The sequence below is a fragment of the Oryctolagus cuniculus genome, chromosome 11 (genome assembly GCF_051225735.1).
Source record: "Oryctolagus cuniculus isolate XC-2025 breed Fujian yellow rabbit chromosome 11, ASM5122573v1, whole genome shotgun sequence".
Taxonomy (NCBI): domain Eukaryota; kingdom Metazoa; phylum Chordata; class Mammalia; order Lagomorpha; family Leporidae; genus Oryctolagus; species Oryctolagus cuniculus.
Genome location: NC_142877.1, coordinates 42,866,725 through 42,937,353, shown reverse-complemented (window position 1 = coordinate 42,937,353; position 70,629 = coordinate 42,866,725). Strand labels below are relative to the sequence as shown.

The 70,629-nt window shown below is 50.6% G+C and overlaps 1 protein-coding gene across 1 annotated transcript; it reads left to right on the top strand.

The window, feature by feature from the left end:
* The first annotated feature begins 23,508 nt into the window (after positions 1 to 23,508).
* Positions 23,509 to 54,822, top strand: OVOL2 (ovo like zinc finger 2). Its single transcript, XM_008256350.5, has 4 exons — positions 23,509 to 23,963; positions 24,621 to 24,835; positions 39,787 to 39,976; positions 53,992 to 54,822. The coding sequence occupies exons 1-4, from the start codon at positions 23,864 to 23,866 to the stop codon at positions 54,306 to 54,308; spliced, it is 822 nt and encodes a 273-aa protein (XP_008254572.2). The 5' UTR covers positions 23,509 to 23,863; the 3' UTR covers positions 54,309 to 54,822.
* Positions 54,823 to 70,629: the final 15,807 nt, after the last annotated feature.

The window sequence follows — 70,629 nt, the reverse complement described above, 5'->3', positions numbered from 1 at the left end:
GCTGGCTGTTCACAGTGGAATGGATAAAGAAAGCATCAGTTAATGGAATATTACATGGCAATGTGAAACTTGACAAAATAAGAACTTAGATAAAACTCATGAATGGGTCAGCATTGTGGTGCAGCGAGTTAAGCCACCATTTCTGACACCAGCATCCTGTATCAGAGTGTCAGTGCAAGCTCTAAGTGTTCCACTTCTGATCCAGCTCCCTGATAATGTGCTTGAGAAAGCAACAGATAATGGCCTAAGTCCTTGGGCCCTGCCGCCCACATGGGAGACCCAGATGGGGTTCCAGGCTCCTAGCTTCAGTCTGGTTCAGCCCCAGTCATTGTGGCTATTTGGAAGTAAACCAGTGGAAGGATGATCTCTGTCTCTCTCTCCCTTTCAGATAAATAAATCATTTAAAGATCCTTTATTTTTTCTTTATTTGAGAAGCAGAGTTACACGGGGTGGGTGGGGAGAGAAAGATTTCCATCCACTGGTTCACCTCCCAAGTGGCCGCAATGGCCAGGGCTGGGCCAGGCTGAAGCCAGGAGCCAGGAACTTCATCTGGGTCTCCCACATGGGTGCAGGGACCCAATGACTAGGACCATCTTCCACTGCTTTCCCAGACGCATTAACAGGGATCAGAAGTAGAGCAGCAGGGACTCGAAGCAGTGCCCATATGGGATGCCGACATCCCAGACAGCAGCATAACCCACTATGCCACAATACTAGCCCCTAAATACATCTTTTTTTAAAAAGTACAAACTGCTGAGTGAAAATCAGACATAGAATAATTCATATAGTATATATAAAAAGTTCATGGAAAATGGAATTAAAAGATGATTATTTTGGTGCAAAGATTTTTGAAATTCATGCATCCAAAGATTCTTCAAAATCTCATGAAAATGTATATCATGCAAGAACTATGTCTGGATCTCGTTTTTTTTTTTTGCAGCAAACTAAGCTTAACTTTAATTCCATTTTCCATGAACTTTTTCAAGTCCCCTCACACCATGTGTGAGAAGTCTGGTTGTCCCACATCATCACTAGCATTTGCAAAATAAAATTCAAAATACACAAAACCAACCTGTGGTTTAAGCATGAGGGTGATTACCCTTGACAAGGGAGGGGGACTGGGGAGGGGACAACTGGCCTTCTGGTGCAATAAGCCCGTTCTGGGACTTGTTTATGCATTGCTTACATGGCTGTGTTCACTTTGTGAAAAGCCACTGAACGGTACACACATTTGATCTGTGCACTTTTCTCCCTTTTGTTGTATTTCAATAGAAAATTTTCAAGAGGCAGTGGGCATTTGGCACAGCAGTTAAGACACTGATTGAGACACCCACATCCATATCAGAGTGCCTGGGGTCAAGTCCTCGAACCTCTCCTGATTCACCTCCTGCTAATGTGCACCCTGGGAGATAGCAGGTGATGACCCAGGTAGTTGGGCCCCTGCCACCCATGTGGGAGACAAAACTGAGTGCCCAGCTCCTAGATTACAGGTATTTGGGGAGTGAACCAGAAAATGGGAGCTCTTTCTGCCGCTCAAGTGAATTAGTAAAATAAAAGTAAATAAATAAATAAAATCAATGGGGTGACTTCTTGTTTAAACAAAGCAAAGTTGGAAAAATGTAGCACTCGCTCATCCAGCCTGGGGTCTGCAGTGCTGACAACAGCAACCTGGAGCAAGCCTCTAGCTTGCCTGGGATGAATAGGAAACACCAGCACGGGGAGAACTCAGTGTTGTTTTCTGAAGTCACCAGAAAACAATGGCTGAGACTGCAGGTTGTCGCCTCCTCCCCTCCCCCTCAGTCTGCTCTCCAACCCCCTGCAGCCTAACAAGAAGTTGCATTTCCCAGACTTAACACTTGGCCAATGAGTAGTAGCCAGAAAGGCATGGTACCAGGGTGTACCTGGGGCATCTCCACCTTACCAGAACCCACCCGTAGACTTTTGCTTTTACCCCTTCTCAGGTTCCTGAGTGTGGAGATGACAAGGACCCGTCTTTGAACACGCAGACAAGAACAGCATCCCAGGGGGGTGGCAGAGGCACAAAATGCAAAGAATCCAGGTCTCTGAATGACCCTTTACTGTGACTCAGAATTAGCCTTACATCCTGGCTACACTGACACAAGGAGGGACTATCTTCTTTCTTATTTAAGCTGCTAGATCTGGAGGCTGTTTGGTCCAACAGACAAGGTCCGGTCTTTCCCAAGCGTTTCATGATGCAGCTTCTGCCCTATACCCTCAAGAAGCAGGGTCTGGGGGATTGCCCAGTGGGCCAAGGTTGGGCTGGCTCACCTCGTAGTCTGGAGCCTTGGCAGCCATAACTGTGAAGTTCCATTCCAGATTGATCTTGTCAGGTTACCCAGTGCTTCTCCTGGAGCAGCAGCAGTAAAGGAGATATTTGGAGATGAACTGGAGACCCCAGGCATGAGGTGCAGCCATTTGCATGAACAAGCTCTCCAGGGACTTCTGATGCACTCTCAAGCTTGAGAACCACTGGCGTAGAGGAATCTGCAAACCTTCCCTGTAAAGGGCCACGTAGCAAACATTTCAGACTTTGCAGGTCGCACAGTCTCCTTGGCAACTACTCAGTTGTATCATTGTGGTGCAAAAGAAGCCAGAGATCATAGGTAAATAGAAGGGCACAGCCAGATCGAGCCTATGGTGGGCCTTAGACTGAGGCAAGGGCTTAGAGTGTAAGGTAAATGCCAGGCAAAACAAATTTCTTATTTTTCAGAAATAGAACATCCCTTGAGTCTCCCTCTCTCCTTCTATCACTCCTTTGAAAAAAAGATTTATTTTATTTATTTGAAAGATACACCCACAGAGAGAGACAGAGATGGAGAGAGAGAGAGAGAGAGAAAGAGGAAGGGAGGGAGGGAGGGAGGGAGAAGAGAGAGAGAAAAATGGAGAGCTCTTCCATCCATTGGTTTACTCCCCAAATGCCTGAGATAACCAGGGCTGGGCCAGGCCAAGCCAACAGGCTGGAACTCCACTTGTATCTCCTAGTGAGTAGTAGAGAACCACGCACTTGCGCTATGGTCTTGCTGCCTCCCAGGATGCCCTAGCAGGAAGCAGAGGAGCCAGGACTCAACTCAGGCCCTCTAATGTAAAATGAGGGCATTCCCAAGTGTAGCTTTGCCCACTGTGCCACAACACTTGTCCCATCCCTTGTTTTAAAGTCTCCTCTAGACACCTGGGGGCCCCCAGTTCTTAATCTGTCTTCTGTGGCTGAGTCTCTCCCTCCAAGGTCCTTACCTCACACACACCCCTTATAAAATCTGCTCTCTATGAAATTCTATAATAAATATACTCTCTTGGGGCTGGTGCTGTGGCACAGTAGCTTAACGCCCTCGCCTGTGGTGCCAGCATCCCATATGGGTGCCGGTTCAAGACCCAGCTGCTCTACTTCAATCCAGCTCTCTGCTATGGCCTGGGAAAACAGTAGAAGATGGCCCCAAGTCCTTGGGCCTCTGCACCCACGTAGGGATGCAGAGGAAGCTCCTGGCTCCTGGCTTCGGATTGGTGCAGCTCCAGCCGTTGCGGCCAATTGGGGAATAAACCATCAGATGGAAGACCTCCTCTCTCTCTCTCTCTCTCTCTCTCTCTCTCTCTCTCTGCCTCTCCTCTCTCTGTGTAACTCTGACTTTCAAATACATAAATAAATATTAAAAAAAAATATACTCTCTTCAGGCATTAAAGCCAGACAGCAGCTAGCAGTGCCACTTGGAGCAGCACCAGGTTGGGGCCGCACATTGTGTCCCAACACTGGTGTGGGTCAGTTGGTAAATAGGCCCCTGTGGAACAGGGGAAGGTGTCTAGTTTCCAGGAAGTCACCTTCCATGTAAATCCTGACCTGTGTATTTGGGGATCAGATTTTTCTAAAAGAAAAGCAGGGATCTGCTGCCTTTCCATCTTGCCTGAGTTCCCGCTGCAGTTTGTTCTGCTCCCTGCAGGGAGTGCCAGCTCCTTCTTTCCCTAAGCCTGACCCCATGAGTGGGGAGGTGCCTGGGCCTCAGGGCTCAGAGCAGCCCCTGTGGGTTTTCCCTCCTCTGTAAGCAGAGATCAATTCCCACCATGCCCCTCCACATGCACCTGCTTTGTCACAGAGCCAAGGCAGGAAAATGTCTCTCTCTTACACACACACACACACACACACACACACGAGGGAGACCCAGGGGAGCACCCCTTTCTCTGTCCCATCTTGTAGCCATTAGGAATCTTAGTCACAACTCAAATTGGGTTTCAACTAAATAGGGAATTTCCTGGCTTCATTAACTGAAAACTCCAGGGATGATTCTGGCTTGAAGCTCAGTTTGATGCGGAGGCTCAAACACTGGCACAGGGCTGAGTTTCTCACTTGGCATCAAGCCCCCCTCTCTGTTGGTTCCATTATTCAGGCAGGCTGGCAGGATGGAGGCTCACAGCCAGCGAGAAGGGTCACTGGCTTCTCTCCCAACAAGAGCCTTGAGCTATCTCATTGGCTCCCCATGGACCACATGCTACCCCTGAGCCACTCCCTACGACCTGTGAAAGATCGGTGCTGATTGACTAGGTCTGCTGCACGTGTTCTATCCTGGAGCTGGGAGGAAGTTACTATGGAAACATATAGCAGGAGAGTGTTTCAAGGAAATAAAAACCCAGATGCTGTTACTCCTGAGAGGCTGGGACTGGCTGTGTCTCAATATGAGATTCCCCCAGAATCTGACCCTGAGTTAAGTATAGCCCTACATCACCTAACAATGGGAATATACTCTGAGCAAAGTTTCATGAGGCAGACCTCGGCGACTCAGCTCACTGCACAGCTAGACTGTGATATATATATATATATATATATATATATACATACACACACACACACACACACATATATCACTGGATACATTGCATATATGAAATATAGCACTCCCAGGGCCATGATGAGCAAAACATGAGATTAAATGGAGCACAAAGAGAAAATGATGCAGTCAAGAGAGAAAGAGAGATGGCAAGCATAAGATGTAGGAGGTTATTACTGTGTAACATGCCACACTTTTTTTTAAAGGATTTATTTGTTTGAAAGTCAGAGTTACACAGAGAGAGAAGGAGAGAAGAGAGAGAGAGAGGTCATCTTCCATCCGCTGGTTCACTCCCCAGTTAGCCGCAACAGCCGGAGCTGTACCGATCTGAAGCCAGGAGCCAGGAGCTTCTTCTGGGTCTCCCACGAGGATGCATGGGCCCAAGCACTTGGACCATTTTCCACTGCTTTCCCAGGCCATAGCAGAGAGCTGGATCGGAAGTGGAGCAGCAGGGACTCGAATCAGCACCCATTTGGGACACCAGTGCTGCAGACTGGGGCTTTAACCCGCTGTGGCACAGCGCTGGACCCTACATGCCATACTTGTAAGGTTAACTTACTTTTTATAGGTAGAAGGTATGCACTCTAAAATAATGATAAGATACAGTCAATACAAAAACCAGTAGCCATTACCGTTTTCAAGTATCATGGACTGCTTAAGTCTCACATAACTGGCAGTGCAGTAGGTTTGTTTACACCAGGATCATCTAAATTCGTGACTAATGTATGGGCTATGATGTTACAAAGCTGTGACACCACTGGGTGACAGGAATGTCTCAGCTCCTTTATAATCCTCTGGGGCCAGCACTGCATACTCTGGGTGTTGCTGTCTGGGACATTGTAATGCGGTGCATAACTGCATTCAAATAGAAGGAGCTCATTTCAAAGATGATCTCAAGGGAGAAAGGAAGCAAAATAAGAAAGAGAGGTGAGGCAATAAAGAAAGGCTAAGCAAGCTTCCTCTGGGGGGCCCTGGAGCCCAATCGCGCTGGGCAAGCCTGGGAGACAGGAAGAGGCTTCCGAGTTATCCCTTCAGAGGCTTGGGGAAGCCAGGGTTTTCTGTCAGCTCCTCCTCTATCATTCTTGGGGAGCTGCTTCCAGGCACATTCGTTAATTATCCAGAACTTTCAGCTTGTCCCATTTTCCAGCCAAATTTGCTCTCATGCCCTGCCCCAAACCAAAAACCAAACACACACAAAAAGACTCCCCAGGCAGAGGACCTAGAGGCATTGGAGGTGAAAGCTGAGTGGATGTGTGCGTCTGCCACAGGGTACCCTCCCCATGCTGTCCATCAGGAGAATATGAAGCCCATAAACACAGAAATAAAATAGTAGCACAAGGTCCCCTGAGCATTAAACAAACCCTAATTCACAGGCACTGCCCCTGGGAAAGTAAGACAGGTTTTGCAGGTGCTGAATCCTGGACCCCAGGCTCTAAAGCTCTGGGAACGACGTGGTTGACTTACTTGGCAGGAACATGTAAGCTGGGTTAGAGGCAACACCATTGGAACAGCGTTGGGAAGGGGCAGTTGTCCAAACAAAACTTGGAACAGTTACTGGAAGTGGAGTGGATGGGAGCTGCATCACCAAAAATCCCCACAGTTGTTGGCTGCAATGGTAACTCTTTTACTTATTTAAATGTTATGTATTTGAAAGAAGGGAGACAGGAAGAGAGAGAACTCCCACTGCTGATTCACTACCCAGATACCCACAGTAGCTGGAGCTGGGCCAAGGTTGAAGCCAGGAGCCAGGAACTCAATCCAGATCTCCCACGTGGATAACAGGAGTCCGATCACTTGGGCCATCATAGTTGGCTCCCACGGTCTGCATTACTAGAAAGCTCAAATCAGGAACCAGAGTCGGGTGTAGAACTCCAATGTGGAACACGGGCATCTTTGCCACTGGGCTAAACACCCACACCCCTTGTTTACGTGTTGATGTACTAAACTTGGGCAATGGTTACCAGTTTCCCAACATGAATCCGTCACTCAAGCAATTTCCCTTACTTCTTCCCTCTATTTCTCCTGGTATTTTGTTCTTAAATTCTTATTTATTCGTTACCTTTGTAGCTTTAAAAAGAAGACATTCTTCATTTTCTTGATTCATTAGCTGTAACTTTTTAAAGCATTTAAAAACTATTTATTTAATTTTTTTGAAAGGCAAAGTTACAGAGAGGGAGAGATAGAGAGAGAGGTCTTTCATCTGCTGATTTACTCCGAAAATGGCTGCAATGGCCGGAGCTGCACCAATCCGAAGCCAGGAGCCAGGAGCTTCTTCTGGGTCTCCCACGTAGGTGCAGGGGCCCAAGCACTTCAGCCCCTCTACCGCTTTCCCAGGCCATAGCAGAGTGCTGGTTCAGAAGTGGAGCAGCTGGGACTCGAGCCAGTGCCCGTATGGGATGCTGGTACCGCTGGAGGATGCTTAACCAACTATGCCACAGCACCGGCCCCAGCATTTCATTTTTTAAAAATATTTTATGGGGGGGCCAGTGCTGTGGTGTAGCGGGTAAAGCTACTGCCTACAGTGCTGGCATCCCATATGGGCACTGGTTCGAGTCCCTGCTGCTCCTCTTCCGATCTACCTTTCTGCTATGGCCTGGGAAAGCAGTAGAGGATGGCCCAAGTCCTTGGGCCCCTGCACCCACGTGGGAGACCTGGGGAAGGCTCCTGGCTCCTGGCTTCAGATCGGCCTAGTCCTGGCCATTGCGGCCATCTGAGGAGTGAACCAGCAGATGGAATACCTCTCTCTCTCTCTCTGCCTCTCCTCTCTGTGTAACTCTGACTTTCAAATAAATAAATAACTCTTTTTAAAAAATTAATATTTTATGATCTGCTTTGCCTTAGTGTCCGGCTCTTCTGATTTTTTCCCTCAGAAAATGTTTTTTAAAAGCTTTTCATTCTTATGCGGTGGGGAAAGATATATATTACACAGGAATTAGTTGATCTTTAAGTTAGACACTTGAAGGATTTCATTGGTAAACTGATCTGAAGTCTTCTGCTTTTTTTTTTTTTTTTAATATATATTTGTTTGAAAGGCAAAGTGACCAGGTGTGTGTGGGGGGGGATCTATCTGTCTGCTAGTTCACTCCCCAAATGGCTACAACAGTCAGGGCTGGGCCAGGCTGAAGCCATGAGCCTGGAACTCCATCCAGATCTCCCACATGGATGACAGGGTTTGAAAATACTTGGAGGGCCAGTGCTGTGGTGCAGTGGGCATATGGGCGCCGGTTCAAGACACAGCTGCTCCACTCCCAATCCAATCTCTGCTGTGGCCTGAGAAAGCAGTAGAGGATGGCCCAAGACCTTGGGCCCCTGCACCCACGTGGGAGATCTGGAGGAAGCTCCTGGCTCCTGGCTTCAGATCAGCACAGCTCCAGCCATTGTGGCCAATTGGGGATTGAACCATCGGATGGAAGACCTCTCTCTCTCTCTCTGCCTCTCCTCTCTCTGTGTAACTCTGACTTTCAAATAAGTAAATAAATCTTTAAAAAAAAAAAATACTTGGGCCATCTTCTCCTGCTTTCCCAGGTGCACCAGCAGGGTGCTGGATCAGAAGCAGAGTAGCCAGTACTGGAGCAGGTGTTCTTTCCAATATGGGATGCCAACATTGTGGGTGTTGACTTAACCCACTGTGCCATATTGCTGATCTCCCTAAACCCGTCATTTTTTAAAACTTTCTCTTTGGCATCTATGTCTTATTTATTTACTTATTTTTAAAGATTTATTTATTTCTTTGAAAGGCAAAGTGCCAGAGAGACAAAGAGATCGTCTGTCTGCTGGCTCACTCCTAGGATATCCGGGTGGGCAGGATATATTCACAAGGGAACCTAAAAGTGGAAGAGGGAGGCAGAAGAGGAGGTCAGAGTGAGTTGCAGCTTTCTGCTGCCGGCTTTGATGATGGTGCAAGAGCCTGAGCCAAGGAGAGTGGGCAGCCCCCAGACGCTGGGCAAGGCAAGGGATCTGTCTTCCCTGGCAAAGGGACTCGGGCTGCCAACACCTGGCTTTAGCCTGATGCGACCTGTGACAGCCTACTGACCTCCAGACCTGCAAAACAGCACGTTTAAGTTGATTTATGCCACTATGTTTGTGGAAATTTTGGTACAGCAGGGTGGAAAACTAATACAGCTCGTATTTGGGATACCTTCTGCATAAGGAAGCTGTCTTTTCTCATTTATTTCTTCTGGTATTTAGGAAAGCTTGGCTTTATTCTGGTTGAAATATATAACCCGGGGCTGGCGCTGTGGCTTGGCAGATAAAGCCACTGCCTGCAATGCTGGCATCCCATATGGGCACTAGTTTGAGTTCCTGCTGTCTCACTTCTGATCCAACTCCCTGCTAATGTGCCTGAGAAAGTAGTAGAAGATGATTCAAGTATTTAGGCTCCTGCCATCCATGTGGGAGACTAGGATGAAGCTCCTGGCTCTTGGCTTCAGCCTGACCCATCCCTGGCTGTTGCTGCCATTTGGAAAGTGAACCAGCATATGGAAGATTCTCTCTCTCTCTTTCTTTCTCTCTCTCTTTCTGCCTTCGGCTCTCCCTCTTAGTACCCCTGCCTTTCAAATAAATAAAAAAGTCTTTTTTAAAAAAATTATGGGAGCTGGCGTTGTGGCATAGTGGGTAAAGCTGCTGCCTGCAGTGTCAGCATCTCTTATGGGCACCTGTTTGACTCCCAGCTGCTCCACTTCTGATCCAGCTCTCTGCTATGGCCTGGGAAAGCACTGGAAGATGACCCAAGTCCTTGGGCCCTGCACCTACATGGGAGACCTGGAAGAAGCTCCTGGCTCCTGGCTTCGGATTGGTGCAGCCCTGGGCATTGCAGCCATCTAGAGAGTGAACCAGCAGATGGAAGACCTCTCTCTCTCTGCCTCTGCCTCTCTGTAACTCTGCCCTTCAAATAAAATAAATAAATCTTAAACAAAAAGATGAAAACATTACATGTAAAAATTATGTAAATTTACACAACATACTTAGGCTCAATTCTTTATTCCTTTGGACGTTAGATGTTACTTTCTTCCTAGGAACAAAGATGAAGTTGCTATGCTTTTCTTCCTGTCCTTTAATGTGTAATGTGAGTCAATAGAATTATCTTTCCTAATTATGATTTCACCCTTTCTCTCTGTCTCTCTCTCACTGTCCACTCTGCCTGTCAAAAATAAAAAAAAAAAAAAAAAGAAAAGAAAAGAAAAAAAAAAGGCCGGCGCCGTGGCTCAATAGGCTAATCCTCCACCTTGCGGCGCTGGCACACCGGGTTCTAGTCCCGGTCAGGGCGCCGGATTCTGTCCCGGTTGCCCCTCTTCCAGGCCAGCTCTCTGCTATGGCCAGGGAGTGCAGTGGAGGATGGCCCAGGTGCTTGGGCCTTGCACCCCATGGGAGACCAGGAGAAGCACCTGGCTCCTGGCTCCTGCCATCGGATCAGCGTGGTGCGCCGGCTGCAGCGGCGGCCATTGGAGGGTGAACCAACGGCAAAGGAAGACCTTTCTCTCTGTCTCTCTCTCACTGTCCACTCTGCCTGTCAAAAAAAAAAAAAAAAAAAAAAAAAGGAAAAAAAAAAAAGAAAAAGAAAAGAAAAGATTTCACACCATAAAATGTGCCATGATGGCTTCAACTTATGCACCTTCCCTAATCAACTCGGCTGTGCATTCCCAGGTCCACTCTTAAGAGCCACAGCCAGTGGTTCTAGAATGTCCTAGCCTTCACCTATGTAGTAGATTATTGGGACAGCAGCTGTCCTGAGTCAATAGAAGCCCCAGGCCTCACCATCAGGCCAGGCTTCCATCAGAGTGAGCGAAAGCCTTGCTGCTCTGGCCCCTCCCCTTGTAATGGACTCAGTTGAAGCAGAGCCTTGCTGGGAAGCTCCAGAGGGAAGTTTTGCAGTCTAAGCCAACTAAATGATAATTTCAAGGACTTATTATTATTATTTGAAAGTCAGAGTGGCAGAGAGAGCAAGAACAAGAGCGAGAGAGGGAGAGATCTTCTATCTGCTGGTTTACTCCCCAAATGCCCACAACAGCCCTGGGCTGGTACGGGCTTGAAGCTAGGAGTGAAAAACTCTATCTTGGTTTCCCACATGAGACCAGGGTGTGTATTAGCAGGAAACTGTATCAGAAGCAGAGCTGGGATTGGCATTGGCACTCTGAATAGGATGGGGTTGTCCCATGTGGTTTCTCAACCAGCTGTATCACACCCAATGCAATAGCTTTTGACAATGAACTGTTTTGAAAACATGAAACACCAGAGGCTGAACTACATATGGACTCCAAAATGAGTTCTCTACGCTGAAGGAAAAAAATAGTATGGGTAAAGAGCTGTTAGACCAGAAAGTAAGATGAGGTTATATTAAGCCATCATGGATCACATGAGGGATGAGAAAGACATCCAAGTATTTACAGGCGATTTTAGTTGTTTTTATTTTTAAGGCTTTATTTATTTGTTTCTTTGAAAAAGAGAAAGAGAGAGAGAGAGAGAGAGAGAGAGAGAAACTGCAACAGTCAGGGCGGCACCAGGCCCAAGCCAGGAGCCAGAAACTGCTTCCAGGTCTCCCTTGTGGGTAGCAGGGACGCAAGCCCTTGAGTCATCCTCTCATTGTTGCCAGGAGCATTAGCAGGCAGCTGGCATGGAAGAGGAGGAGCCAGGACTTGAACCAGCACTCTGATATGGAATGCAGGTCGGCTTAACCTGCTGCGCCAGTTGCCCACCTGGTTTGGGTTCCTTATAATTTTCTCCATTATATAATTATCAATGCTTAGATCTCATGAGCAATAGTAAGAATTGTTTTGTTTCTAAACCCTTTTGTATGGAATCACTGGATACCACTCAATAGGGATTTTTTCCTGTGCTTTGTTCTACTTTGTTTTTTGTTTGCTTCTTTTTAGAGAGAATAAGGAAATAAGGCACTGGGTTTTGACTGACCTGTGTCACCACTGACAGCCGGTAAAAAAAAAAAAAAAAAAAAAAAAAACTATGCTCAAAGCCTTAGGAAAGCGGCAGAAGTACTTAGCACTAGAGGGAGCAGGGAAACACAGAAAGTGGGTTGACATCCTGAAGAAATCATTTCCCTGAAGCCATTGTTTTATTGGGAACCCAGGATAATTGGCTGCGACTTGGAGCCTGCATGGACACAGGCCCTCTGCTAGGGATCAGAGCAGAACTTCAATCCTCGGGATACCAAGATTCTAATAAAAGCAAAGGTGTAGAGGATTGAGCCTGACACGTGGCCAGTTTTTCCCTCAAAACATTCTCCAAATTACAATATTGTTTGGGGATGAAAGAACGAGTAGATTTTGGCCAAGCTTCCAGCAAAGAGGAGACAAAGTGCAAGGCTTGCCAGAGAGTAGGGCTTAATAAATACACTAGGCTTATAGTTGAGAGCAATGGAGGGTATGGTTTTGAAACAGAGATTAAACCAAGGGTGATGCGTGGGAGACCAGGAAGAAGCACCTGGCTCCTGGCTTAGGATTGGCGTAGCTCTGGCCGTAGCGGCCATTTGCGGGGGTGAACCAATGGAAGGAAGACCTTTCTCTCTGTCTCTCTCCCTCACTGTCTAACTCTTATCTGTCAAATAAATAAATAAATAAATAAAAACAAGAGTGAATTTGGGTGGGCTAAGCTATCTCTGTGATGTGGGCATCCCCTATTAGAGTGCCCAACTGAGTCCCAGCTACTTCAGTTCCGATCCAGCGTCCTGCTAATGCAACATGGGAGGTAGCAGATAATGGCTCAAATGCTTGGGTCTCTGACTACCATGTGGAAGACCCGGATGGAATTCCAGACTCCTTCTTTAAGCCTGGCTCAGCCTAGCTGTTGGGAAAACTTGGAGAGTGAACCACAATGGGAATTAAGTTTCAACATGAATTTTGGAGAGGCCATTGCAGTCTTGTTCTGCCCTTCATCCTATTACAGAATTATCTTTTTTGTTGTTGTTGTTAAGATTTATTTATTTTACTTGAAAGTCATAGTTACACAGAGAGAGAAGGAGAGGCAGAGAGAGAGAGAGGTCTTCCACCCACTGGTTCACTCCACAATTGGCCGCAACAGCCGGAGCTGTGCTGATCCGAAGCCAGGAGCCAGGAGCTTCTTCTGGGTCTCCCAAGTGGGTGCAGGGGCCCAAGGACTTGGGCCATCTTCTACTGCTTTCCCAGGCCATAGCAGAGAGCTGGATTGGAAGTGGGGCAGCCGTGTCTTGAACGGGCGCCCATATGGGATGCTGGCCCTGCAGGTGGCAGCTTTACCCATTACACCACAGCACTGCCCCGAGAATTATCTTTATGTTACAGACTTGACCAGCTACCCTCTAGCTCAGTTTTTTCTGCCATCCATAGAATCAAGTCTGAATTCTTCAAACTCTTACCTCACCTACCTTTCCAGCTGTTACTTCCTGTCCCCTCATTGTCTCTGCAGCTGTCAGAGATGACTACTCATCCTCCAAATATTTGTGCTGCCCATTCTTTAGTATGGAATTGTCTCCTGAGGTGGCTTTCCATCCAGGCATTCCATTTCCTAGCCCTCCTTGTATCTACGTGTGGCAAGATGACTAATTCTACACAATGGACTGAAATGAAGAATAAGAAGTTGCCTGGGTTCCTGAGTCACTAACATGAAAGAAAATTTCTTTGCTGGCTTCTGAGTTGGTTTCTTGTTCAGCAATGTGTTTGTTTGTATGTTTGTTGTCCATGCAAATAAAATATATATTGAGGGGCCAGCACTGTGGCGCAGCGGGTTAATGCCTTGACCTGAAGTGTCAGCATCCCATATGGGCGCAGGTTCAAGACCCAGCTGCTCCACTTCCAATCCAGCTCTCTGCTATGGCCTGGGAAAGCAATAGAAGATGGCCCAAGTCCTTGGGTCCCTGCACCCACGTGGGAGACCTGGAGGAAACTCCTGGCTCCTGGCCAGGAGTATATATATATATATATATATATATATATATATATATAAATGTATATATATACATTTAGAGAGAGAGATAGAAGCAGACCCAGCCTTACCTGTACCAGTTTATTAACCCCAGCAGAAAGAGAACTCCCATTCACAATTACTTCTAACAAAAATCATGGGTTCGACTTTCCCTGAGATACCTTGGGCCACATGATAATCCCTGAGCCCATCATCATGTCTGAGGTTCTTTGGCCCAGCTCTACACTTTATGCTGTCACTTGCCTTGTGTAGTTACAGTCAGATGGTGCCAGAGGTGTGGGTCACCTTTCCTAACAGGCCTGGCCCTAGACTAGGGTACTGGAGCAGCTAGAGCTGATCAGGAATATATGTTATGTATGTATGTTTGTAGGTAGGTAGGTAGGTAGGTATCTATCTATCTATCCATCCATTTCTCATCTGCCTACCTATCATCTACCTATCTATCATCCCTCATTTATCTATCTCATCTATTATCTCTCATATATCTCCATCATACATTCTCTTTCAGGAGCTGGTGCTGTGGCATAGTGGGCTGTGCCTCCTCCTCCTGTGGTGCTGGCATCCCATATGGGCACCAATTTGTATCCCAGCTGCTTCTCTTCTGATCCAGCTCTCTGCTTATGGCCTGGGAAAAGCACTGGAAAATGGCCTCTGCACCCACATGGGAGACCTGGAAGAAGCTCCTGGCTTCGGATCGGCCCAGCTCCGGCCGTTGCAGCCAGCTGGAGGGTGAACCAGTGAATGAAAGACTTATCTCTCTCTGCCTCTGCCTCTCTCTGTGTGTCAAACTCTGGTTTTTAAATAAATAAATAAATCTTTTTTTTTAAAAAAAAGATACTTCCTTGCCTCTCACTCTGCAAAGGAATTAACAACTATTCCCTCTGACCAACAACACTCAGCTCACCCTTTTATCATGGCACTGGGGGCAGGCATTTAGCCTAGGGGTTAAGATGCCTGGTGTTGTGGTGTGGTGGGAAAAGCCACTGCCTGCGATGCTGGCATCCCATATGGGCACCAGTTTGAGTCCTGACTGCTCCACTTCCCATCCAGCTCCCTGCTAATTCGTCTGGAAAGTCAGCAGAAGATAAGTTGAGTAATTGGGCCCCTGCCACCCATATGGATACTTGGATGGAGTTTCTGGCTCCTGGCTTCAGCCAGGCCCAGCCCTGGCTGTCCCTGCCATCTCGGGATCAAACCATTGGATGGAAGATCTCTCTCTCTCTCTCTCTCTCTGTGTGTCTCTGTCTCTCTCTTTGTAGCTCTGATTTTCAAATAAATAAATAAATAAATAAATCTTTTTTTTTTAAATGCCTGTGTCCTCTATCAGGGTATCTTGTCTTCAGTTCCCAGCTCCGGCTCCTGACTCCCAGCTTCCTGTTAATGTGAACCCTCAGAGGCAGCACTGATGACCCAAATAATTATCTTTCTCTCTCCCCAGGGCCCTCTTGTCAGCCCTCAATTCCCGTCTGCTTGTTCTCAAACTGCTCCTGGCTGTCTCTCCATAGCTCTCACAAACATTCGCCCACTACATTTCTTGCACATTTAATGCCTTCATTCTATTTTTTATTTTATTCTTAAGAATAAACTTCTCTGGAGCTGGCGCTATGGTGTCATGGGTGAAGTTCTGTCTGCAACACTGGTATTCCATGTGGGCAGAGTTTCAAGTCCCGGCTGCTCCACTTCCCATCCAACTCTCTGCTAATGAGCCTTTCTCTCTCTTTCTCTCTCTCTGCCTTTCTTTTCTTTTTTTAAGATTTATTTATTTATTTGCAAGTCAGAGTCACACAGAAAGAGGAGAGGCAGAGAGAGAGAGAGAGAGAGAGAGAGAGCAAGAGAGGTCTTCCATCACAATTGGCCACAATGGCCGGAGCTGTGCCAATCCAAAGCCAGGAGCCAGGAGCTTCTTCCGGGTCTCCCACGTAGGTGCAGGGGCCCAAGGACTTGCACCATCTTCTACTGCTTTCCCAGGCCATAGCAGAGAGCTGGATGGGAAGTGGAACAGCCAGGTCTTGAACTGGCCCCCATATGGGGTGCCAGTGCTTCAGGCCAGGGTGTTAACCCACTGCACCACAGCGCCATACCCTCTCTCTGCCTTTCAAATAAATAAATATTAAAAGAGAGAGAGAGAGAGAGATAATAAAGATGTCTCTTAATTCCATTTTTGACAAGCTTCTTTCCTTCCTTTTTTGTTTCTTTGAAAGACAGAGTGATGGGATGGGGAAGGGAGGGAGAATCTTCCATCTGCTGGTTTACTCCCCAAATGGCCGTAAAGGCTATGACTGGGCCAGGCCAAAGCCAGAAACCCGGAGTACTCTCTGGATCTCCCACTTAGTTGGTAGAGGCTCATGAACTTGGGCCGTTTTCCACTGCTTTCCCAGGGGCAGAGGCAGGAAGCCAGATTAGAAGTAGAGCATGGGGCCGGTGCTATGGCCATGCCGGCATTCCATATGGGCACCAGTTTGAGTCCTGGCTGCTTCACTTCCCATCCAGCTCTCTGCTATAGTCTGGGAAAGCAGTGGAAGATGGCCCAAGTGCTTGGGCCCCTGCACCCACATGGGAGACCCAGAAGAAACTCCTGGTTCCTGGCTCCTGGCTCCCGGCTTCAGAGCAGCGCGGCTCCAGCCAATGCGGCCAACTGGGGAGAGAACCAGCAGATGGAAGACCTCTCTCTCTCTCTGCCTCTCCTTCTCTCTGTGTAACTCTGACTTTCAAGCAAATAAAATAAATATTTTAAAAGATTTATTTAAAAATATCTTTTAAAAAAGGTTTATTTATATTTTATTTGAAAGGCAGAGTTACAGAGAGAGAGAGAGAGACAGAGAGAGATGGAGAGGAAGATCTGCCACCCATTAATTGGTCTACTCCTCACATGTCTTGTATAGTCAGGGCTGAGCCAGGCTGAAGCCAGGAGCCTGAAACTCCATCCAGGTCTCCCATGTGGGTGACAGAGGTCCGAAAATTTGGGCATCTTCTGGTACCTTCCCAGGCCCATTAGCAGAGCACTGGATGGGAAATAGAGCAGCAGAGACTGAAACCATGCTCATAAGGGATCTCAAATCACAGGCATCAGCTTAACCCCTGTGCCACAGCGCCAACACTGGAGCAAGGTCTTTTGAAGGCACCTCTCTGGCAGCCTTTAAAGAAAGCAAGAGTCACAAGTGCTGAAAACAAGTGTGGACAGGGGCTGGAGAGAGTACAGGGAGGTTGCCCAGGCTGGGGAGAGGGACAGAGGCTCAGGATCCAGAGAGAAGTGAGGACTTCATGCTCTTCCCTGGGGACTGGATAGAGGGGAGGGGGGAGAGGGTAGATGCTATAGGACAGGGCCCCTAGGAGGGCTGGGACCTGGGAGTCACTTAAATAAAACCTTAGTGTTGCTCTCTGCACATCTGTGTTTGTGGGTCTGGATTGAAGCACAAGTATAAGCATCCTGTGCCTATTAAATCAGTCATTATTTTTATAAATTATTTTAAAAATATTTTTATTTATTTATTTATTTGAGAGGTAGAGTTACAGACAGTGAGAGGGAGAGACAGAGAGAAAGGTCTTCCTTCCGTTGACTCACTCCTCAGATGGCAGCAATGGCCAGAGCTATGCCGATCCCAAGCCAGGAGCCAGGAGCTTCCCCCGGGTCTCCCACGCGGGTGCAGGAGCCCAAGCGCTTGGGCCATCTTCTACCACTTTCCCAGGCCACAGCAGAGAGCTGAATCGGAAGAGGAGCAGCCGGGACTAGAACCAGTGCCCATATGGGATGCTGGCACTGCAGGTGGAGGATTAACCTACTGTGCCACGGCACTGGCCCCTACATCAGTCATTCTTAAGGTGATTGTCAACTCCCTCAGAAGCTACCCACCCATTTACATTTGTATTTTTATGGCACTCCAAATGGTAGAGATTTGTCATTCCACACATGTATACTTATTGCACAGAACCTTACCCTCTGTCTCTCAAGATTAAGCCAAAAAGGTACTATGGCCAGATGGCCTTGGAGAACCAGCTCAGAGTTCACTGGGAAAGGATACACTTTCCATGAGTCACTGGGAGAGCAAGGGTCATTTTAATAGACATGCAGTAGAAATTCTTGGTGTCAAGTGAGAAAGTACAACTCCAAGTAGATTAAGCAAGGGAGGAGAGAAGGCAAGGGAGAGGGGTGGAAGCAGCTTCAGGCAGGGCTGGATCCAGCACGGTCTTGAGGACCTAGTGTTACCCCCTCCATCTCCTGGCTTTGCTTTCCTCTATTAGAAATCATTCTCAGCAGCTGCTGGTAGCCAAAGTGGCTGCCTGCCTCAGACTGGTACCTCTGCCCCCCAGGGGCAGGGGAGTGGTGACAGTAGCTCATCAACATAGCTGGTTCTGTTTGGGTCTCACATCTGCCCATGAAGCAATCGCTGTGGCCAAGTTAGCCAAAGGTGCTAATTAGCTGGGTTAAATGCCCACCTCTCCCAGGGCTGTGGAGACAGCCTGTCTAGAACTGCGCAGGCTGAGAGGGGAGCTAAGGAAGAATCAGTTTCCCCAGAAAATGAGAACGCAGTTACTGAGTGATGGGGGATATAATGACATCAGGTGGCTTCCTCAGGTAGACTCCTCCCCACCCCCTCTTCTCCACACACAGGTGCACCCAGGAGCAGGCAGAGCACATGGAGGAGACGCTGAGACCTTGTTCTTGGACATCTTCTAGTGTGTCTACTGCCCGAGTAAATCCGGGGCCAGTGTGTGGCGCGTCTTGGGCAGACAGGGGGCTCTGATGGACGGGCTGCGAGTTCCTTCTGAGCTCAGCACCACAGTGCTGGTGTTTTGCTGCCTCCTGCGTGAGGGGTTCTCGACACCAAGCCCCCCTCCCTTCACTTCCTTTTGTTTCTGACAAATCTCCCCTCCACACCTACCCCTTCCTCATAGTCTTTGACTCTTCCTGCAGATCATTTTGAAAAAAGATTTATTTATTTATTTGAAAGTCTAAATTACAGAGAGAAAGAAATCTTCCATCTGCTGTTACTCCCCAAATGGCTGCAAGGGCCAGAGATGTGCCGGTCCGAAGCCAGGAGCCAGGAGTTTCTTCTGGGTCTCCTTTGTGGGTGCAGGGGCCCAAGGACCCATCTTTCCCAGATGCATTAGCAGGGAGCTGGATGGAAGTAGAGCAGCCAGGACTTGAACTGGCACCCATTTGGGATTCCAGCACCGCAGGTGGCAGCTTTACCCATTATGCCACAGCACCACCCCTCTTCAGATCAATTTTACAACATGCTTTCAGGTCCCACAAGAAACACCTTTTCCTCAAATATTTTTAACAATTGCATTAAATCTGCACATAAATTTGTGGATTTGGTGACCTTTTTTGGATGCATCTTCCAATTCATTAGCAAGGTAAATCTTTCCTTTCATTAATGTCTTTTTTACTGCTTTGCAATAAAGCATTTTATCCGCAAAAATCTTGCACGGTTTTTTATCTTTTAAAAAGATGTTTTAATGGGGGCTGACTGGCTTTATGGCACAGCGCGTTAAGCTATTGCCTATAACGTCAGCATCCCATGTCAGAGGACTGACTGGGGCCCCAGCTGCTCCCTGCTAATGCACCTGTAAAAGCAGCAGAAGATGGCCCAAGTACCTGGACCCCTGCCATCCACGTGGGAGACCCAGAAGGAGTTCCAGGCTCCTGACTTTTGTCTGGCTCAGCCTTGGCCATTGCAACTACTTGGGGAGTGGACCAGCAGATGGAAGATCTCTCTCTCTCTCCCCCCTCTGTGGGAGAGAAAGATTTATTTCAGTAAAATAAATCTTTTTATAATTAATAAATTATTTAATTAGTTATTTGAAAGAGTTACAGAGAGAGAGAGAAAAACAGAGATTATCTTCCATTTGCTGATTCACTCCCCAAATGCCTGCAACAGTTAGTTCTAGGCCAGGCTGTAGCCAGGAGCCAGAAATTCCATCTCCCACATGGGTGGCAGGAGCCAAAGTCCTTGGGTCATCTTCCTCTGCTTTCCTAGGCGTATTAGCAGGAAGCTAGATTGGAAGTGGAACAATCAAGACTTGAACTGGCACTCCAATATGGGATGCTGATGTCACAAGTGGTGGCTTAACCCAGTGTACCACAATACCAGCCCCATATGTAAAAAAACAAAACAAACAAACAAACAAAAACTTCAAATAGGGAAAAACCAGCAAACAAAAGGAAAAAAATTTTAATAAATTAAAGATATATTTCAAGATCCTTTTTTCTTTGTTGCTGTTGTCATTTTGTTTATTTGACTTTTTCTGACTGTTGTTGGCAAAATGAAATGTAATTGACACACATCCCCACCCACACAGATTTTCTGTACAGTAACTTTGTGTACTTGTCTTATTCTTTTTAAAAATTACTTATTTATTTGAAAGGCATAATTACAGGATGGGGGCGGGGGCAGGGGGAGGAAGAGAGAGAGAGCGAGAGAGAGACAAAGATCCATCTGCCATCTGCTGGTTCACATCCCAAATAGTTGCAATGACCAGGACTGGGCCAAGCCAGGAGCCTGGGCCTCCATCAGGGTCGCCCATGTGGGTTGCAAGGGTCTAAACACTTGGGCCATCTTCTGCTGCCTTCCCAGTTGTGTTAGCAATGAGCTAAATCAGAAGTGGAGCAACCGGGCTCAAATGGGTGCTCATATGAGATGCCAGCATTGTAGGTGGTGGCTTATTGATCCTAATAATTTGTAGATTCTTTGATATTTTCTACATAGACAATCATACTGACTACAAATAATACTAGTTTTGCTTTATTTCCCTTTATAATCCTTTTATCTTTATTTCTTCTTTTTTTTTGTCTTATTACACCTGCAAGGAGTCTGACAGGCAGCCTCCTGTTGTTGAGTTTGTAAAAATATACCAAGCTGTGTACTACTGATTTGTCCTTCAGTACACTGAAGTATACTGTAGTCTACTTCAATTAAAATTTTAAAAGCTGTTTGAAAGACTTATTTTTTAAGGTAGAGTGATAGAGAGAGAGAAAAAGTTCTTCCATCCACTGGCTCTCTCTTCAGATGGCTACAATAGCAAAGGCTGGGTCAGGTCAAAGCCAGGGGGCTGGAACTCCATCCGAGTCTCCCATGTGGGTGGCAGGAACTCAAATACTTGGGCCATCTTCCACTACTTTCCTAGGTGCATTAGCAGGGAGCTGGTGCAGAAGCAAAGCAGCCAAGACTCAATCCTAAGGATGTCACAGAGCAGGTTTGTACCTATCTGCTTGCAACCTGTCTATTACGGGAGAAAAGAACACAGCTGGCTGTTTTCAGGATTTTGAATACACCTCTTGGGGGAGGTGAGCAGGGATGGTCTCAGCATCCCCCCAGAACAGGATGCAAGCTCAGTGACACAGATTTCCACAGAGCAGAAGGAAAAGCTTCCAACAATTCTATTGTCTAAATAAAGAACAGGTTACTTCTTAAGAGAGTGAGCTTTGTAGCATTGGGCATATTCAGGCTGGATCTGCACCCACCCAGGATTCTATACATGCCCCTCACACCAGCATTGGGTGGGATGGAAACCATATCATGTCTCTTGTCTCTTCCAGCTGCAAGCTTGAGATTTTGAAGAATTGGGTTCATTTTTTAAAAAATATTTATTTGAAATGCAGAGTTACAGAAAGAGATGGAGAGAGAAAGAGAGAGAAAGAATATCTCCCACCCACTGGTTCACTCCCCAAATGGCTGTAATGACTGGGATTGGGCCAGGCCTGGAACTTCATCTGGGTCTCCCACATGGGTAGCAGGGGCCCATGCATTTGGGCCATTTTCTGCTGCTTTTCCCCAGGCCATTAGCAGGCAGCTCAATGGGAAGTGGAGAAGCTGAGGCAGGCACCTGTGCCCTATGGGCTCCTGGCATTTCAGGCAGCTGCTTATCCCACCGTGCCATAACCCCAGCCGCTGAGTTCATTCCTTAGCTTGCTTTGCAAGATGTTCTATCAACCCCCCTCACAGTACTTAGAAAGCTTGGCCAAGACAAAAGCTGGTTCTTTGTGTATGTTAATAATAATTAACCCCTATCAAGTCTGATCAAGAGAAAACAAAAAGAGACAGAAAGAAAACACACTAGAACTGCTGTCTCCCTAGAAACACCTAGCAAATGTCCTAGCTTTGTGCACCCAACAATCCCACAGCAAGGTGTAGTTGTGTACTTGTCAATCTCCAACCTCTAAAGGGTGCATTGGTTTTTGAGGTTTCTGGCTGGGAACCCCAGCATCTGTAATCTTTTCAGTAACAAATAGACAAAGTGGCCTAGACACTCATTGATTTGAAATACAGTAAAAGGGGGGGGAGCTTTACCAATGGGATCGATTCTCCTTTTCGTAAAATAAGGACTCTTGAATGAAGCGTTGAAGATTTTTTTTTTAGCGACGGGGGATAATTCTGTAATTTCACAGTTTTTCTTTATTTTTACTCTTTCACTCAACCGAGCTACTGCTTGCTGCCTGTTAAAAATTCAAACGCAGAGCTCCCAGGAGCTGCGCCATCAGCCGCACAGATAAGAAAGCAGCCGCGGTTTCTTGAGCCGCTACAGAAATGTCTTCCCTCTCCGCTGGCTCACCGGGATCAAAGTCTTGTGCATTCCTGGTCCGTTTTACTCGGTCGGGACAGGATGGGTTACTCCTTGTGGGCAGCCTCGGAGACATGGCGCGCCGGTCCCCTCCGCAGCCTGGGAGAGCGGCGCCCCCTCGGCCGCGCGGCCACAGCAGGCAGCCAAGCCCACAAATCCGCTACCAGGCCGCTGTGTCCCCAAGGGCCATTCCTGGGCGGAAGAGGCCCGGGAAAACCGCTGTGGGGACTCCCGGGGCCATGTGGGCTGGGCGCGAAGCGGGTCAAGTTACCGACAGGTGAGGCTGCCGCTGGGGTGACCCGCGGACGCCGGGCGCCCCCGCAGCCGCCCGCAGTAGGCGCTCGAGTGACTGCCCCCCGGGAGGGCTGTGCGAGTCGTGCTGGGCGCACGGGCGTCGTGCGTGGAGAGGGGCGGCGCGCTCCCCAACGTGGGCATGGCCGGCCTCGGAAACTTAGCATCTTTCTTTTCCCAACTCCCCTTCCTTCTCTCCCAACCCCCCCCCCAACCCCCCATCCCGGTATGAAGGTAGATCGGGAAAGCAAACAAACACGTAAATACAAAGTTCTCCAGCGGGGCGGTGAAACGGTGTAGCCAATCTTTCCCTTGCCGGTTTCCTGGAAAGGCGTTCGCTAGCCTCAGAATTGGGGGATAAGGCGAGAGCGGAGTGGGCGAGGGTCGGAGCCCGGCTTTGAAGCCGCATTTGCACAACCCGCCGCTGGCTTCTCTCCATTGTGTGTTAATTTGGGGTTGGGGGGGGTGGCCTGGGGGCGCAAGCTGCTTTGACCGTAGGCTTTGTTTTTCCCGATTCTATAGCACAGATCGGTAAAATAACAGGTTCTAAAGATGCTGAGCTCCAGAATTCATTATTCCTGTGTGTGGCGGTGGAGGATGGGGCGCTCGAGCCCCCAGTGTGAGTCGGAGGAGGCTCCATGCCGCCTCCCCGCTTCCAACCTCCCCGGTGACCGGCCACAGGGTCCAGGGGACTCTAGCCACTTTGCGGCTGGCTCGGGGGAGACACGTCCACTCGGGGGGGGGGGTCAGCTCGTGGGAGGGGGCCGTGGGCAGCGGATCCGGGGGGCTACTTCGAAGAGTTCGCCCCGAGGTGCGAGTGATGATGGGCGAATGGGGCGGGGGCTTGATGGGAAAAAAAAGTGCTTCCTTTTTTTTAAAAGGGGAGGGGGAAGAATCAGACGTTAAATTCTTTTGCAAACATTCATGCCTAAGGAAGGGCTGGAACAGGCAGCCCCGGCCGCCGGAACCGGTCGGACAGGTAGCGAGCTTGTTGACACCGTTATGTTGCAGGGCGCATGCTCACTCCCAAGTTTCCTGGTGCCTTTTCTATTCCACCTTATGAAACTTTTTCCCCGGCGTGGTCTCACCCGCGATTTCAGGCATAGGTGTCGCCGAGCCGGGCGGCTGGGAGTTGCTGGGCGTGCGGGGGCGAGGCCTGGGCCGCGCCGCCGCGGGGCTGGAGAGGGCGGGCGAGGCGGGAAGGTGGGCTCCGGGGACCGCGCCGCCGCCGTCCCTAGCGGGGAGCAGCCGGGAGGGGGGACCCCACCATGCCCAAAGTCTTCTTGGTGAAGAGGAGAAGCCCGGGGGTCTCGGTGCGCAGCTGGGATGAGCTCCCGGATGAGGAAAGAGCAGACACCTACATCCCAGGTGAGCGCCGCGCGGGGGGCCGGGCCTGGGCGCGGGGCTCCCGGTGTGGGTGGGGGAAGGGTCTGCTTGTGGCTGGGGCTCCACTCCCATCTCCTTTCCGTCCTCCCGAGGGTGGGGACGCGTGGGTCTCTCGGGCGGAGGGAGGCTGGGAAGCTTGGGACGCCCCGCGGTCCCTTCCCCCTAGCTGGAGCCTCTAATTGCCCGGCGGCGGGACCGTTGGCTGCAGCGCGAGCCAAGGTGGCCCAGGAAGGGGCTTGGAAGGCAGCCGGGGCTCCCCTTAACCCCAAGTCCTACTGGGAGTGCACAGAGGTCCTCCTCCCTCTGGGGACTGGGAGGGGAGCGGGCTGGCCCGCCCGAGCTCCCTTCCCTGCCCAAGAGGGAACTTGGCGCGCGGGGTCCTCCGCGGCGCACGGCCCTGCCAGTTCGCAGGCGCCGCGGCTGGGGCGGGGGATCGGCCCCCCCAGCACCCCGAGCCCGTTGGGGGAGGGGCGCCGGGGGCTCGCTCGCACGCCCACCCACCCCTGCGACGTTGCCCACTTGGCTGGGTGCCCAGGTCCGGGGCGGGGCGGGTGGCGGCGGCACCGCCCGCAGGTCAAACTGCTGCGGGCGCCGGGGCCTGACGCCGCGTGTGTCGGGGCGCGGCCCCTCCCTCCGCAGTGGGCCTGGGCCGCCTACTCTGTGACCCCCCCGAGGACTGCCGTAGCGACGGCGGCAGCAGCAGCAGCGGTAGCGGCGGCGGGAGTAGCAGCGCCGGGGAGCCCGGAGGCGCCGAGAGCAGCTCGTCCCCGCGCGCCCCCGAGCCCGGCGACGCCGAGGGCCCCGATGGACACCTGGCGGCGAAGCAGCTCCCGGTTGCCAGGTCGAAAATCAAGGTAGGGTGTCGACTCTGCCCCCGCCGCCACCTGCACCACGCCCTGGCGTCGGGCTGCTGGGGCCGGCGCCCCTCCCTGCCGCGCCCGCCCGCCCGCGCACCCCGGCTCCCGCGCCCCGAGCGCGCCCGCCTCGCGGTTCCTGCACCTGCCCCTGGGCGGCAGCCAGGGCGCCTTACGCGTCCTGCCGCCAGCTGGGTTTCCTCCCGCGCCCGCTCTGCTCAGGCCACCCCGGCGGCCCCGCCTGACACCGAAGGTGGCCGCTGGAACTGGCAGAAACGACTGGGCTAAGTCCGCTGCGTTGGGCAGCACTATCCGTTGCTCCAAGCCTGATGTATGACGGGGCCGTCGGGGTCCCCGGGGTCGGAAAGAAAGGATCCCACCCTCTGGGACGCACGCAGATGCTTGCTCCCCGTGAGTCTGAGAGTTTCATAGACTGCTGTGTCCTGCAGACAGCAGCGGTAGTTTCTGGGCACACAGTGGGCGTCTCACAACAGCAGTTTATCCCAGCCCCAGTTCTGGGGAGCCCGTTAGACTGCAGTCGGTGCTGTGCACTTTAGATTTCGCTCACATCTGCTTGCATTACATTGGTGGCCAAGCAGGGATTCAGTTGCTGACTTCAGTGGCGGTCCTACCCCCACTGGACCGGAGTGCCTGGTCTCCTCTGTTGTGCTTCGGACCTTCGAGTGTTCCAGAATTGTAGAAAACATCGGGAACGCTCCTCTGCGCTTTGCAGGGTAGAACCTGCGTGATCACCTGCCCAGAAGTATCAGCTCCCTCCCAAGATTACAGAAATCCCATTGCACTGGAGCTGGGGGTGGTGATAGTGTTTTATAAGTGGCGTGACCCCAGATCCTAACCTGCTGGTCCACAGGGCTGCCTGTGCCCAGAGCAATAAATTAAGGGTTTTCCCGCTCGGTGTTGGGATCTTGAGTGCAGTGAGGAGGGAGGGAGAAGTGGGCGGTTGTGGTGTGGTGGATTGACAATGCCCGTTACTTTCCTGGGAGAAGCCTTCTCTGTCCCAGGCGGGTGGGCTGGGGCGCATTTGGTTATGAATTGAGGTTGGGGGCGGGAGATAGAGTCCAAAGGCGAGACCTCTGTGAAGGGTACTGGCTGGAGGGTCTGTGTGGGTATCCACTTAACCAACCAGAGCGCTGCAGAGATTCAAAGCCAACTGGCCCCAGGCAGTTCTGGGCCAGGTGGGGTTAAGTGGGAGGGAACAAGTTGCCTGGGGCTGATAGCTGTAGTCCTCGGGAAATTCAGTGAGGTGTCCCACTTGCATATTTATCACCAGGCTGGAAGGACAATTGCAACGTTGTTTTGGGAGTGACTGCAGCCAGCTTGCTCCCCATTGCTCAGATTCCGCTGCAGAGAAAGTGGCAGAGGAGAAATGTCCCATCCATTAACCGACATTTTGGGGCATCTCTCTCTCCTGCTCCAGGCAAACAGGGCTTTCGGAACTCTGCCTTAAGGAAATAAACCAGCCCATCTTATTCCCCAAAGCAGTTGCCTCTGGGCAGGGGCGGGGACTAAGAAGCTTTGCTCTTTCGCTGTTATCCTAGAGCCAGTTTCCCAGGAGTTTTTTAAAAAAATTTTGTTATTATTTTGTTGTTATTATTATTATTATTATTATTATTATTTTACTGAGGATGTTTCAACTCCTTCTGCCTGTCTCTCTCTGGCAAAAGGAGCTATCTGGGTGTCACTGTGCTCCAGGCCTCCAGAATTAACAGCTGTGGTATCTGCAGTTTTCAAATGACTGAATGCGCTGTGACTTAGCCCACTGTGGAGCTCATAATTGTTGCATGGTGTGCTCAATTCAGCATTTGCTTAAGAATTCAGTTTTTAAGTGGTAGAGGAAGAAAGCCACGCAAGGATGAGGCCCATACATGATGATTTTTTTTTAAGGATTTACTTATTTATTTATTTGAAAGGCAGAGTGACAGAGAAGGGAGAGACAGAGAAAGATCTTCCATCCTCTGGTTCACTCCCCAAATGCCCCCCAAACAGCCAGGGTTGGGTGAGGTTGAAGCCCAAAGCTGGAACTCCATCCAAGTCTCCCACATGGGTGACAGGAATCAAAGTATTAGGGCCATCTGCCACTTCCCAGGTGCAATAGCAGGAAGCTGGCTAGGAAGATCAGAGTAGCTAGAACTCCAACCAGCACCCTGATATGGGATATGGGTACCAAGCGGTGTCACAATACCCGCTCCATCATGGTTCTAATAACTGACGACCCAGTGGACTCTTGGGACCACAGAAAGAACAGGTTTGTGCCAGTGTCCTGAGAGATGGCACCCTGTCTAAAGTTATGGGAAGGTTGCTGGGAGATTAAAAAGGTACCCCTTTGGCATTCCTTCTAGAATTGTCTGGCAATAGTGGTTAAGCACCTGAGCTCTGGCCTTGTTGCTTGTTAGCTGTGTGACAGTGAGCAATTTGCTCGTGTAAAATGGGGACAATGACGATACATGCCTCAGAGTTGTGAAGATAAATGATTTACTGGTAGAACATGGAGGGTGGCCAAGAACTAGGTTTATGTGTGCTGTGGGAAGACGCAAATATTAACTCTGTTACAGGAAAGTGAGTGCTAAGCCAGAAGCACAAACAAAACTCTTAGTGGGGATTTCACTTTTTACTTTTTTTTTTTTTTTCATTTTTATATATTATTTAAGAAGCAGAGAGAAAGAACCAGGGAGCTCCCATCTGGTGGTTCACTCTCCAGATGCCCACACAAACCTGAGCTGGGCCAGAGCCAAAGATGGGAAGCAGGAACACAATCCAGGTCTCCCGTGTACATGGCAAGGCCAAGTCACTTGAGTCCTTCTAGGGTCTGCAATAGCAGGAAGCTAGAGTTAGGAGCCCGAGCCAGGAATCAAACCCAGATACTCCAATATAGGACACAAGCATTTCAACCTGGATCTCAACCACTAAGCCCAGTGCCCACCCTGGGAAGTTTTCTTGCTGTGGATTTGAAGGCTGTGGAGAAGGGAGAGAGATAGACTGTAGGATGATGTGGGTGAGTCCCACTGTTAAGTAAGAAAGGGACTCAGCTGGGGGATAGGAAAGGGATCCATGAGATCAGGGAGAGGGTTGGAGGCCAGGAGCTGCACATGCAGCTGGATCAGGATGAAAAGATAAAGGGGCCAAGATCAAGAAGTGTGAATGCTCCTTCATGGGCAGACGGGAAGCCCGAGATGGCTTTTGAGAAGGAATAGCTCAGTTGGCCATGGATACGTTATCTCCTTGAAAGCCTGGTCTGTAAAATGGGGAAATAAGAGAATTGACCCCTCAGAAGCATCGTGTAGGTTGAGAGAGGCCTTGGGTGTATAAGCCACCCTACAGGGAGTCAGCTGACCATGATCTACAGCAAGCTTTCTCAGGGTCCAACATCTGGTTTCCTTCAGCAGGAACATGGGATTCACCACCCCAGTACTGACCAGTGGTTCAGGAAAGGAGTCCCGGGCGTGGGTTAGAGAATGTGGCCTTTGCCAGCCTTGCATACCTCCCTGCAGGCTGAGTGACCAGCTCTGTACTACTGAGATTCTGTGAGGTACAAAGTAGATGGGGCTGGGGAGAGCACATGCCGGGTCCTGTGAGTCTGTTTTGTGCCAGACCCCATTTGCAGGTCTCCAGCTATGGGACAGAGAAACACAGGAAGTAGGATCATTCTTCAGTCTGGGATCCTCCTCAGTGCACGTCAGAATCTGCAGATGCCCAGGTTCCTTATTTGAATGGTGTAGCATTTGTGTAGCACTGCTGTGCTTCCTCCCCTATACTTTAAATAAATCATCTCTGGATTACTACTGCAACAGACATGCTCAGTGACCCATGGTTAGACTGTGTGGTTTAGGAACGATGACAAGAAAAAAGTCTGCACATTCAGTACAAATGCAAATTTTCTGTTCTTTAAATTATTTTTTTAAGATTTATTTATTTATTTGAAAGTCAGAGTTACAGAGAGAGGAGAGGCAGAGAGAGAGGTCTTCCATCCGCTGGTTCTCCCCGGATGGCTGCAATGGCTGGAGCTGTGCCAATCTGAAGCCAGGAGCCAGGAGCCTCCTCCAAGTCTCCCACACAGGTGCAGGGGCCCAAGGACTTTTGCCATCTTCTACTGCTTTTTCAGGTCACAGCAGAGAGCTGGATTGAAAGTGGAGCAGCCAGGACTCGAACCGGTACCCATATGGGATGCTGACACTGCAGGCAGCGGCCTCACTGCTATGCCACAGCGCCGGCCCCTAAACTATTTTTGATTGGAGAATGTGGAACCCAAGGGCGTAGAAGACTGACTGTATGGATCCCCATTGTCATTTGGGGATTTTTTTCCCTAAGATTTATTTATTTGAGAGGCAGAGAGAGAGAGAGATCTTCCATCCGTCGGTTCACTCCCCAAAATGGCATCAACGACCAGAGCTGGGCCGATCCGAAGCCAGGAGCCTGGAGCTTCTTCTGCATCTCCTACGTGGATGCAGGGGCCCAAGGACTCGGGCCATCCTCCACTGCTTTCCCAGGCCATAGCAGAGAGCTGGATCAGAAGTGGAACTGCCAGGAGTCGAACCAGATGCCAGCAAATACAGATGGCGGCTTTACCCGCTGTGCCACAGCGCCAGCCCCTGGGAGGTTTATTAGCGACGAAAGTCCCTCTGTTAGCTCAACTGGTGTTCGTTCAGCTGGTGACTCCGTGTGGCTGCTGGCTCCCAGGTGCAAGCACAAACTAGCAAGTGAATTTGTCCTATTCTGTTTTCTTCCTTGGCCTCCTCTAGGAATTCTTTAAAAGAAACAGTTTGGACTCCTTTAACAGTGTTCTCACCCTTTTACTTGAGTCTCCCAGTGATAACAAATGTGAGAGTGTGAAGTCTTTTTAGCCTATCACTGTTTATACCAGAGAGTTCCAAAGGCAGAGCAGTATGTATCACTCACCCACTCCCGGTAACCGTCACCCATGGCCCTGCCTGCCAATTCACACCCCATTCCTCCTCCCAGACATATGCTTTTGCAGTAAATCTCAGACATATTATTTCAACCATAAATAGGATATGCCCCTAGGGCCTGGCACTGTGGTATAGTAAGCTAACCTCTGCCTATGGCACCAGCATCCTATGTAGGTGCTGGTTCGTGTCCTGACTGCTCCACTTCTGATCCATCTCTGCTAATGGCCTGGGAAAGCAGGATGGTCCAAGTGCTTGGAACCCTGTACCTGTGTGGGAGACCCAGAAAAAGCTCCTAGCAACTGGCATTGGATTGGATCAGCTCTGGCCATTGCGGCCATTTGGGGAGTGAACCAGCAGATGGAAGACCTTTCTCTCCGTCTCTCCCTGTCTCCATCTGTAATTCTACCTCAAATAAATAAATAAAATCTATAAACAAAGCAAAATAAAAACCCAACCATTTAATATTTGGAAGGGAATATAAGCTCTGTCCCAAGGCAGAATTAAATGCCCTTCATTCCAACCCCCAGAGTAGCTTACTGATCATCTTCCTGGTTGCACTTTTGCCCAGACCCCTCTTTCCAGTTCTGAACCCATCAGGGCCAGGGAACACTTCTTCCTGGTCTTGTATCCCCTGCACACAGTGACTCTTAGGACACCGTCAGCAAGCAGTCAAGAACAGTCCCTAAATGCGAATGACACAGCATTTGAAGGAAAATGGGAAAGTGCTTGGAATGCATGCTTGATAAGGGTGAAGTTAATTAAAAGAACAATATATGTTAGTTGCACTGGTTTTAGACTTGAGTATAGGTGAAATGGATTCTTAAAGAGACTGCATGGGTTAGTAGCAGACAACAGAATCCACTATAGCTGGCTGAAATGGAAAATCGTTAATTTTATGGTACTTAATGAACCGACACCAAACTGCGCCCCTGGGAATGACTCTGAGACACACTGCATGACTTGCCCACCTAGAGGACTGTAACCATTGCCCTGTCAGGAAGCTGTTGCCTCTATGGCTGCCGGCTCTTGCATCATGATGCCTCTGCTAATGCAGAATGTAAAGCAATGGCCTCCTGCTTGCTTCTGCCCAATTTGCTTAGCTCCTGATAGTGCATGTAATTGATGAAACCCAGTCATAGCCCGGCCTTCTGGCTGCAAGGAAGTCTGGGAAATGTAGTTCCTAGCTCTGTTGCCTCTGAATTGGAATAGATAACCAAGAGTGTCCATCCATTGGTTCCTTTTTAGCCTCTGTGGCCTAGACTCGTCTTACATTCAGGATGGGAAAAGTAAATCTTGAGAGGTTTTAATTTTTTGAGTTTCTTGCAGTGTTAGTGAAAAGACCAACCCCAGGGTCCCTTATTCTTGCAGCATCATTGCATTGCATTGTGGTGCAATTGCACTGTCCAGGATGGTAGCCACCGTCACCATGGGGCTTTGATGCTTGACAGTCTGACATTAAAGAATCTGAAGCTGGGGTCAGCACTGTGGTTCAGCAGGTTAAATCCCTGGCCTGCAGTGCTGACATCCCATATGGGTGCTGATTCAAGTCCCAGCTGCTCCACTTCTGATCCAGCTTCCTGCTAATGCACCTGGGAAAGCAACAGAAGATGGCCCGAGTCCCTAGGCCCCGGCACCCATGTTGGGGACCTTGAAGAAGCTACTAGCTCCTGGCTTAGGCCTGGCTCAGTCCAGGTTGTTGTGGCCATTTGGGGAGTGGCTGGAAGACCTCTCTCTCTCTCTCTCTCTCTCTCTCTGTAACTCTGTCTTTCAAATAAATAAAGTAAATCTTAAAAAAAAAAAAAGGAATCTGAAGGTACGTCTTCACTATGGTGTGAGACAGATGATGAAGTTCACTCTCCCTGCTCCCCTACATCATGTGCCCAGACCCAGATACCTGCCCTGAGAGAACGGTAGGTTTACAGACAACAGACCACATTCCCAGTGTCAGTGTGGGCACCTGTAAGTAGTGTGGTCACAGGCAGCTTCCATCTCTTTGAGCCTCACTTTCTGCTTGGGGGTTGTAAAGAATATACTCTTCCTGTTCTGCATGTGACGAGCTTCTCTGTTCTGCCATAGAGGGGAGATGTTAAGCCTAAGGAAATGTACATAGGATCAGGAGGTGAATCTGAATCCCAGGGAAACTGGGGAGACATGCTTAACATTTTTTAAAAGATTTATTTATTTATTTATTTGAGAGGTAGAGTTACAGACAGTGAGAGGGAGAGGCAGAGAGAAAGGTCTTCCATCCGCTGGTTCACTCCCCAAATGGCCATAATGGCCAGAGCTGAGCCAATCCAAAGCCACTTGCCAGGAGCTTCTTCCGGGTCTCCCACACAGGTGCAGGAACCCAAGTATTTGGGGCCATCCTCTACTGCTTTCCCAGGCCATCAGCAGAGAGCTGGATTGGAAGAGGAGCAGTTGGGACTTGAACTGGTGCCCATATGGGATGCCAGCTCTACAGGTGGAGGCTTAACTTCTATGCCACAGCACTGGCCCCATCTTAACATGTTTGTAAGCATTCAAGCGTATCAATGGGTAAATGGAAATCTTGTCCACATGGCCACCAGAAGGTAGCATTGACCCAAGAGAACAGGAAATGGGACTATTGATTTATTATTTTTGTTTGAAAAGCAGAGATACAAGGATATCCCTTCCACTGGTTCATTTCTCCCCAAATGCCTGCACCCACTGGGGCTGGGCCAGGCTGAAGCCAGGAGAGAGGAGTTCAATTCCGGTCTCCACATAGTTGGCATGGACCCAACTACTTGAGCCATTACCTGGTGCCTCCCAGGGTGCACATTAGCAGGAAGCAGGGTTCAGGAGTGGAGCAGGGACTTGAACCCTGGCCCTCCAATGTGGATTGCTGGCCTCCCCAGCTGGCCCCGAGGTTTGATAATTGGATGAAGTTGGCTGGTGGCAGCATCAACAGAGAATGAAGGGTTGTTCTTTGTTTCTTTGCAAGTCGCACAGGTAGATGACCACAGCCGGCTCTGAAGCTGGTCAAAGAGCCAGCCGAGGTCCCCGCCTCCCCGGGTCTTGCCGAAGTTCTCAGCAGCCCTGATACAATGCCCGGTTTGTTTGTGCTGCAGAGGCCTGTTTTTTAGAACTTCAAAGTAATTTTGCATGATTTTAAAAATGAAAGCTGAGACCCTACAGAAAGCAGGGCAGTGAGCAGAAAAGCATCGAGTTGGGGGCTTGAAGAACCACTTCCCGCCCTGAAATCATTCCAGACAGGCATCACTTACCACTCACTCTGGTAGTTTGCCCACTTCACAGGAAGCATTTTTGCAAATGTGTTCATGTGGGATTAAGAAGGGTGAGACTATTAAGCTTTCTCAGGAGGTAGCCTGGTGTAAATGCCACCAGGCGGGTCTGGAGCAGTCTCCCATCATTAAATCCATTAATGTTTTCTGTATGAAAACACATGGATGGTGACACTAAATGAGATAAAGCCTGTGCAGATTTTCACATCAGCTCAGGTCAGATTCCACAGCCAGGGAAGAGAGGAGAGGATGTTGGCTTCAGAGCTTTTTTTTTTGGGTTGCAGGGTTGTAGATGAGGGTCTGGGAGGGGAGCTTGTGGCCCACCCTGAACATCAGTTCCCTTTTTCTTCCATCAGAGGAAAAAGCAAAATGAGAAATGAGGGCTTTTGACCAATTTTTATTTAGGATTACAGATTTTTGGAGCTGGTCTCACTGTGATAGATCTTACTAAGCACCAGGTTCTTTTTAAGTAATTTTCTTCTTTAATTCCTTAATGTATTTTCAGGAGGCAGATATCATTTTTGTCTACATTTGAAAAAAAGATTTATTTATTTACTTGAAAGTCAGAGTTACACAGAGAGAAAAGGAGAGAGAGAGAGAGGTCTTCTATCCGCTGGTTCATTCTCCAGTTGGCCGGAATGGCAAGAGCTGTGCTGATCCTAAGCCAGGAGCTTCTCCCGGGTCTCCCATGCAGGTGCAGGGGCCCAAGCACTTGGGCCATCTTCTACTGCTATCCCAGGCCGTATCAGAGAGCTGGATTGGAAGTGGAGCAGCTGGGGCTTGAACCGGTGCCCATACGGGATGCCGGCACTACAGGAGGAGGCTTTACCTGCTAAGCCTCAGCACCGGCCCCTTGTCTACATTTTAAGGTGATGAAATTAAGGCTTGGAGAGATTTGGTAGCTCATCTACATCCCACAGACTCTGCTCTTAGCTTTTTGGATTGCTGAAGAGATAGATCGCGAATATGGTTTTATTCTTTTTTTACATGTGAGGATGCTAAATGATACCACACATCATATGACTAGCTAGGTCTAGGTTTTCATTCAACCCTTGAGCATTTCTTGTCTCTCCATTCCATAGTCATTCTTTAACTGACATGCCTAAGATGTAACTATTAGCGGCAGGTGTTAATTTGCTACTTGGGATGCCCACATCCCACATCACAGGGTCTCAGTGGAGTCCCAGCTACTGAACTTTTATTCTAGCTTCCTGCTAATGCACAGCCTGGGAGGCAGCAGATGATGGCTCAGGTTGGATCTCTGCCACCATGTGAGAGACCCAGATGGAGTTCCAGCCATTCTCCTAGGTTTGGCCCGGCCTTGGCTAATGTGGACATTTGGGGAATGGACAGGCAGATAGAAGACCTGTCTTGCTGCATCTTTCTGCCTTTCAAATAAAAATGGAAATCAAATAAATAAATGAAATAAAGAACATGTAATTATGGGAACACTTGAAAACAGTTCATGGAAAATGGAATTTAAAGATGAGTTTATTTTAGTACAAAAAACTTTTTAAAAATATTTATTTATTTGAAAGGCAGAGTTACAGAGAGGCAGAGAGAGAAAGAGAGGTCTTCCATCCACTGGTTCACTTCCCAATTGGCTGCAACGGTCGGAGCTGTGCCAATCCAAAGCCAGGAGCCAGGAGCTTCTTCCGGGTCTCCCACGTGGGTGCAGGGGCCCAAGGACTTGGGCCGTCTTCTGTTGCTTTCCCAGGCCATAGCAGAGAGCTGCTCCCAGAAGTGGAGCAGCCGAGACTGAGGCAGGGGCTATATGGGATGCCTGCACTGCAGGAGGTGACTTGACCTGCCTACACTATAGCACTGGCCCTGAAATATATTTTGAAATCCATGCAAACTTTCTTCAGAAAGTTCATGCAAAATACATATTATGAAAAAACTATGCGTGGATTTCAGGATTTTTTTTTAGCACCAAAATAAACTTATCTTTGAATTCCATTTCTCCTGGAACATTTGAGGTACTCTTGTTGGTTTGGTCTGGTGTTTGTGGGGTGAAATACAAGATTAAGAGAGGTTCACGCTGCTTTGAGCTTTTAGGAGGCAGAGGATTAGATGCAAACTTGTGTGAACGTAATGTTAAGTGGCCCAGGGAGCAGACGTGGAGACTGAGGAGGGAGAACAGGTCCCCTGGCCCATGGGACGTCATTCCAGAACCAGCTGTGTTGTCTGGATCATGCAGACCCTGCTGGGAGAGGACTCTTAGAAGTGGGGCAGAGCTGGTGTCCTGGAGAGAGTGGACCATGACCCTTACTGTTCCAGTTCTTCTGATCTTAGTAGCTGGATCGCATCTTCTACTTCCGTGGGATCCTGAGTTGCGACTCTTGCCTGGGATGGACATCCGCGAGGACCCACCCCCCTGGCTGGCAGTTGGTCCCTGGACTCTCCTGCCTCTTACCTTTATCTGGCTGTTTTGATTGTATGAGGGAACTCCACAAAGTTCATGGGAAATGGAATTAAAAGATAACCTTGTTTTGATGCATAAAACATTGAAATCCATGTAGTTTTTTCATAATATGCATTTTGCATGAAATTTTTGAAGACCGCTGCTATGGTTATACCATTCTTTAACAAGTTTATTGATGGACATATAGTTAGCTTTCACTCTTGCTATTAAAGACTAAATTTCTTTTTTAAAGATTTATTCAGTTGAAAGATGGAGTGACAGGGGAAAGAGAGAGATCTTCCATCTTCTGGTTCACTCCCCAAATGACCACAACAGCTGAGGCTGCACCAAAGACCAAATTTCAAAGCACAGGACATGTGAAATAAACTTTCTGGCATAAATTTCATGTTCATCCTACAAATACTCCTTCCTTTCTGAGAAGGAAAATAGTCTGGCAGAAGCTGGCTTTCTCACATCAACTTCCAACTAGGCTGTCTTGAGGCTTGGGGGCTAACTTGCTCACCTCTGGCACCTGGATGGGTGGCAGCACCTCTGGGTGTGTTCCCTCGGTGAGCCGCTTTGTGGTCACTCAGTTTTCCTTGCTGTGAAATGCAGATGCATGTGAAGATGGGAAAGGGAAAAACTGCCTTCGCTGAGGGGGTATTTGGAGAGTTTCTATTTTTGCTCCAAGAAAACCAGAGGAAGACCCCTTACCCCTTGGAAATGAGCCCCCCCAGCCCCAGCCCCTTCCCCCTACTCCCAGTTCCCCCTGGTTTAAAAAGCTTTCTCTGTCTCAGTCTGGTGATTTGCTGGCCTCTCCTGTGCGCTCATCTCGCTTCCCCGTGTCTTTCAAGGTTTCGCTCCTTTCATTCTGGACTGTAGTAGTTTTCCCATGTTACAGGTAGAGCATTTTAAACAGAAATTTACCAAAAAGATGAAATGAAATGAGAGTTCAGGTTGGAGTTGTGACTGGCAAGACTTTCCAAAGACGGTTCTAGCTTTCCACACATTTTCCAATATTTCTTTATTTATATGAAAGACAGAATGACACAGGAGAAAAGAGACAGAGATCCTCCATCCGCTGGTTCACTCCCCAAATGGCTGCAACAGTCAGGGCTGGGCCAGGCTGAACCAAGCGTGTCAAACTCCATCCAGGTCCCTCACATGGGTGGCCAAGGCCCAAGCATGTGGGTCATCTTCTGCTGCTTTCCCAGGTGCATTAGCAGGCAGCTGGATTGGAAGTGGAGCAGTAGAAGTCAAACCCCATCTCTGATACAGGATGCAGGCATCTTAAGCATTGACTTAACCAACCCCATTCCCACACATTTTGAATTGGAATGGCCAGGGTTGACTGTGCTCTATTTCATTAGTCCCTCACAACCTCTCAGATGACCTTTGCCTTGTGTAGACGTGACCTTGAGAAGCTCAGAGTTTCTAGTGGGCCAGAAGTGGTCTTCTCGCTTTCCAAGGGAGGCGATGTACAGAGTGAGGACTGCACGTCCAGGAGGAGACCAGGACCTGTGCTGGTGACAGGAAAGCCCTGGGTACAACTGGGCCTTCCTTTCTGCCCCTTGAGGCAGCAGTAGTTGTGGGATGTGAGGAGTTGGGGTCCTGGATGGCCACTTGATTGGGTCATCAAACTCGACTCCGATGTCTGTCCTCCTTGGACTTCCAAGGACTCCCTTCGCCCTCTGGATGTATCCCAGCTCCAGTGGGGTCCGTGGTGGACCCCTGGGGGAACCCTGCCCTTTTCTGCTATCACTGTTTACTCCATTAACTGCTCTCCCGGGCTAGGCCAGGCACCCTAAACCACACACAGTTCCCATCATCCCCTCTGGAATGTGGGGGTTGGTGCCACTCCAAGATGTCCATTGTGTTGCAGCCTTGTCCGATGTCATTGACCCGTAGGCCTGTCTACCTACTTGACTGGCAGCCCTTGGGGATGAGCTGTCTCAGTGACTGTTTGCAGCTCTGAGCCCAGGGCTTGTGACCAGTCAGGCCCTGGTTAGCATCAGCTGGGACAGATCGAGCCCCCAGCAGATGCGAGTGAACTAAAGGAGAAAGACGACTGGAAAGCCCTGGTCCACGGTCTGAGGCCTCCCATCAGTCTCCTTGCACCCTGCCACCTGCTCCCCGTGGCCTGCCAACACTTCCTGACTGTGCACCGGCCTTGGGCTAGGCTTGGGGCAGAGACGAGGGGCGGCAGGAATGTGAGTGAGCACTTGCTAACTGTCCTGAAGACACGGAGATGAGAATACCAGATGCACTCTGAAAAAATGTGTGAGCACTATAAACCCTCTGGAATGAGATGGAATGAGGAACACTCAGCCTTACGGAGGTGCAGGTTCTGCATCTGAGAATCCAACTAACCACCCATCAAAAGCATTAGGGAGAAAAAGTATATCTGTACCGAATGCATACAAAGTTGTGGGTTTTTTTTGTGTGTGTGTGTGTGTTTTTTTAAGATTTATTGTATTTATTTGAAAGACAGAGTTACGGGGAGGAAGGGAGACAGACAGAGAGAGGTCTTCCATCTGCTGATTCACTCCCCAAATGGCTGTAACAGCTGGGGGTGGGCCAGGCTGAAGCCAAGAGCCCGGAGCTTCATCTGGGTTTCCCACGTGAGTGGCAGGGGTCCAAGCACTTGGGCCATCTTCTACTGCTTTCCCAGGTGCATTAGCAGGGAGCTGGATGGGAAATGGAGCAGCCTGGACTCTATCCAGCATCCATTTGGGATGCTGGTGCTGCAGGAGGTGGCTTAAGCTGCTACACCACAACACCGGCCCCAGCATACAAAGTTTTATCTTGTCATTACAAGTGTACAGTCTTTCAACTATTTGCATCTCATTAACAGTATATTAGGTTTTGTGAGTAATCTGGAGATGATGTAAAGTACATGGGAGGATTTTTTTTTTTTAAAGATTTATTTACTTATTTGAGAGGCAGAGTTACAGACACACACACACACACACACACACACACAGATCGGTGTTTCATGCGCAGGCTCACTCCCCAGATGGCCACAATGGCCGGAGCTGAGCCTATCTGAAGTCAGGAGCCAGGAGCTTCACCCAGGTCTCCCACACAGGTGCAGGAGCCCAAGGACTTGGGCTGTCTTCCACTGCTTTCCCAGGCCATGAGCAGAGAGCTGGATTGGAAGTGGAGCAGCCAGAACATGAACTGGCGCCCATATGGGATGCTGGCGCCACAGGCATAGGCTTAACCTTCTATGCCACAGCGCCAGCCTCTGTGGGAGGATTTGTGTAGACTTTATGCACATAATATCCTATTTTATATTAGGGACTTGAACATCCCTGTGAAATTCGGCATCCTTGGGGAGAGGGAGTGATCCTTGACCCAGTCCTATGATGGGGGAACTGTATGGAACTCTGGGCGGATTAGTGTTCTGGCCTCTCTTCATTGTTGTGTACAGCAACACCTGGGCACTGGTTATAAATGTAGCACCTCGGACCCCACCAGACCTCCTGAATCAGAGCGTGTATTTTAGCAAGACCTCCCCTGCAGAATGCAAGGGCTCCTGGAGCCTGGGAGGTGCCAGTCCACAGTGGACAGTGAGCAGCCTGGGCGTGGGCTGCAGTGTGCAGGGAAGGCTGCCTCAGGGAGGGAGTAGTCATGGGGCTCGGGTTGGGCTAGACTCTCAGGAGGGGCTGGGACCCCAGTGCTTCTCCACATGGCCTGTGGCTCTCCTCTGGCTGTCTTAGACTTCCTCACAACATGGTAGCCCCGGACTTCTTACACAGCAGCCGCTGATTACAAGAGGGAGGAAGTGGAAGCCACCTGGAACTGGCACAGCATGGCTGCACCCCATTGGTCCAAGCGGCTGTAGCTCAGATGCAAGGGGAGGAGAATTAGAGTCCATCTCTTGATGGGTGGAGAGGTGTGTGGGTACCAGGGGAAGGAATGGACTGGGCTCTCTTGGGAGCATCTACAGAAGGCTGGAGGACCTCATGAGAACCCAGACTCCTTCCTTCTGCCCCTCCACTCTCAGCCCTTGCTTCCTGCCACCTCCTGGTCTAAGGTGGCTGTTGGGGCTCTAGCCAGTAGGAACCGTCCCTCCGGGCAGGCAGCCTCACGGCCATGCTCCTTGTAAAGCTGCTCAGTAAGACAGCATCCAGGCTAGAAGTCAGAGGTCTGTTCTCAAGAAGGGAGAAGGCATATGGTGGCACCTGCCAGTCATTCTTTCCCCTTCCCCAAAGCCAAAACCTGTTTTGGGATTTTAAGGGAGCAGAAACCATAGCCAGGCCAAAGGTGGAGAACACGGGGAGGTGGGCCCCTGAGGAAGCCCCCCCTGGGATGCGCGTACCTGCTCGGCGCCCCTCACGGCCTCTCTGCTCCCAGTTCACCACAGGCACGTGCGACGACTCGGTGGTCCACAGCTGTGACTTGTGCGGCAAGAGCTTCCGCCTGCAGCGCATGCTCAACCGCCACCTCAAGTGCCACAACCAGGTGAAGCGGCACCTGTGCACCTTCTGCGGCAAGGGCTTCAACGACACCTTCGACCTGAAGCGGCACGTGCGCACGCACACAGGTGAGGCAGGCAGGCACCAAACGGGGAGCGTGGGGCCAAGTTGTTTCTCTGGACAGATCACGGGCTGGGGCACTTGGGCTGAGCTGTGTCAGCTGAGGCCAGGCAAGACGCCTCTCCTAGCCTCGGTTGGCCCCTGTTAAAATGGGGATAATGGAGTAAGTGCTGGTGATGTGCAAGGTAAATCACTGGAGGATTAGAACGTGTGACGCAAGTGCTGGGGTGGGGGTGGGGGTGGGGGTGGGGGTGGGGGTGGGATGGGCAGGTCGCAGCGTTGCTGGAATGTGGCCCCAGTGCCAGGAGCTCACGTTCCTTCCTGGGAAGTAAGCCTGCTCAGTAACCTCATGTCTCTAGGGAAGGAAATGCACCCCACACCCCCAGAGCTCCCTGGCCTTCTCCTTGAACCTGCAGGCAAGCATCTGCCTCCTCTCCCACCTTCCTCAGTTTGCCCCAGGCAGTTCTGTGTCCCTGTTCCAGGCAGCTCTGGGGGTGCCCTTCTGGCCTCTCCTAACCCGTGATTGCACCCACAGCCTCATCAGTTTGGTCTCAGCGTCCAGGCTGCCCTGCTTTGTTGAGGCCCAGGGGTGTACCCCTCTGCGGAGTGGTCCCTTGGGGAGAATCCTAAGGGTGCCATTTCCTGCCCAAATCCCCAGCTCTGGGCAGAACAAAATCCTGGGTCCCATCTTCAAATCCCCATTGTGCGCCTCCAATCATTTCAGCCTGTCTTAACCCTTTCAATGCCAGTCTTCCTCGAGGCAGCCTCTTGAATTCTCCTTGGGGAGCCCCCCACAATCCCTACAGCCCTTTCAGAGTTTGGGGTTTCCCTGGTATTTGGGTGGGAAACAGCTCCCTCCTCATCACCCCCAACCCCTGGCCCTTCTTAGACCCTCGGGATTTCGCTGTCTTTTCTTTCTTTCTTTTTTTTTTTTTTTTAAAGATTTATTTATTTATTTGAAAGTCAGAGTTACACAGAGAGAGGAGAGGCAGAGAGAGAGAGGTCTTCCATCTGCTGGTTCACTCCCCAATTGGCTGCAATGGCCAGAGCTGTGCCAGGAACCAGGAGCTTCTTCCAGGTCTCCCATGCAGATGCAGGGGCCCAAGGACTTGGACCATCCTCCACTGCTATCCCAGGCCATAGCAGAGAGCTGGATTGGAAGTGGAGCAGCTGGGACTAGAACTGGTGCCCATATGGGATGCCGGCGCTTCAGGGCGTTAACCCATTGTGCCACAGCACCTGCCCCCTTCACTGTTTTTGCTGGTTCTTATCCTGCTCCCTTATTCTTAGAGCCCCTGCTGCTAGCTGCCCCTGACCTGGGAGGACTGTCCCTCACCTTACAGAGTGGACACGTGTGCTGCAAGGTGGCTGTGTTTTCCATTTAAGCATAGCACACATCCAGGAAAGGGCACATGTCATTAAGTGCCACCATCAGTGAATTTTGGAATTTTTACAAAGCAAACCCAGGTGGCTCACATGCACACCAAGAATCAGGGCATTCCCGGCCTGCAGGGGTCACTACTTCCTTCTCCCCATGGGAAACCACTGTCCTGACCTCTTAGAGCACAAATTAGTGTTGCCTGTTTTTGAACTCAATAGAAATGGAGTGCTATGGTATGTCCTCTACTGGATCTCACCAAGACTTCTCTTTTTCTTTAAGTTTTATTTATTCTGTTTGAAAGGCTGGAGACAGATGGAGAGAAGTCTTCCATCCACTGGTTCACTCCCCAATGCCTGCAACAGCTGGGAGCCAGGAACTCTGTCTGGGCCTCCCCCATGGGTGGTGGGAACCCAAGTAGTGGAGCCATCATCTGCCGCCTGCCGCGGTGTGCATTAGCAGGGAGCTGTGTCAGAAGCAGAGGCAGGACCCGATCCCAGGCAGTCTGATATGGGAGATGGGCGTCCCAAGCAGCAGCTTAGCCCACTGCACCACAGTGCCCATCCCAGAGGCTGCTCTTTTGAATCTTTGTACCGGTTGTCCAGTGGAAGTTTAACCTCTGGGAGGCCAGGCTGACCATTAGCTTGGGGTAGGAAGGATGCTTAGGGAGTGGTGGTAATGGGGTATCCCCAGGGCAGTAAATGGTCCCGTAGGTGGTGGTAGGGGTCTGGTAGGGTAGTGGGGGATCTTTCAGGTTGCGCAGGGACCCTAGGCTGTTGATACTGATAGACCTACAAACAACTGACTCTAGGTGCAACCAGGAGCCACTCAGTAAGTCATTTGTCTTTGGCTGCCCTGGAAGGTTTTCTCTGCTCTAGCTATGTCTGGGGATGCACTTGAGGCAATGGCCTGGCTGGGTGGATGCTGGGGTTATGACTCTGACCTTGGCCTCTAGGACACTGTGAAGGGAGATCAGAGGCTTAGCTGCCAGGTTTGCCTCTTGCACACTGACCTGATGCCCTATTGACCACTAGGGCCTCCTGATCCTTGGAAGAGTTTGTGAGTTAACTCAGTCACTTGATTGTAGCGACTGAGTTAGTTGCCTGCAAGACTTTGATTAGCTTTTCATCTTAAATATTTTTTTCTTTTTTAAAGATTTACTTATTTATTTGAAAGGCAGAGTAGTAACTGAGAGAAGAGAGAAAGAATGAGAGAGAGGTCTTCCATCCACTGGTTCACTCCTCAAATGGTCTTAATGGCCCAAGCTGTCTTAAAGTCAGGAGCCAAGAGCTTCTTCTGGTCTCCCATGTGGATGCCGGGGCCCAAGAACTTGGATCATCTTCCTCTGCTTTCCCAGGCCATTAGCAGGGAGCTGAATCAGAAGTGGAGCAGCTGGGACTCGAACTGGTGCCCCTATGGGGTGCCAGCACAGCAGGCGTGTCAAATCCTGTTTTATGTTAAGGACGTGAGCACCCCTGCAGAGTTTGGCATCCTTGGTGGGGGGGATCCTAGAACCAATCCTAAATGGGTACCAAGGGAGAACTGTACCAAACTGTGAGGAGGCTGGGCACTCTGGCCTCGCTTCTCCAGCATGGTGCACAACACCTCCTGGGCACCACAGTGCTGGCCCCATAATTTTGATTCTTAAAGTGATTAATAGATCAAATTATGGAAACTTCTTGGGCATATTTTCCCTGCCCTGACTTATTTTCTGGTGGAAATGTGCCAGAAGGAAGAGACCAGGGCTTACGGACAGATTAGCAGGTGGCAAACAGCAGGTGCTGGGAGCTAGAGGAACTGGCCAGCGCCGTCATCTCCTGAGCTTTGGACAAACAGGGGCAAAGAGCAGAAATCAGGGGTTCTCAGACTTTTAGTTCACGGAACCAGCATCAACCAAAAGGCCTCAGCAGAGTTCGATGGGAACCTGGTGTTTTGCCTTTGATGAGCTGAGTATGTTGCAGGTTTGCTGTGGGCTCTTCTAAGCTGGTGTGGGAGTTATGTCAGAAACAATGATCCAGACACTTACTTAACTCCAACAGAGCAGATAGCAGTGGTGAGGTGTGAGTGCTTTCGGTCCAGTTAGAAGAGGCCTTGCCAGTGTCAGAGACCTGCCTGGGATGGCAGTGCCCTGCTCGGAGGAGTGTAGCTGCAGTACTGAGGACAGTGGCACAGACGGCAGGCTTAATCCGCCTCCCTTTTGTATCTCTTCCTACCCCTGTATCTACTGAAGGGACAAGGTCTCTAAGCAAAGACTGTAAGCACAAGGAAACTGGAACCTGAAACTGTCTTCCATCAACACCCAAATGGATGAAAGGAAAAAATTAGGATTTCTTCCTTTGGACATAACTTCATCAAAACAGGATAAATCAGAGCAGTGTGTGTGTGTGTGTATGTGTGTGTGTGTGTGAGAGAGAGAGAGAGAGGGAGAGGTGGTCTGTTGATGTCCAGTTGAAGATTGGAAGACAGGAATCAACCAGTGCACAAAAAAACCCTAACATTTTGTGAGCACACATCAGCAAACAATGGCTGTTTTCAGTCCAAGTTGATTGAAACCCATAAGGGAGCGAGGGAAGCCAGCAGAGGAGTGGTCTCTGGGCCTCATCCTGGGACACCTGAGAGTGTGACCGGCACCCAGAGTTGTCCTGTGGACCTCCAGGCCAATGGGGTCCTTTCCCTGCCCATTTGAGCCAGACACTGGCTGAGGGCCACGGCTTCCCTGGGCTAGGACAGGCCTGCTCACCTGGGCGTGCCGGAAGTCAGGCTTGGTGTCCATTTGTTGAAGGGGCAGCTAGGAGCCGTTGGCTGGCAGCACCCTTGACGATGAGGGACCAGTGTTAACCAGAAGAGGGGGGTGGTGGTCTTGGTGGGAAACCAGCGGCGTCCACGACACGCATCATGGAGGGTGTTGCCCTGTTCAGTGGGCAGGACACTGAGGTCAGAACCATGGCTGTTGGGTTCAGTTCACAGCTTCGCAGCTCATGGAAACATCATGAGTCCGTTTATAGACTGCACTTTGGGGTTTATTTCTGTATGTTGGGTTAAACCAGCTGGGATGCTTCCTAAGAACGGCTGTGTGTTAAGGAGATGGGTTGGGGGTGGTGGCGGCGGCAGCGTTGGCAGGGACATCGGGATTGTAGTAACCCCTTGCTTGCCTGCGCTGGACTCTGCAGTGAGCGTCCCCACACCTTGACCGGCTCTCTGAGGTGTCAGCCACAGGCCGGGAGCTCACCTCCAGGGGGCCTGACTCTGGGCTGGCTCATTCTGTGAGTACTGCATTTCCGGAAGTGCCTCTTTCATTCATAAAATGACTGCTTACTCTGTAAACTATGGAAAAAGCTATGGAGAAGAAAGTGTAAGCCATGCAGATGGGGGCGGGGTTCACAGGCCGTGTGGCCCGAGGAGATAGGAAACTCAGTGGAGGGGGAAGCCCAGTCCTGTTCCCAGGTCACTGGGGTGTGGCCCCTCCCCTTGCCTTATCTACCATCAAGGCTGCATTGAGAGGGATGAGAAGGCAAACAAATCCCATCTAGATTAAAAAAAGAAGCAACAATGGTGTCTTTGTTTGAGCCCGAGGGGAAGGATGACTGGATTGGGAAAAATGCAGGTTGTGAGAAGTTTGGAGTGGAGCAGATGCAGCCGAGAGAGAAAGAAGTGACCCCTGCACGGTCTTGCGAAATTGCCCTGGCCACTTATCAAGCTGTCTCTCCCCTGCTGGTTTACGTTTTATTTTTGAAATGAAAGGCAGAGTGACAGAGAGAGAGAGAGAGAATTTTCCACCCACCTATTCACTCCCCAATTGACCACAAAACCAAGGGCTGGGCCAGGCACCATCCTGGTCTCCTACATGGGTGGCAAGGACCCAAAAACTTGGGCCATCTTCTGCTGCCTTCTCAGGAGTATCAGCAGGGAGCTGGCTTGGAAGCAGAGCAGCCAGGACTCAAAACAGCGCCCCCAGTATGGGGTGACTGCTGTACCACAAGCTAAAAAAAAAAAAAAAATGTGCATATGAGGGGAAATGGTAGAGGGGGAAAAAACAAACTAGCTCTCCACCCACCTGCCAAGCCCCAACTCCACTCCTGAAAGTGAACTACCACTTGGGTTTTTTTTCTACAAGTTTTTAGTACACTTAACTCTTGGTGTCCTATGTCTCTTAGAGCTTGTAACAGCTGTCAGAGTATTTCTTTACAAAGTCATGACACCATGTCCAACATGGAGGCACCATCCTGTTCCCAAGTGATGACACTAGATTGCATTTTCAGGGCTTCTGTCTTTTTTTTTTTTTTTTTTAATGTTGAACAATACTGCCATGAATATTCAAGTATTGCCAGGACCTCCTCTGCATATGTATCTGCATACCTGTAGAATGATTTCCCAAAGGTGGAACTGCTAGAACAAAACACAGGAACAATGTGAATTTTTTTTAATGGGTGTCACCAAACTACATTTCCAGCAAGTTGCTCCAAATGTCCATTCCCTTGAGGAGGCCCTGTAAAAACTGCCCTCCGAAATTCACGTTCAGTAAAGCCCAATAAAGGAGCCTTGAACTAAGGCAAGGGAAGCAGGCAGAAAGTTCCAGTGACAAAGAATTGGAAGCTGTGTGATAAGCAGCTCGATTTGGTATTTAGGAAAAGAGCATTTGAAAAGGAGAAATCTGGGGCCGGCGCTGTGGTGTAGGAGCTTAAGCATCCACCTGTGGCACCGGCATTCCAAATAGGTGCCGGTTCAAGTCCCAGCTGCTCCTCTTCCAGTCCAGCTCTCTGCTATGGCCTCGGAAAGCAGTAGAAGATGGCCTAAGTGCTTGGGCCCCTGTACCCACGTGGGAGACCCAGAAGAAGCTCCTGGCTTCAGATCTATCCAGCTCTGGCTGTTGAGGTCATTCAGGGAGAGAAACAGTGGATGGAAGACTTTTTTCTCTGTCTATAACTCTGCCTCTCAAATAAATAAATAAATGTTGAAAAGAGAGAAGAGAAGAGAAGAGAAGAGAAGAGAAGAGAAGAGAAGAGAAGAGAAGAGAAGAGAAGAGAAGAAATCTTTTCTAATAACTGAACAAGTAATATTATTTGGGCCAGGGAATACAGGTGTGTGGTGCAGCAGCCAAGAAGGCAGGCACTAGAGCAGGAAGTCCCACCTCTCCACCTGCACTCAGTGACCACATTTTAAAGCACTATCTTTTTTATACTTACAAAAATGCATGCAGATACAAAAGCATACATATGGAGATGATTTAAAGACAAATATGGGGCGGCTGCTATTGTATCAGAGCACCACGTCGAGTCTCTGCTGCTCCGCTTCTGATCCAGCTCCCTGCTGATGCACCTGGGAAGGCAGCAGAAGATGGCCCAAGTGCCTGGGCCCCTGCCATCCGTGTGGGAGACCTGGATGGAGCTCCTGGCTCCTAGCTTTGGCTGTTGCATTTGGGAAATGAACTAGCAGATGGAGGATCTCTCTCTCTCTCTCTCTCTCTCTCTCTCTCCCCTTTTGGTGCTCTGCCTTTAAGTAAGTAAATAAATCTTTAAATGTTTTTAAAAAAATACAAATAAGAAATGCCCATGAACCCACCAGGTGGCTTTTGCATACGGCATATTTACATTATATTGAGCCGCATCTCATTGCTTGGTCCTTTTTTAAAAAAAAAAAAATATTTATTTATTTAATTTGAAAAGCAGAGTTACAGAGAGAGAGGTCTTCCATCCAATGGTCTCCCCCATCACCCCTCCCCAAATGGCTGTAACAACTGGAGCTGGGCTGATCCAAAGCCAGGAACTTCTTCCTGGTCTCCCACGTGCAGGGGCTCAAGCACTTGGGCCATTCTCTGCTGCTTTCCCAGGTGGGTTAGCAGGGAACTGGATCAGAAGTGGAGCAGCCGGGTCTCGAACCAGCGCCCATATGGAATACCAGCGTTGCAGGTGAAGGCTTTACCCTCAGTGCCACAGCACCGGCCCCTGCTGGGTCCTGTGGAGGTGAAGTCTTGGTTAATCCTCACTGTAGCCCTGTGAGGGAGTCTGGAGGTAATCCCCATTTCCCAGATGGGGATACTGAGCAATCTGACTACAGACTCAGTTAATGAGTAGCCGATTGCAGTGTCTGGCTTTTCCGTGGCCTTGGACTCCAGTGCTTAAGTCATTGTCAGTAGGCTAATGACGTCTGGTGCATAGGTTGCAATTTTCAGTTCCCACATCGCACTGTAGACAGGGACAAGATTGGCCTTTGCTCTGAGCACTAAATTGATTGAAGCCCAAATGTTGGGGTGCGGCGGGAGTGAGGGGTGAGTGCAGAGGGGAAGCAGAAATCAGAGATGCCCTGACCGCCCCTTTCTGCGGCTGTGCCTGCAAGTCCTCCAGCTGGGTGGGGTTCTACTTCTCTCTGTAACTCTGTCTTTCCAGCCAGGCAGGGACGCCAGCCACTCCCGGGGAAAGCCTTTTAGCAGTCATGCCCACTCTTCATCATCCTCATGACGCAGGGCGCCGAAATCGTCCAGGCCTTGTTGGGTGCTGGCCCATGGGGCAGGGTGTGTTGAACACAGACAGGAAGGCGACGTGACCTCATGCACACTGGGCATAACGCAGCACAGCCAACCTCTCCCCAGGGGCAGATCACTGATCACCTGGGAGGTGGGGCCTCCGGGAGCAGGTTGGGAACACCCGTTTCCTGCGTCCAGGTCAGAGGCTGGTGTCCACATGCTGCCTTCCACCTGCACTAGCAGGTGGTTTCCAGCAACTTGAACGGAGCAACTGGTCTCTGGGTGCATTTCTGTTTGGATGAACCCTCGGCTTCAAATTGGGTTTGCTGCCTAGGATGGTGGGAGCCACCTACCAGCTGCCGTATCTGCCCCCAAGGACCCAGGGAAACACAAGGGCCCAAGCACTTGAGCCATCTTCCGCTGCCTTCCCAGGCACATGAGCGGGGAGCTGGATCAGAAGTGGAGCAGCCAGGACTCGGACCGGCGCCCATATGGGATGTCGGTGTCTCAGGCAGCAGCTTAACCTGCTGTGCACCGACGCGGAGGATTCTGAAGGAGTTCCTGTGGCTCTGGCACTTGTTCTAGGCTGAGTAAAATGTCCCATAGGCCTGCGTTGTGCCTGGTTAGGCTGTGGCAGCGTGTCTCCAGGACTGTGACCCTACACAGTTTTACTCCAGTGAGTGTTGTGGGACATTGTATCTGTCTCTGGACGTGGACTAGAAGGAGAATGAAAAAGATTTGAATTATTGAGGTGGTGGTGGGATGAGGGCAGGAGAGGGTTTTTCATTCTCTATTTTTGACTTTTGTAATCTGTGCAGTTAAACAGGAAACTCATGCGCACTAGTGGCCATCTTGGAATGGGGCCTTTAACCTTGAAGAGCCCTGGGGTATGGCCGCCCTGAGATAGCTAAGGGGCTGTCCTGGAGGCTGAACTGACACAGCGGTGGCCTCTGGCACTCAGGGACTGGTCTTGACAGCAGCACGCTCCGCGTCACTTGAGAACTTAGAACCTGAAGTTCCCAGCTCCACCCCAGAAGCTGGAGCACCAGGGCTGGCGCCCAGGGGCCTGTGTTTTGCAAGCCTTGCCGCTGACTCATGCTCCAGCCTGAAAACCTCCGTTCTCACATCTGCGTTCAGTAGGGGCCTGGGCTTCTGCACTCCAGCGTGCTCCCAGGCGTGGTGGTCGCCGCTGGTCACGAACCACACACGAGTCAACCCACTGTACGCAACACTGTAATGGGACATGAGCTATGGTTCCTTGGCCTCTATGGTTCTTTTACAAATTATTTATTTGTTTAATATGAAAGGCAGAGAGACAGAGAGCTCCCATCTGCTGTTCATTCCTCAAATGTACAGCACAGCCAAGGCTGGGCCAGGCTGGAGCTAGGAGCCCAGAACTCAGTCTGGGTCTCCCACGCAAGTGGCAGGGACCCATGTACTAGAGGCATCGCCTGCCGGCTCCCAGGGTGCACCTTGGTCAGAAGCTGGAATGGAGAGTGGAGCTCGGACTCGAACCCAGGAACTCTGGTATGAGATGCGGGATTCCTTTTTGTTTGTTTGTTTGTTTGTTTGTTTGTTTTTTGACAGGCAGAGTGGATAGTGAGAGAGAGAGACAGAGAGAAAGGTCTTCCTTTTCTGTTGGTTCACCCCCCAATGGCCACTGTGGCTGGCACACCGCACTGATCCGAAGCCAGGAGCCAGGTGCTTCTCCTGGTCTCCCATGGGGTGCAGGACCAAGGACTTGGGCCATCCTCCACTGCACTCCCGGGCCACAGCAGAGAGCTGGACTGGACGAGGAGCAACCGGGACTAGAACCTGGGGTGCTGGTGCCGCAGGCGGAGGATTAGCCTAGTGAGCTGTGGCGCCAGCCGAGATGCGGGATTCCTAAGCAGTGGCTCCCCTGCTGCACCAAATGCCACCTCGCCAAGGCCTTTAAAGTAAGGGATCTGGGTATGGCTGCACAGCAGAACACCAGAGTGCTGCTACAAGGAAGGAAATTGAACTGTAAGCACCAACAAGGAAAATTCCCCAGAAGAACCCGCAAGGGCAAAAGGAGACTGAAAATCTCTTTTGATAAATTTGCTTCCATTAGAGCTAGGGGTACTAGAATCATGATAAATTCTGGCTTGGGTATTAATAAAATATTTGTTCATTTTAAGATGTGAGTTTAATACACTAGCTTTTTTTTTTTTTTTTTCAAAAAAAATTTTTTAAGATTTATTTATTTATTTGAAAGGCAGAGCTACAGAGAGGCAGAGGCAGAGAGACAGAGAGAGGTCTTCCATTCACCTGTCCACTCCCCAGATGGCCGCAATGGCCGGAGCCGAGCTGATCTGAAGCCGGGAGCCAGGAGCTTCTTCCAGGTCTCCCATGTGGGTGCAGGGTACAGGGGCCCAAGCACTTGGGCCATCCTCTACTGCTTTCCCAGGCCATAGCAGAGAGCTGATTAGAATAGGAGCAGCCAGGACCTGCGCCCATATGGGGTGCCGGCACTGCCAGTGGAGGTTTTACCTGCTACGCCACAGCGCCAGCCCCAATAAATACACTTTAAAATTAAATTCACAAGAACATCTACAGAGGATGCACATCCTCCTTTCACTGCCAGCCCCAGTGTGGCTTGACATGGCAGTCAGGGCCTGTCTTCATGTGAAATTTTGATAACTTATTCATCATGTATTTTTTAGTATTAATTTTTATTTAAAAAATACTGCCTTCAAGTATTGTTGAAGCTGATTAGTGACTCTTTTGTTCCCTAAGTGCCTTGCTCAGCTCACCCTAACGCCAGCCCTAGCATGTTCTAAAGAACAAGGGTCGGAGTTTGTAATCCCACTGCCCAGGGAGCCACAGCAATAGGAACATTACTACAGCTTGAGCAGCTCTAACATGAAACCCAAAATCAGAAATGATGCAAAATCTGAAATGATGCAGAACTTTTTTGAGTGCCAACGTCAGACCAAGTGGAAAATTCCATGGGATCTGCCGTCACGTAACAGGCAGCAGTCAAAATACAGGTGCACTGACAATACTGTCAGAAGTCTCCTTTGGGCCATGTGTGGCTGAGCAAATATTCCACAGTCCGGAAAAATCCAAAAGCAGAAACACTTTTGGTTCCCAGCACTTTGGACTAGGGATGCTCGAGCTGCGCTGTGATCGCTGGCTGTGGTTTGAGATGACAAATAGCACGGGTGGGGATTCGGTGGCAGGCTGTAGGCTTACCCAGAGTCGATCTGCTCAGGAAAAGCTTTGCGTTTTGTTTCTTTTCAAATATCTTATTTATTTAATTGAGAGGCAGTTAGACAGAGAGAGAGAGAGAGACAAAGAGAAAGGTCTTCCATCTGCCGGTTCACTCCCCAAATGGCCACAATGGCCAGAGCTGGGCCAATCCAAAGCCAGGAGCCAGGAGTTTCTTCTGGGTCTCCCACGTGGGCGCAGGGGCCCAAGGACTTGGGCCATCTTCCACTGCTTTCCCAGGAGCATTAACAGAGAGCTGGATCGGAAGAGGAGCAGCAGGCACTCAGACCGGCCCCCATATGGGATGCCGGCCTGCAGATGGAGGCTTAACCTACTATAAGCTCCAGCGCCAGCCCCAGCTTCGTGTTTCTGTCTCAGGAAAGTATCCACGCAGGGGCCCATGTCAATGTGCATTTCTTCGGAATGAGAATGCTTCTTTCCTGCCCAGGGTAGCATCTCCTGGGGAAGGTGTTTTGTTTGTTTGTTTGTTTGTTTGACAGGCAGAGTGGACAGTGAGAGAGAGAGACAGAGAGAAAGGTCTTCCTTTGCCGTTGGTTCACCCTCCAATGGCCGCCGCGGCTGGTGCACTGTGGCCGGCGCACCGCGCTGATCCGATGGCAGGAGCCAGGTACTTATCCTGGTCTCCCATGGGGTGCAGGGCCCAAGTACTTGGGCCATCCTCTACTGCACTCCCTGGCCACAGCAGAGAGCTGGCCTGGAAGAGGGGCAACCGGGACAGAATCCAGCGTCCTGACCGGGACTAGAACCCGGTGTGCTGGCGCCGCAAGGCGGAAGATTAGCCTAGTGAGCTGCGGCGCCGGCCTGGGGAAGGTTTTAAGCCTTCTCCTGCTTGGGCCACACCCAGAGCAAGTGAATAGGTTTTTAAATCCATATGCCTGTAGATAATTTGTAGACAACATGAAGAAATCACAAGGAACCACTGACAAGTTGAGACTAGGGGAGGGAAAGATACGTGGGATGAAAGAGTAATCTTTTAGTTTTGTATTTTCTAGTTCAATGTTGTTTTGTTCACCTTAAGCCTGGGGATATATGACTTGGATTTGAAGAATGACTTGCTTTTTTGAAAACAGAGGGAGATGAACATGCAGCTCCCTGGCTGCAGCCGGGATGCCTGGGATCCCTGCAGCAGGTGCAGGGCTGTGAGGGGCTTTGGGATTCCTCTTGGTGGCCCCTGCCGTAGGCCCCCCTGCTCTACACCCGCCCCCCAAGTGCGATCTTCACCTTTTCCCAGGATTCCAGGCCGTATTAAGTCAGACCTCCCGATGGGTGGCTCATCATTTGGTTTATTTCCCTGTACTGTTTAGGACGGCGTTCTGCTCTCAGCAGATGCTCCAGACACGTGCGTGATGTACTCAGCCAGAATCTCTTGACGCCTGCCCGCGTGGTTGCCTCTGTCACAGGTCACCTTGGCCGCCTCCTTCGATGCTCAGCCCCTTGACAGGCTGTGGGCCTGAGGGGAAGCCTTAGCCAGGAGCTGGCCCTGAGCTGGCCATGGTCTGAGGTCTCTGTCCTGCCACTAACATACATACCTGACACAGGCCCAGCCCGATCCGACTCTAAACCACCACAATCAGGACTCCCAAAAGCCAGCTCCAACACTAGACTGCCCAGGGCCATTTGCTGCAGGTATGCCTTCTGGCTCCCTCCCGCTGGATCTGTCTTAGGAGAAATGAGGCTGTTCATGAGCTTTGCATCTCTGCAACTGAATAAGCACCTGGCACAGCTACAAATGCGGGAAAGGGTTATTTAGGCTCAGGATTCTGGAGGGCCGTCGTTCAAGACTGGGCAGCCCATTGGTGGGCGTGCGAGGAGGACAGAAGATGGTGGAGCAGGTGTAGAGGAATCACGTGGTGAGCCGGGAAGCAGAGAGGCAGGGTCTGGGCTGCCACCCGGACACCCGACCAAGCCTCCGCTGTTAATCTATAACCACTGGCATCAATCCAGACTTTTGGGTCCAGGCCTTTAACATACGGGCTTTGGGGAGGGCTGTTACCCAAACCACAACAGCGAGTTAGGATTTTTAAAAACCATCTAGGTGATGCAGAGGCTCTGGAAAGCACCTAAAACCCTGGGCGAGGTCATTTAACCAGTGTGTTACATAAACTCACACTGCGCGTAACTGACGACGGGAACCGGAGCGACTGTGTCTTGACCGGGCTGAGTTCCTGGTGTATCCTGTGCACGTGAACTCTCGTGCAGAAGGTGAACCCCGCTAATGCCAGGTGGTGGTGGACAAAGGGCCCAGTCCCTTACGGGCAGGGCAGCTTGGAGGTATGTCCTCCCTCGTCTCCCAGGTTGGCCTTTGGGAGGGGACCCTGTCTTGGTAACTCACCTATAACTCATTTGTCTCACTTCTTTACATTTCCTCTCTCTGGATCTCTTTCTTGGAAAACTCAAACTAAATAACATTAAAGACCCAGTTGGCTTGGCCCACTATAAAATGAGAAACTTAAAGCAGTGGAGGGGGCCGGCACCAGCATCCCCTATAGGTGCCAGTTCAAGTCTCTGCTGCTCCACTTCTGATCCAACGCTCTGCTGTGGCCTGGGAGAGCAGTGGAAGATGGCCCAAGTCTTTGGGCCCTTGCACTTATGTGGGAGACTCAGAGGAAGCTCCTGGCTCCTGGCTTCGGATTGGCGCAGCTCCAGCCGTTGCAGCCATTTGGAGAGTGAACCAGCGGATGAAAGACCTCTCTCTCTTTCTGCCTCTCTGTAACTCTGCCTCTCAAATAAATAAATAACTTTTTTTTTAAAGCAGCAGAGTGGGAAGAACAGAATTCTTGCTCAGGGTCAGGTGGAGTCTTTCTGTTGTGCCGTTTGCTCCCTCCCTTGCCACCAATCCTTGGTCACACCGATGTTTCCTAGCTGCTTCATTGGTGAGAGCCTCTGACTCAGCCGTGACCAGCGAGTGACGTCTCTATCCCTTGTCCTTGCAGGCATCCGTCCCTACAAATGCGACGTCTGCAACAAGGCTTTCACCCAGCGCTGCTCCCTGGAGTCCCACCTGAAGAAGATCCATGGGGTGCAGCAGCAGTACGCCTACAAGCAGCGCCGCGACAAGCTCTACGTGTGTGAGGACTGTGGCTACACGGGGCCCACCCAGGAGGACCTGTACCTGCACGTGAACAGTGCCCACCCGGGCAGTGCATTCCTCAAAAAGACATCCAAAAAACTGGCGGCCCTTCTGCAGAGCAAGCTGACAGCCACACACCAGGAGAGCATCCATCTGAGCGAGGAGGAGGAGAGGAAGTGAGGAGGAAGGCGAGGGGAGCCAAGACTGTGGCACTGCTAGACTTTGGGTTCTGCGGGGCCCCGCCGCACTGGCTCTCTTCAGTGCCAGGCGTTCAGCTCACCTGTCTGTCCTCTGGGGAGGGGAGCATCAGGATCCGTCCCAAGGCTGGGAATTAGCGTAGTGACACCAGGCCCCACGGCACAAGTTCTGTTGAACACAGCTGTGTGCAGCTGAGTCTGATGTCTGTATTCCTGCTGGCCGAGGCCACCACGCAGGATTTTTGTTGTGTGTGGGTTTTTTTTTTTTTTTCATGTTTGTTTTTTTTAAAGACTCTCACACATGGATGGAGAGGCATTCCTAGAGAGACGATTACTTTATGGTGCCTTGAAATAAAAGTGCTTCCACTTGATGTGCTACTCAAGCAAGGAAATGCATTTTATTATGCTGAGTTTACAGAAATTATTTTAATAAATGAAATGTTCTTGTGAAACTTCTCTTTAAACACACACTGGTTGTTTATTAGCAATAGCTGTCTATTTGGGGTATTTGACCTCAGGGTATTTGGGGGGCGGTTGGGTATTTTGTATAAGGGAGGTGGGTTTGAAGAAGCAATTTTTTAAAAAAGATTCATTTAGGCCGGCGCCGCGGCTCACTAGGCTAATCCTCCGCCTAGCGGCGCCGGCACACCGGGTTCTAGTCCCAGTCGGGGAGCCGGATTCTGTCCCGGTTGCCCCCCTTCCAGGCCAGCCCTCTGCTGTGGCCAGGGAGTGCAGTGGAGGATGGCCCAGGTGCTTGGGCCCTGCACCCCATGGGAGACCAGGAAAAGCACCTGGCTCCTGGCTCCTGCCATCGGATCAGCGCGGTGCGCCGGCCGCGGCGGCCATTGGAGGGTGAACCAACGGCAAAGGAAGACCTTTCTCTCTGTCTCTCTCTCTCACTGTCCACTCTGCCTGTCAAAAAAAAAAAAAAAAAAAAAAAAAAAAAAAAAAAAAAAAAAGTCTCTGTCTCTCTCTCTCACTGTCCACTCTGCCTGTCAAAAAAAAAAAAAAAAAAAAAGATTCATTTATTTATTTGAAAGGCAGAGTTACAGAGACAGAGGAAGAGACAGATAGAGATTTTCCATCCGCTGGTTCACTCCCCAAATGGCCACAACAGCCAGGGCTGGGCCAGTCCCAAGCCAGGAGCTCCATCCCAGTCTCCCACTTGCGTGAGGGGCCCAAACACTTGGGCCATCTTCCACTGCTTTCCCAGGTGCATTAGCAGGGAGCTGGATCAAAAGTGGAGCAGAGGCTCAAACCAGTGCCATATGGGGATGCTGGCATTGTGGGTGGCATCTTATCCCTGCAGCACCACAGCACTGGCCCCGAGGAAGCAAATCTTGGCTATGGGTAGCAGAATATACGAGGACTTCAGAAAGCTCGTAACAAATGGAAGTGAAAGATTTGTTTTGGTACGAGTTGTTTGAAATCCATGCATACATGGGGCCTTCAAAAAGTTCATGGAAAATGTGTATTGTGAAAAAGCTGTGGGGCCGGTGTTGTGTGTAGCAGATTAAGTCTCAGCCTGTGATGCCAGTCTGATCCAGCTCCCTGCTAATGCGCCTGGAAAAGCGGTAGAAGATGGTCCAAGTGCTTGGGCCCTTGCACCCACGTGGGAGACCCAGAAGAAGCTCCTGGCTCCTGGCTCTTGGTTTCTGTCTGGCCCATGCAGCCATTGGGGAGTGAACCAGTGAATGGAAGATTCTCTCTCTCTCTTTCTCTATAAGCCTACCTTTCAAATAAATAAAAAATACATCTTAAAAAATAAGAAAAAAAAAAGCTGCATGGGTTTCCCTGGTGGGAAGAAATAGCACTGAGCAGCAGGCTGGTGGGCAGAGGCAGAGCAGGGAGCTCACAGCCCTGACCTCCGGCTTCCTGCAGAGCTGTCTGAGGCCAGGACGTGCTCAGGGCCCTGCGTTGGCTCTGGAGTTGGATTCCGGCCCTGGGTGAGGCATGCAGCAAAGCCTGGAGCAGGAGCGGGAGGAGCTCTCGCCAGAGCACAGAGTGCACTTGCAGGAGCCACAGCCACAGCCACAGCCCTCAGGAGTTTCCCTCGGGGCGGTGGCTGCTGAGTGCGGTGACCCTTGGCAAGGCTCCCTCTGCTCACCTGTGAGACCTGCCCCAGAGACAAGGAAGGGTAACAGGCAGCCCCACCCTGAGACAAGATAGGGCAAATGGGAGACAGCGGCCACGGGACAGGGACAGAGACAGTGACGTGGTTTCCCTGGTTCTCGCTTGGCTGGAGGGGCAGCAGGAAGGGCCCAGAATGCTTGGAGGCCGAGTGGTGCTGCCCTGGTCGGGTCCGGGAGCGGACGCTGCGTGACTTGTACAGGACGTACGGGCAGAGGGCCTCTCTGGGCCAGGGAGACGGTGCCGGTTCCCTTCCTTCCTCCTTCTGCCCTCACGCCTCCAGCCTTCCCCTCCACCGTCCTCTGGCCTTACCTCTCCTCTCCTGCATGGTGAACCAGTTCTCATGCCAAGATGTGGACGGACATCGTAGGGGATGTGCTACAGCTTGAGCTGGTTTTTCTCTTCCCAATCAGTGCTTTTCTTTCAGAAGGAAGGGAACCAACCCAGGCCCGAACTGGCCACCTCTCCCTGCCCATTCTCTGGACCAATTCACGGAGCACTCCTGGGGGTCCGCAGCCCTGCCCCCCGTGGGCACACGAGGTGACCCAGAGACGGCTGGCTGGAGTCCAGGGGAAGAGGCCAGGAATCCCGGGTCAGACCCCAAGTCCTTTTCCTTTCTCTCTCTACCCTGCCTTCAGATTAGGAAGGCTAAGGCCTCAGGGTCAAGTGACCACACTGAGGCAGGGATGGGGCTGGGCTGCCTTTGGGGGTCCTCACCCTGGGCTCCTGTGACAGTCGAGGCTCAGCCTGCAGGCCTGGTGGGCTCTGCTCTGCGGCTCGGGCGGGGGTGTAAGCCTACAGCACCACACAGTGTACACTACTGTGCGCGGGCATGAGCCGCGGGGTCGGCTGCAGCTGCGGCAAGAGTTGAACTTGGAGCTCCAGTGCACTGGGACAGAGCCAGTGCTGAGGGAGTTGGCTTCGGAGGACACATCATTGCTGTCCTTGCATCTGTCACAGAGGGGGGAGGCGAGGCAGCCACTGATTTGCTTCCTCCTCGGGTATCTGGGTGCCGAAGCCACAGCAAAAAGGAGCTTTCCTGGAAAGGAGTGTGGGTGGTGCTGGCTGCAGGGAACTGCCCGCAGGGGAGTGTTCGATTTCAGGTCAGATTGCTACTAAACACAGCTTTACTGCTTGCAAGTGACAGAAACCCAGCTTCACAGGGCTTTACAGAGAAGGGGATATGTTGGCTGGGAAGTCTAGGGTTGTTCCCATTTCTTTTTATTTTTGACAGGCAGAGTGGACACTGAGAGAGAGAGAGACAAGGAGAAAGGTCTTCCTTTACCGTGGGTTCACCCTCCAATGGCCGCTGCGGCTGGCGCAATGGCTGCTGCGGCTGGCGCACCGCGCTGATCCGATGGCAGGAGCCAGATGCTTCTCCTGGTCTCCCATGGGGTGCAGGGCCCAAGCACTTGGGCCATCCTCCACTGCACTCCCTGGGCATAGCAGAGAGCTACCCTGGAAGAGGGGCAACCGGGACAGAATCCGGCGCCCCAACCGGGACTAGAACCCGGTGTGCCGGCACCACAAGGCAGAGGATTAGTCTAGTGAGCTGCGGCGCCGGCTGGGTTGTTTCCATTTCAAGGGTGGCAGGTCTAATGCTTGAAAACACGTCACCACCCGGGGACCAGCGTTGTGGCACAGTGGGTTAAGCCACCGTCTGAGCATGGGTTTGAGACCCGGCTGCTCCATGTCTGGTCCAGCTCCCTGCTAATGCACCTGGGGAAAGCAGCAGAAGATGACCCAAGTTCTTGGGCCCCTGCATCGAGTGGGAGACCCAGAAGAAGCTCCTGGCCCCTGGCTTTGGCCTGTCCCAGCCCTGCCCACTGCAGCCATTTAGTGGGTGAACCAGCAGATGGAAGATCTCTCTCTCTCTGTAACTCTGCCTTGCAAATAAATAAGTCCTAAAAAATTCATCTCCTACCTATCTTTCCTTCTTTTAGCTCTGTATCTCCACATAGGCGTCTTGCTCAGGCAAGCTCCAGTGGAGCTGGGATGGCCTCCCACGGCCCTAGACTCACGTCCCACAGTGCAGGAGCCCCACAGAAGGGCTGTCTGAGCCCACCCTGAACCATGGCTGAGCCCTGGGAGACCTTCTCAGCCCAGACCGGAGCCACGGGCTCCTGCCTCCCTTGTATAGGGTGCAGTGAGTTGCCCAGCTACCCTCTGTCTTCTGCTGTGACCAGGAGGACACAGATAGGACCCTGGAATAGACAATGCAAAGCTGTGGCACCAAGAAGCCCAACAAACTGGCTTGAGAAGAGAGGTGGTCGTCTCGCATGTTGGGTTCAGAGTTGGGTGCCTCCTCCTTACCACCACTCAGGGACCCAGATTTCTGCCCTACCCTAGGAGATGGTCAACCTGTACTTGGCTGAAGCGTGGTTTCTGTGGGTCTCGATGGGCAGGGGAGTTGTCTGGGTTTGGTCCCTCATAAAGCCGGTGTGGACGCAAGGACTCAGGTTCCGGTAGATTGTTCAGGACACATGGATAGTGATGGGGGAAGGAGGGAGGGGATGGGAAGGAAAGAGCAGCAAAGGGAAGAGGGTCTAGGGAGCTTCTGCTGAGGGCGTCTGGAGCTTAACTCCCCCCACCTCCTGGACCTCGGGGAGGCGACATAGACTGTGCCTCAGTTTCCCGCTGACGGGCACAGGACATGGTCCTCTGATGCCCCATCCATCCTTGCTTTGAGAGCTAGTGACATTGAGGGGTTGTCCGTTTCTGGGCCTCACCACCTTGTCCAGTGCACCAGCCTCACATGCTTCCTGTACCCAAACAAACAAACAAACAAACAAACAAAAAAAACAGGGATCAACGCTCAGCACATGGGGCCCTGAAATTCATGGATCCCAGAGGGGTGGTGAGCATGTATGGTACAGGCTGCTGGCCTGATGATGACACGTGGCCCTCCCGCCCAAGCTCCACCAGAGGATTCAGCCACTCTAAGTAAGTGGTGGTGGGCTGAGGTGGGGGGGGATACAGCCCTTTCAGCCACAACACTTTGGCATGACCGGCTAGGACAATGGATTATGGAGGTAGCTCCCAGTCTCCACCATGGCAGACAGAGCCAACAGACACTCATGCCTAATCTTGACCTTCCCAGCCTCCCAACCCTGCTTGCCTGTCCTGATCTTTGCCAGTCGCCAGGAAACAGCTAAGTGCCCAGGGTCACTGGTGCTTGGGCTGGTGACCTTGGAACCTAGGGTCTGTTGATGGTCTTGGAAATGAAGATCCATGAGCTATTGGAAACCATGTATTCACCTGTATTAAGTCCACCCAGCTATTGACTATGAGGTCAGCACAGAACGGAAACACTGCCGTCCAATGTGCTGGGCAGAAGTATCCATTACCACAAAAGTGTCTCCGTTCTGGAGAGAGGGCCCTGCTACCCATCAGTGGGGCTTCTCCTGCTGATGTCTTAGGTTGGGATCTAGAAGCAGAGCCTGCAGCATGGATTCTGGATCAGTGATTTAGTAAGGGAGGCTCCAGGCAACCCGAAAGGAGGAGCAGTAAGGAAGCTACAGCAGAGGAAGAAGCCAGGCAGAGCTGAGGGCTGCCGAAGCCTGGCGGCGGTGAAGAGGTGAGGCAAGGGGCTGGTTGCCAGCTGCCGTGGGAGGCGGGGTTTCAGGGACAGCAGCCGAGGCTCTAAGTAGCTCGGGGCTGGCTCCCCCAGGAGGACTACCAGGTGGGAGAGAGAAACCACAGGCAGAGATTCTTAGGGGTGAAAACGATTGAGGCCCACGGGGCCGACACCATGGCTCACTTGGTTAACCCTTTGCCTGCGGCGCTGGCATCCCATATGGGCACCAGGTTCTAGTCCCGGCTGCTCCTCTTTCAGTCCAGCTCTCTGCTGTGGCCTGGGAAGGCAGTGGAGGATGGCCCAAGTGCTTGGGCCCTGCACCCACATGGGAGAGGAAACACCTGGCTCCTGGCTTTGGATCAGCGCAGCGCCGGCCATGGCAAGGCAGCCATTTGGGGAGTGAACCAAAGGATGGAAGACCTTTCTGTCTCTCTTTCTCATTGTCTAACTCTGTCTGTCAAAAAAAAAAAAAAAAAAGATTGGGGTCCACACACTGGCTATGGCTCCTGGGCAATCCCTCTCTCTCTCTCTCTCTCTCTTTTTTTTTTTTTTTTTTTACAAATTGTGCTGTTTTCTGAAGAAACCAAAAAAATGGATATAAAATTCATGCAGCGAAAAGTCTTCCCCTTAAAGCAGTGCCTCACCTGCCAAGTCTCTCTGCTGTCATTAGTTTTTCCTGTAACTTTCCTGAGCCCTTTGCTCTGTATTTATATAAGCAAGTATGAATATATGTGCTCTGGCTCCCTGCTGGTTCTTTTTTCTCATTTTAATTAGCAAATAGCATACCATGTACACAGTCTGGCATCTCGCACATTTCTTTTTAATAACACCTTTGTATTTGTCTCCAAAATGGTACCAAAAAAGCACTTGCATTCATCTAGTATTGTGTTGTATAGATCTTCTTTAACACAGGTTATCACTCTCCTACTGATGGATGCTCTGTGGTTTTCCAAATTTTTCTACTATGGTGAATGCTACCATAACTATATACACGTGTTATTGTGAAATACATCATATATGCAAGCCCATCTGTAAATTCCTAGAAATGCAATTGTCCAGGCTAACAATTTCATATGATTTAGGGCCATCTGCAGTTCCTTTTTCTGTGAACTGCTTGAATACCCGTTTAGTTATTTATTTATTTCATTTTGTTTGAAAAGCAGAAAGAGATTTTGCCTCAGCTAGCTCACTCTCCAAATGCTTGCAACAGTCAGGGCTGGACCAAGCCAAAGCCAGGAGCTCAAAATTCCATTCTGTTCAGAGCGTGCAGTAGCAGGAAGCCAGACTGGAAGCTGAGGAACCAGTATTGGAACACAGGTATGCTATGGGATGCAGGTATCCCAAGCAGCAAGTTAACCGCTGAAGCCAAAACACCTATACCTCAATATCTGTTTTCCCCTCTGGCTTGTTGGTCTTTTTCTTCCTGCCTAGCTTGTAAGATTTTTTTTTTTTTTTTTAATGTATCAGGAAGTCTGTCCCTTTGCAATGTAAGTTGCTGGTTTTGTCACGCTGATAAACAGGGCCCAATTACCCTGCGTAGAGATCGTGCCAATTTGCAGTATGTGAGAATGCCCATGTCCTCGTCCCGTTGCCAGCGTTATATTGCTGTGAGTTTGGAGTCTGGCCAATCTGATGGTGGAGGTTTTTTTTTTCCCCCAATGTCATTGGATGTGACATTGCTCTGATGTTGAGAGAAGGGGATTGGGTGTCCATTTCATGTGACGGAGGGGGGGTATTTGTAGCTGCCTGTTCTGTGTCCCGCCGGAACGCCCACCTTTCTGCTGAGTTCCCGCCAGACTCCTTGGAGAACTGCACCATTTTTGTTTCCTTATTTTACTATCTCAGGAAGGTTAGCCCTTTGTGACTGAGGTTGCTGGTATTCCTCCCAGGTTGTCATTGATCTTTAGATTCTGCTCATGCTAGGGTTTTTGTTGTTGTTGTTGTTTTGTTTTGTGTTGCATTGTGTTTGTTTCTTTGGCTGACCGGAAGTTTTTGATTTTTGTGTGGCCTTTATGACCCCTGGAGGCTTCCTCATGAAATGGTGAGAAAGGTCTTCCCATGCCAAGGTTCCGTCGGAATTCTGCCCTGCCTTCTCCAGGTCTTTAGTGGCTTGTATCACATAGAAATCTTTGATCCGCTTGGACTATTTCCTGGTGTATAGTGGGAGGTATGGATCCAACTTTATCATTTTCCAGATGGCTGACAAGAGATTTTTTTTTTTTTAAACAGGGAGCTGGTCCAAAACACACCAGAGTTTGCTTTGCTCAGGAAAAGGTCGCATGCCTTAGCAGAAGGTGCTGCGAATTATAGTAAGGAGCGATTTTCTTTAATTAACCAAGATGCATGCTTTCAACAGATACCCACGGTGTCCCAGGTCCTTTTATGGTTACTAAGACTGGAGAAAAACCAGCCCAAGTCCCTGCCTTCAAAGAGCTCACACTCTCTTGGGGGTGGGGTGGAGACAGATGGTTAAAAACCAGTAACTAGCGTGTTAAGAGTTCACCCCAAGCTCTGCAGGCCCTGGGTTTCTCTGAAGTAAAAGGGTTTAGCGGCTGTCCCAGGTGCTGGTCAAGCAAGGACCAGGTCCTGGGACAGGTTTCCCTGATCAAGACAATAACTGGGAAAATGCCAGCTAGACCTAGGGCTAGGAGTATTTTTATTATGAAGATGTGGGCGAAGAAAAGCCTACGGGGTTTACACGGAGCAGATCCCAGTGAGGGAAGATGCTGGGTGAGAGAGGACCTTGGGACAGGAAGACAGTCCCTGGGGGCAGGGCTTGTTGCTTCTGGATTGGTTGGGGTTAAGAGTCCAGAAAGTTGATACGTGAACAGGATGCCCTGGTGGCCGGACAGGTAGGAATGCAATAGCCTTTTGTTGCTTTCCCTGGACGCTGTTCACTGATTAACTTCCTTTATCTTTCCCCTCCTCCATCCTCGGCTGCTTGTAATTAAATTCAAAAGAAAAGCCCGTTTTCTTTGATCACTAGCTACTCTGGGGAATGAGGTGTTCTAGGTATGATGCTTCTGCATCTAATGAGGCCAAAGCCTGCAGGAATGTGGACAGGGCATGGCACAGGCATAGGGACAGCTTTCCTCTACTTCCACAGCGTCTGGAGCCCCAGCTGGGACACGTGAGGGCTGGGGTCTGGAATCGTGCCTCTGGTGGCTAATGCCTGCTGGGGCTTGGGGACCTTGATTCCTGTCTGCAGGCCTCTCCTGGAATGGTCTCTCCATGTGGCCTGGTCTGGGCTGCGACAATGTGGCAGGTTCCACGGAAGGGCGGGGAGAGGCAGATGAAGCCACATCGCGGACTAACAGCGAGCCCCGGAAGGAGGCCTGCGGCTCCCTCCTGCCATGGTTTACTTGTTAGAAGTGTGCGCAAGGCTGATCCATATTCAGGAGGAGGAAAATCAGAGCAGGTGTTGTGGTACAGCAGCTATGCTATTGCTTGGGATGCCAGCATCCCTATCAGAGTGCCTGGGTTTGAGTCCTGACTCTGCTTCCAACCCAGTTTCCTGCTAATTTACACCACGGGAGGTGGTACATGATGGTTCAACTATTCTGGTTCCGGCCACCCACGTGGGAGGGCTGGATGGACTTCCAGGTTCCTGGCTTCAGCTTTGCCCAGCATTGGCTATTGCCTGCATTCGAGGAGTGAATTAGAGAATAGAAGATTTTTTTCTGCCTTTTTCTCTCTTTTTCTGTCATTCTGCCTTACAAATAAATAAATCTTTCAAATAAATAGATAAAACAACAACAACAAAAAGGAAGATAAGCTAGGATGAGCATATGGGACTATATCTGTTGCTAAGGCCAATGTCAGAAAATACAGTTTGCCACATTAGGCAAGGAGGGCTGGGACCCAGTACAGATGATGCTGGGGGGATGGGTTGCTTTATAGGGAAGGTAGGGACATGTGACCTTGTTCCAGGCCGTGGGAACAGCAAGTGCAGAGGCCAGGACGAGGGGGTGTGCTTGACTTCTCTGGAGAGCGTGTGGACTGGAGTAGTTTACCTGGGATGAGAAGAGATGGGACAGTGGCGACAGACAGGCCCCAGAGCTGCAGGCAGCAGATGGCCATGTGGCTGTGGTGTAGATTTTGGCTTCCTTGTGAATGGATTGGAGACCAAGGAGAACTTTGAGCAGGGGAGTAATGTGATCTCAGTGATGTGTTTATGGGCTTGCTCTAGCTCAGTGAGAACAGATTTGGGGGTGGGAGGCAAGGGTGGAAATAGGGAGACCAATTAGGAGATGATTATGAAAATAAAGGCAGGACACAATGAATGCTTGGAGCAGGATGGCTGCGGAGGAGGTAGTGAGAAACGGCCGGAGGCTGGACAAGTTTTCAGTGTGGGTCAGTGAGCGGACGGTACACGCTGGCTTGTCTGGGGTGCTTCTGGATTGTGTAATGAAGGTCACGGCCATGCCAGTCGTTGAGGAGGAGTCCAAAGGTTTTGCTCTGAGTTACTAGAAGAATGGAGGCGTCATTTATGGCCCATAATGGGAATGACCATGCCAAGGGGTGGGGAGGGGCAGGGGTGAGTAGAAACCAGGAGTCCAGGTTGAGAAATTTTCAAGTTGTTTATGAGAGTCCAAGGGCTCAGAAGCACCGGGGACTTGCCAAGGGGGTGGTTGAAGTTCAAGAAGGTCTGAGGTGCAGCTGGGAATTTGGGAATTTGAACTTTTCTGGGACTTGGGAAGCCTGAGCCGGCAGGCTGAATGCTCTCATATTCCAGCCAGGAGAAGGCCCTGGGCAATCCCACGTAGAAGCTGGAGAGCTGGGGCTGGTGTTGTGATGCCATGGGTTAAACCACGGCCTGTGCTACCAGCATCCTGTGTGAGTGCCAGTTTGAGTCCTGGCTGCTCCACTTCTGATCCAACTCCCTGCTAATGTGCCTGGGAACACAGCAGAAGATGACCCAAGTGCTTGGACCCCTACACTCATATTCCCTGGATGGAGTTCTAGGTTCCTGGTTTTGGCTTGGTCCAGCCAGGCTCCACTGCAGCCATTTGAAGAGTGAGCCAGTAGATGGAAGACCTCTCATCTGTCACTCGGCTTTTCAAATACATAACTAAATCTTAAAAAAAAAAAAAGTTTAGGGAGTTAAGGAGGTCTCAGTAAAGGAGACTAGGAAGGAGCTGCCGTGGGAAAGGAGGTGACATGGTGGGAGGCAGTGGGGCCTTTGCATGTGCTCCAGTATGGGACACTAGCGGCACAGGCAGCAGCTTAACCCTCTGCACCACACCACCAGCCCCACGTTCTCCTCTCTGGAACAGGGCCGGCGCCTGCTAACCATGCTCTTGTCATTGTTTTGAATGAGAAATTTTCTTAGGTCTGTGCCCTTCCCTCATCCTAACCAGATCTTCGAGTGACTGATCTTTGAGTGATGTGGCTGTAGTCCAGATGGCAGAGGGCCACTGAGAGCCACAGGCTCCAGACTGCTTGCCCTGGGCCCTGCCCTTGCTGGCAACTGTCATTTTCCTTCTTAGGCCCCTCCTCCTTTACTCCAGGACTTTCCAGGATACCATTGTTTGCTCCCCGGCTTATCAGGTGCATGGAATACAGATGAATGTCCTGGGTGTGACCTTTAATCGCTGCTTGGGCTAATTTGAAAGCTTTTTTTCTTTTTCATTTTCCTGGTGTGATTGCTTACTGGAAGGCAGGTTTGTTTGTCTGAAGATTTATTTATTTGAAAGATAGAGGGAGAAGCAGAGACAGAGAGATCTTCCATCCTCTGGTTCACTTCTTAAACGCCTGGAACAGCCGGGTCTGGGCCAGGCCAAAGTCAGGAACCTGGAACCTCATCCGGGTCTTCCATGTGAGTGGCAGGGCCCCAAGTCCTAGGGCCAGTGTCAAGGAGCTGGGTTGGAAGTAGAAGAGCAGGAACTCACTCCTAAATGGGATGCCAGTGCTGGGAAGCGGCAGCTTAACCCTCTGCACCCCAACACAAGCCCCAGGTCCTCAAGTGACCTACTTCTGAGGCAGTTTGTCACTCCCAACAGATAAAAAATATTCTGTTTGTTGTCTCCCTGCTTTAGTCTTAGAACCTGGGACAGTGCAGCTCAGAATAAGCATCCAGTAAATATTTGTTGGATGAATGAACATATAAACACCTAATTGTCTAATATCCAAATAGCCCTGCTTTTTAATTTTACTTTTGAAATTTATTTGAAAGGCAGAGTTACAGAGAGGCAGAGAGAGAGAGAGAGAGAGAGGTCTTTCATCTGCTGATGTACTCCGAAAATGGCCGTAATGGCCGGAGCTGCACTGATCCAAAGCCAGGAGCCAGAAGCCTCCTCCAGGTCACCCACATGCGTGCAGGGGCCCAAGGACTTGGCCCATCTTCCACTGCTTTCCTGAGCCAGAGCAGAGAGCTGGATCAGAAGTGGAGCAGCCAGTATGCCACAGTGCCGGCCCTTAGCCTTGCTTTTATTTATTTATTTATTTTTGATTTGACAGGTAGAGTTATTGACAGAGAGAGAGACAGATAGAAAGGTCTTCCTTTTGTTGGTTCACTCCCCAAATGGCTGCTACGGCCGGCGCTGTGCTGATTCAAAGCCAGGAGCCAGGTGCTTCCTCCTAGTCTCCCATGCAGGTGCAGGGGCCCAAGCACTCCTGGTCTCCCATGCAGGTACAGGGACCCAAGCACTTGGGCCATACTCCACTGCTTTCCCGGGCCACAGCAGAGAGCTGGACTGGAAGAGGAGCAACCAGGACTAGAATCCGGCGCCCATATGGGATGCCGGCGCCACAGGCGGAGGATTAACCAAGTGAGCCATGGCGCCGGCCCCACAGCCTTGCTTTTATAATGACCCTTTTCCACTGTCGGGGAGATGCCCCAGCTTGAAAGGAAAGGCCACCACGAAACACACCAAACACCGGAGTAACGGAAAAGGTTTATTGTCAGGCGAGGGAAACCTGACAGGTTGCTTCCGAGTGCAGAGTACTGGGAGAACAGATGTTACATAGCTTTGCAGAGGTAAGGAAGTGGGATCGGCAAATCCCGTTAGGGTGGGGGTGGAGCTGGCACTTGTGATTGGGCCATTTGGTCACCTGACTTCCAGTATGACACTAACACAACTTTCCAGCACATGTGCTTTTCCATGAGGTGCATCCTGCAACCAACCTCAGGCATGAAAATCCACACAATTTTGTTGACCTTCTACAAGGAAGACTGATTTGAAAACCAATCCATTGACATTTAAAAATAAACAGCAGGGGCCAGCGCTGTGACATGGAAGGTTAAGCCTCTGCCTGCAGTGTCGGCATCCCATATGGGCGCCAGTTCGAGTCCTGGATGTTCCACTTCCAATTCAGCGCCTGCTAATGGCCTGGGAAAGCATTGGAAGATGGTCCAAGTGCTTGGGCCCCTGCACCCACGTGGGAGACTCAGAAGAACCTCCCAGCTTCTGGCTTTGGCCTGGCCTACTCGCAGCCGTTGAGGCCATTTGAGAAGTGAGCCAGAGGGTGGAAGACCTACCTCTCTCGCTCTGCCTCTCTCTCTCTCCTTCTCTGTATCTCTGTCTTTGAAATAAATAAACCATTAAAAAAATGTAAAAGTAAACAGCAATGGGGGATAAACCCAGTTCTCTGTCTGGGGAATCTCTCTTGCTCTTGGAGAGGGGGCCTGGAAGCACTAGCTGATGTGTTTGATGGGGGAAAGGGGCCAACAGCATTAGGGACCAAGGCAGGAGGGTTCTGGTCCAGCTGCTCCCACTGTCCCCTTGGCCACTGCCAGCCCTGAGCCCCTGGGGCTCCAGGAGCTGTGCCTTGTATTCGAGGGGCAGTTCTGTGTTGCTGCCACGGTCCAAATGGTTGCTATTTCCGTAACGCCTCTGTTCCATCAGCCTGACATTTCCTGCACCGGTTCCAGGCCCAGCATACCATTTTAGCTGACGTGGGTGAGTGTTTCGTGGGGACAGCAGATGGATGGAATGACAAATAGCAGGATGGTGGGGACAGCTGAGAAGTGCTTTTTCCTGTGCTGGAACTGATGGCTGGGCACGTGCTCCGACGTAGACCAGAAGGGAAGGCGCAGCGTGTGCTAGAGGCCAGCGGGCAGGCTCACTTCCGTTTTTCCTTGGCTCTACACACCCTTGGCCTTACACCCAATCGATCCACTACTTGACAGTCTCCCATTGGGGTTCTCCAGGAAGCAGATCCTGAGGCAGCAGGAAGTGTGATGAGGCAGGGTGGTTAGCGAGCAGGTCACTGCTGTGGGCAACTGGGGCTCAGCACTGACTCCGGTGACGGTGCAGAGCTCGCCCCAGCGCGGTCCTGGGCTGGGCTGTTCATGCACCAGCGCCTGTTTTTCACTGGATGAGGGTTGCCCCAGCAGTGTTGACTTCCTGGAAATGTAGCCTGACCTGCACCCAGACAAAAATCCTCAGGTTCTTACAGAAGCTATCATTTGGAGCAGTGAGAGTGTGAGTGTGAGTGTGTGTGTGTGTGTGTGTGTGTGTGTGTGTGTGTGTGGAGGGGGGGATGGCTTTTTGCTGCACTGACCCACTCTTCCTGTTTGCTCCACATCAGATGCCAAGGTAGCACTGGGGACAGAGGAGACTGAAAACCTGGGCCTGGGACCAGCTTTGTGGTGCAGTGGTTTAAGTTGCTGCTTTGAAATGCCAGTATGCTATGTTAGAGTCCTAGTTCGAGTCCTGGCTGCTCTACTTCTGATCCAGCTTCCTACTACTGCACCTGGGAAAGCAGCAGAAGATGGACCAAGTACGTAGGCCTCTGCCAGCCACTTGGAAGATCAGGATGGAGTTCCAGACTTCTGGCTTCGGCAGATGGATGATCTCTGTCTCTTTCTCTCTCTCTCACTCTCTTTGTAACTGACTTTCAAATCATCTTTTTAAAAAACAAAGTCTTGGCCAGTGCCGCGGCTCACTAGGCTAATCCTCCGCCTGCGGCGCCGGCACACAGGGTTCTAGTCCCGGTTGGGGTGCCGGATTCTGTCCCGGTTGCTCCTCTTCCAGGCCAGCTCTCTGCTATGGCCCGGAAAGGCAGTGGAGGATGGCCCAAGTGCTTGGGCCCTGCACCCGCATGGGAGACCAGGAGGAAGCACCTGGCTCCTGGCTTCAGATTGGCGCAGCACGCTGGCCATAGTGGCCATTTGCGGGGTGAACCAACGGAAGGAAGACCTTTCTCTCTGTCTCTCTCTCTCTCTCACTGTCTAGTCTAACTCTGCCTGTCAAAACAAACAAACAAACAAAAAAAAAACAAAGTCTTTCTCTGAGTCTGGAGGTGGGGCAGAGATGGATATGTAAGCAGATGTGTGCAAACACAAGCAGGAGCTTCTGTTAAATCTTAAGGGAGGCAGAAGAGCTACTGGGGGTGCTCCGGCAGTGAGTTCAAGGTTGCAGAGATGTTGTTGACAGTTCAGCCTCTCTGCGTGTGGTGGCTGTTCTCAGGTATATGGGACAGATGGCATTGCTTGTCAACCTAGAGGTGCATGGGTTCCCCAGCTGGGGATCTGCTCCCAGGGTACTCAGCACAGAAACTACACCAGGAGGGGGCGAGGCTTCTCAGTCAGTCCCATGCTCTGGGCGATGATGGGTGGGATTACATGCTGGTGACAAACCAGAAGCCCTGGGACTGCAAGGTGGTGGGAGAGGCCCCCAGCCTTCCTCCTCGCTAGAGCCTACAGCTGGCTGGCTCCTTGATTTTCCATCCCTGGGAGAGGAGTGTGCTCCTCCCTGCCTCAACAACTCACCCATCCATGCCCACTCCCTCATGCCTGGCCTCAGGGCAGATCCTTAAGGTCTGCTCTACATATCCAGTGTTTGGCAGATGAGGAAGCACTGTGACTATGAGATGTCATTAATGAGGTTTCAGTTGAGGTGATCAAGGCCTCGGATGTCACTCTCGATGGGTCCACATTCCATGGCTCGGAAGTGGAAGGTCCCTGAGGTACACTGGGCCTGTGCCCTGTGTCCTGTGAGTGTTCATCTCCCCACAAGGTTGGAAAATTGTTGCACAGGTGATTTTACCCTTTCTTGCTCTGACTCAGCCTAAATGATCCTAAATGACTTGAGATGGTTTTATCAAATAACAAATATATATATATATATATAATGCACACACTCTATCTTTCTGATTATATTGAGAAGAAAACTCTAGGTAATAGTCTGTGGCACATGTCTTTTGCTCCAATTACCTATTTTTTTTTTTTTAAGGAGAGGAGAATAGGTGTTTAGCCTAACATCTCACATCAGAGTGCCTAGATTTAATTCTCAGCCTGGTCTCCACCCAGACAGGCTCCCAGAACACATTTCTTTTTTTTAAAAAATGATTTATTTATTTATTTGAAAGTCAGAGCTACACAGAGAGGAGAGGCAGAGAGAGAGAGAGTCTTCCATCCGATGGTTCACTCCCCAATTGGCTGCAATGGCCAGAGCTCCGCCAATCCAAAGCCGGGAGCCAGGAGCCTCTTCCAGGTCTCCCACACAGGTGCAGGGGCCCAAGGACTTGGGCCATCCCCCACTGCTCTCCCAGGCCACAGCAGAGAGCTGGATTGGAAGAGGAGCAGCCGGGACTAGAACCAGCACCCACATGGGATGCCGGTGCCTCAGGTTGAGGCTTTAACCCGCTGCAC

Coding starts and splice junctions, on each gene's coding strand:
- OVOL2 (XM_008256350.5), top strand. CDS start 23,864: ATGCCCAAAGTCTTCTTGGTGAAGAGGAGAAGCCCGGGGGTCTCGGTG. Junction 23,964..24,620: donor AGCAGACACCTACATCCCAG/GTGAGCGCCGCG, acceptor CTCCCTCCGCAG/TGGGCCTGGGCCGCCTACTC. Junction 24,836..39,786: donor TTGCCAGGTCGAAAATCAAG/GTAGGGTGTCGA, acceptor CTCTGCTCCCAG/TTCACCACAGGCACGTGCGA.